This window comes from Apteryx mantelli, chromosome 3, assembly GCF_036417845.1.
Source record: "Apteryx mantelli isolate bAptMan1 chromosome 3, bAptMan1.hap1, whole genome shotgun sequence".
Lineage (NCBI taxonomy): Eukaryota > Metazoa > Chordata > Aves > Apterygiformes > Apterygidae > Apteryx > Apteryx mantelli.
The window spans coordinates 93,711,547-93,783,635 of record NC_089980.1 but is presented as its reverse complement, the minus strand read 5'-3'; positions in this window follow the sequence as shown (position 1 = coordinate 93,783,635).

The window sequence follows — 72,089 nt, the reverse complement described above, 5'->3', positions numbered from 1 at the left end:
GTGGCAGGCCTTTTTTCTAAGAAAATGCAAATTTCTTTATGAGTTAAACAAAATAAATGCTTGATCAGTGTGTCCTCTGTCCCACCTGATGCTGGCATTTCTCACAGTGAAAACAAGAGTTTTATTTTGAGCACCCTTGAGGACTCCCAGGGTTAAGGTTCTGTTTGATACAGGAAAAATCAGCAGATAACTCTTCACTACAGGGCTGATTAAAACTCAGCTGGGAAGATATTTATTGCGTACCTTGACCACAGGCAAGAGTCCTGACAAGAGTCTTTGTTCAGACATTGCTCTTCTAAGGATGGCCAAGAGACACAGCAGTCAACATCCTATGAGTCTGACAGCAATAAACAGGGTCTCAGGTGCTTTACCCTATGCCAAAGCAGCAAGTGGTACTCTGCCATTTAAGGCAACTTTTTTCTTCTTCCCTTTTCATTCCTCTCGAAAACAATAAAAATGAGACCAAATCCCAAGTAAATCCCAGGTTCACAAACCCCTGCTCACTTAGGCTTTTGTCTACAGAGGAAAAAGGACTGAAATGGCTACTTCTGATTAAATATCTCATCAAAGGGATAGATGCTGGGGGAGACACAGGACTGCAAAGGAAGGAGACTTCCCAGGCATAAAGAACGAACTGTGGAAGCCCATCATGAGGACCTGGGCAGCCTGTGTGCCCAGCGCCCTTGCTAGTTCCAGCCATGGGCTTTTCATCCTCACGAGGATGAACAAGGAGGATCCATACTCTTCTATGTCAGTGCAGCTTTGACCCCTAGCTCTGTACATTAACAGCCGTGGTGACTCAGATGGAGTTGCTTCAAGACAACCAGCAGCTCTTCTTGGCATCTGTACAGTGGTGCATGAGTTGTTTGTGCTCTGTCATTATATATGTTATGTAAACTGTTTTACAGAAAAATAAAGCAAAGAGAAAAAAAGAGATCAGAAGAGAAACAGGTTTTACGCTGTGACCTTTTTTGAATGTTCTTTTTGACAAGCATCACTAATACATTATTTTAAATTCAAATATTTACGGTAAGAAATTATGGGAGCATCACAGGAAAAAGCCATGTCCACAGCACTGGTTAAAAGGTTTGAAACATCCAGGGTTGTTTGTTGTTTTTTCTCTTCCTGTGCTTTATACTCAGCAGATTTTGATTACGATGTCCTTCTTGTATTTAAAAGGAAGCTGTTGTTGAGTGTAATGTGTATAATGACACCACTTTCATTGTAATGCAGAATGCATAGCTTCAAGTGTTTGCAACACTTTAGCCAGTTCCTTTCAAATTGAAAACAGAGCCATTCTGAATGCAGCCTGCTAGGTCCAGCCACCAATCTTGTGGCTGACATCTCTGCAAACAGCTCACCATTCACCAAAGTTGAGGAAACTTCTAACAGAATTGCTCTTCGATGCCTCAAGTTTTAAAAGTAATGTACAAATGGTGACTTCTTTCATAAATTGCATTAAAGCAAAAGATTGGTTTTCCTAGGGAGAGAAGCATGGTCATTTTTCACAAATCGAAAGCATCTGGTCCAAACAGAGCACTGCATTTAATATATCCCTATTTTATTCATGTCATTTGTAAACAGAAAAATATCCTTGGCAATGTCAGTATTTTTTCTCCTCGTCTGCCCTTTAGAAAATGCTTATAAATTAAGCTGCCCTCTACATCTGTGAGCTCAAATTGAAGGGCAGAGACCCTCTCAGGCAATACAAGGCACATGGTTTTCCCACTCAAACCTCACGAAGGACAGGTTCTGCAGCCTGAACCCAAGGGGACGTACTCTGCATCCCGACTTTCCAGATGCACAGGGCCTGTTCAGTGGAAGAATAGCTGGGAAGTCTCCCAGTTTCACTGGCAAGAGTTTCATTTTTCTTTACCCCCTCAAGGGGTGATTCTCCAGAGTGTGGAGAAGTCTTCCCATCGGAGGCTGAGAGCCCGAAACTCCCTGAGCTCATCGCCTGGGGCAGCTTCTCTGCCACCTATGAACATCAGCACCTGAAAAGCAGCACTGAGCAAAATCCTTGTGGCACATACGAAGGGGATCACAAAACTATCCAAATGGCAGGTGTCTCCAAAGGCCATTTTAAACAGAGACTCACTATCCGTTTGCCTGCTGTCTCCAGTTTTTAAAGGATAGTGCCCGATCCCCGGAGAGGAGCTTGACAATGCATAATACAAAGTAATGGATGGGACAACCACAATAAGCAAGTTTCCAGTACAGTGTTGCCAGAGCCTGTTCTCTGCTCATTGTCATTCAATACTTTTAACAGTATTTTGGAACAAAATAAAATTCATGTGCTGTAAAGTTTACTAGTGATTCAAAGTTGGTGAAGTCCTAAATTAATATTAGAGGCAGGTCAGGCGAATAGAGCAATCTAGGTTGCTTGATAAATAAGTCTCATTTGAACATCAGATGTTATTGATATTCCCAAATAGAGTGTAATACATCTCAGAACAAAATATGAATGTTACACTCACAAGATGCCAATCCCTTGGTCCAGACTGCACTGACCCTAAAAACCCACTAATGCCCATATTTATATACCATTGCAAATCTCCCAGTCCTGTGCTTTGGCTGTGAGGAATAATAAATTTAAAAGCAAAAGGAATATTGAACAAAGAAGAAAATTGTGTCTAAACAGCACTACTGAGAACACTAATGGAATATTGTCCCCATTCTTTCAGCCACTCCAAAAAAAAAAAAGATGTAGGGAAAAAAGTGAAAAGGATCCAGGAAACTCTTATGAGAATGATTCATTCAGATTTATGGAATTACTACTCTGTTGTAAGAAATAAGATAATTCAATGTCTTTAGTTCCTCCAAAGAAGGATAAGAGGTAGATTTATGATGCCTTATGAAGCTCTGCCTGCTGAAAAGAAGGGACCACTGCTGATAGCAGAAGGCTGTCTAAAGCAGCAAAGGCATGACAAGAATCAGAATCTGAAATCTTCACAAATGCTGACTAGAGATAAAGGACATTTCTTTAAGAATGCCACTTCTTAACTGAATAATTATAAAAGGATGTGGTAAGACTCTGTTGAGAACCATAGAACAGTCATGTGCTCATTGCAGAAATTACTAATGAATATCTTCAAACAGCCCCACACAACTGCGAGTTTACACAATCAGACCATTTCCATAAACAGATGAACCTATTGTCTCTTCTTGCTGCCAAAAGAACCATTCCTCTTTGCATTGTTGTGCATACCTTAGTGTATTAATCCAGGCACTAAGAGATATAACATAAAAGCATTGCTCTTGGGTTTTTTAATTTTATTTTATTTCTATGTCATTACATTCTGAAGACCCTGTGAAAATCTAAGAATAAGCCTTTTTAATATTTTAGCAGCAATTGAAGCTAAGAATTTGTTCAGGGAGGTTAGTGCCATTCTGAAAGAAAAAAATGAACATATTGTATAGAGAAAAATCAACTTCTAGAAGATGAATAGTTGTTTACCTGGTCAGGTGGGGAAGAACCTGCATCTCCCATGGCATACAAATCTCCCTGCTCACAGTAGTTGCACAGGGAAGGCAACTGCACAAAGAGGGCAAAAATGAGGGCAGGACTGTGTAATTTAAGCCCACCCAAGCCATTTGACAAGTGCCTCAGAAAAGCTAAACTTAGCCAGAGTACAGATGATGAGGTTTTCCTAAATTACAGCATTTGGGGAGGCTGATGTGGGGAACGGTTCCTGATGCAGCTCAGGCCCATTTACAAGCCTGAACATACAAATAAACTTTGAATCTCTCAGTCTTTTAAAGTTAACCATAAAATAGCTGAGAGCTTGTCCTCTTTTCCCCTCTTCCCTACTCCCCTCACTTCTCATTACTAAGAAGAACATGTAAGACAAATCACTCTAGAGATCTATCTTTTTAATCAAGCTCTGAATTCTCCATATAACTCTGTGTTTACTGGATTCGATTTTGGTATGCATTTTCTTTTCCCTTCATAAAATACTCCAGGGATATCAGGTACCTAGTCTTCAATGGGTTGGTTGGTACTTGATGTCACTGGTCTCAGGGCTATTCACTGTGAATAATGTTTGGTCCTTTTTTATTTTAATTGCTGGAATGGCTGTGGATATAAGTTGCTCAGTACAAAAGGGTGACAAATAATGATGAAAGACACTAGAGTGCTCTCATGTGTAGCTTGGACCAGAAGGAGAAAAGAGATTATTGCAGCTGAACTGGTCACATGGAATTTGCTGGACCTGCCTGCTCCCACCCCCTCCAGCCCCTCTCCGGGAATAGTGTTCTTACAAGCTAAGAAAGACACAGTTGGCACAAAAAAAAATTGATCCCATTAACAATGACCTTTAGAAATTTCAAGGACATAACGCTGCCTTTGTGAAGTGTAAACAGATGCATTGTCAAATAGTTAAAGAACAGAATTGCTCCTGGATCTGTCATTTACCTCCCCGTGAACTGGAGCTCCAAACTGCAAAGAGCCAGGAGGAAACAGCAGCAGCATGATTATACAGTTAAAGAGACAAATACTTATGTTGGTCTTCTCAGCAACTGATATTTCTATTATATTTTTAATTAACATTTTAATCCTTTAAAATCATTTTAATCCTCGGGAAGCATGTTACAGAGTGAAATCGTTGCTATGAACAGTGTCAAACAGATAATAGCTAAAATTAATGGTTTTGTGATATATCAAGTTTTCAAATTGTTCTTTTATTAAAAGAGCCTGACATTTTTCATTACAGCAAGCAGGGCTTTCTGAATAAAAAGTGAGCATGTACCCCAGATTACAGAACATTTAACTATTTGCATGATAAAGTCCTTGTCCTGGTTTTTCTCCTGTTGGAAACAGTTGCCAGTAGACCAGATAAATATCTTTTGTGGTAGCAGAGCTGAGCATAAACCAAGGTGTCCCGGTCTCCTCCTCCCACTCCTTCTTGTTTGAATGGGGGCCCTTTGTCGTCTTCAAAGCCCTTTCCCATGTGTCGGCACTCGGTGCCCTTTGAAAGCGCGGGTCTGGGCTGGGGGCTCGCTGTGCACTCGTCTCAGCTGATCGTCATTGTACGCTGATGGCAGTGGCTGTTCTTGCTTGCTCTTGGCTCCGAGTGTCATTGGCAGTTTTCTAATTTAAGCCGTTAGAGGCAACCTCTGAAAGGCTGTAACTCATAATAGGATAAATAACTGTGTGCGTAATTGTGAAAACACTTCAGTAAATGGATACTCGCTGCTACAGATCTCATCCTTAGACCTTTCAAAACACACACACACATGCACGCACACACACACTTCTTTCTCAGTAAAGCTCTTCCTTTATGACATTTCTCAATTAAGCTGCAATAGTACACACAGCGGTTTGTATGCACAAACCGTAAATCTCCCATTTACTGGGAGCCACCAATAGCTATATATACAGGTTGTGACCCATAAGAAATGGGATCATTGTCTCAAAAATATTATAGAAAATGCTGAAATAAAACAGTTCCTCTAGGTGCTAGACTTTTCTTAAAATCTCTTCAGTATTTAGTCTTTAATACATCATCTTGTCAAACAACATTCTGCTCTGCTGATAAACAAAGTACTCTTTATGTGGAAATTTTATGATGTTTTCCTTGGATGCAGTTACTCTGCAGTTTCTTTTTCTTCTTTAAACAGAGAGTAAAACATTTCCTGGGCTAGTAAAAAAATGTTAAAAATGGAGAATGAGCAGTCTCGTTAAAAACTGTTGTCAGCAGATGTGCTACCGGGTATGTATTGGATAATACAAGGCCTTTTGAAGACGTTGTCTTTTGTGCTGGGGAGGCCTGTGTAATAAACTGAGTATAATGAAACCACAAGTAAAAAGCTGTCCAATATTTAATGTCCGGGATCACCAATTAAGGCAACGTATGAAACTTTGCAATGAAATGTTTCCCCAACCCACAGTATCTCTGTTTGGGTGTACAAAGCTCAGTTAGGCACTTTGGAGAGCCAGTAAGAGTTTGGGTGCATATTTTAACAGCTACTTGTGTAAATACTTTCAAGCATTGGACTGATACTCCAGAAGATGTGGTTTATTGGCCAGCTCTGCTGCTGCTGACTTCCTGAGCGACCCTGGACAAACCAGTCCCGCTTTTCTTCTCCACAAAAGGAAAGTGAACGGTGTTTCCATTTTCTCAGATGCCTCTAACATGTCGGCTCAGGCTGAGAGCTCCTTGAGCCGGGTGTGGGCACACGTTTCCTCACACGATGGGACCCCACCACGATCTACGTCACAGCAAAGTAAGGGAAGGAAGCTGGGCAAAAGAAAAGCCCTTTCGGAGGGTATACAGATACGAAACTGTGAAGACATACAGCCAGATTCACAGCTGGTATCATCAGTCTGTCATCGTTTCAAATGAAAGTTAATCACAACCTAATTCTGTCTCCATGAAGTCAGTACTGGATTTTTCTTCAGGAGTCACAGCATGCCCCAAATCTCCAGCCAAATTTAGCCTATTTTAGCTCTGGCAGGGAAGTGTGTGCCGAATCGTTCCTTATGCTGGTGCTCTCCAAGCTGCCTTGGCTCTCTGCTAGCTTTCTGATGGTGTCCAAGTTGCTGGGCTTGACCTGCGGAGCCCCGACGGGTTTGGGTCCCCGCGACGGAGGCACCCTTGCTGCCTGGCCGATGCCGCGGGAGCCGAGCGAGTGGAAACGCCACCAAGCCCTGCTTTAACTGGGAGGGGGCCGGCAGCAGGCCGCTGGCCCTGAAGGGCTGTTGACTCCGGATCTTGGTACCCCCAGCCCTTTCAAGGTCAATGCAGTGACCTTGAGGGCATTCTACGAGGGCTGTTTATTTTCCCAGGCTCTTTGCTGAGGCTGCGGCAGTGCCGGGGGGTGAGAATGGCAGGGAGAAGGCAGCATCCCCTGCGATGGGCAGGGGGATTACTTCTGCCTGTGGCCAGGCAGAGATCGTTCGCCTGTGGATCAGCTAGTTAAGGCACTTCCTGTATCGAAGGAAAAACACCGGTAAATTGCAATTAGGCCACAAAATAAAAGGCAGGATAAATTTAATTTTGCTAGGAGTAAAATATCTTTTACCTAAACAGAACCACTGCCTTCCACATGAATTGATTTCAAAATGAAACCAAAGAAAGCATGATGCAATGGTTTAAAAAAAAAAGCAATCCCATTTTTTCCTTACAAAAAGTGTACATAAGCTTTAAATCCTGATCCACATTAATTAAATTTCACTTTTAGAAAACAGTAGTGGGGATTCCCCTTAATCCACAACATCAGACTTAATGGGGGGGGGGGGGTTCTTGCTTCCCAGCAAAGGTCTTTCTTGCATCCACTGCTGAACCTTACACTTTATTCTTCTGTACAGTGAAAGAAATTTGAGGGGTTTGAATGCCAAAAAAAAAAAGAAGGAGGAGAAGAAGAAAAAAAAAAGCAGCGCTCTTTGTGTTCTTATCTCTCCCGATGCGCGTTACATGTTCCAGCAAAGAGTACGGGCACTGAAACCGAGCACAAAAATCAAACTGGATTTGACTACGCCTTCAGTAAACAGCGTGGCACAAAAGTCCATTGTGCTATGAGATAACTGCGGAGATGAATGGAATCGGCTGTCATGGAGGTGATTGTTGGGCCAGTCACCATCGGATCACAGTCTAGGCCTGAATTCCTTTATGGTTCATCAGGGCCTGTTGGTACCACAGAAAGTGTCATGATCTTTTTTTTCACTAGGGCCAGATGGTGTCCTTTTTGAGGCCTTCCTAATGCCCAGTTTTCCACATGTAAAACTCCTGGGAAAATGACCTAACTCACAGCTGCTTAGTGAGGCTTGAGCAGATCTTTAGAAAGACTTCTGTCAGAAACAAGGAGATTGTACCACTCTCCCGGAAAAAAAGGGGGAGGCCACTGCCAGAAATGTATCAATTACAAACTATATTTAAACCAAAATAAGAATCTGCATGGCAATCGCGAGCTTGCCGATTTTAATTGTGGACGCTGAAAAGGTAACGTACAAAAGTGGTTAACTACCGGCAGGGACTGTTGTTCTGGCAGCAGAAGTTTTACCTTCCTTGCTAGCAGATGGTGTGAATAAAAACATAGAATGTGGTCCAGAAGGGTCGGGAAAGGACAAAAAGTGAAAGATTCCCTAGATAGCTGCAAGACGCCTGGGGAGAGGGGAGGGCCCCGGGTGTAAAAAAGGGTTAGAGAAAGTGGAAACTTTTGATGTGTATGGGGTCGTATTTACTAGCCAACTGAATGATTCCCGGAGGAATGGCGGTACCGCAGGTGTGATATTTATAAAGCAAGAAGCCCTTTATATTAATAAAATAATGCTTCACCAAAGGAACTCTTTTAAGGCTGCAAAGGATGCAAAGCCCAACAGCTTCAGGGGAGGGAAGGGGGGGGGCTTATTTTCCCCAATCAAGGTATTAGCAATTATTATCTTGATAACTTTTAGCCTCAGTCATTGACCTTTTAGCCTGAGCTGTGCATCACTGTATTGGGATATTTTCATTTATGTATCTTAGCCAGTGATTTTTTGTTGTTGTCGTGGGTTTATGAAACTGTCTGTATTCGTCCTTTGCAGCTGAAGCACTTTGTTTCCAGTGGTGCATTTGTTTAGGCTGCCAGTGTATCTGGAGACATTTAAAGAACTGTTACACACATCCTACAAGTCTTCCAGTGGTATTTTTCAAAACCTTGTACATAAAAAAAAACCAGTATCAGTATTAACGGTTAACTTTCTTTTATTTGTTCTGTGAGTGTTTTAATCCCAGCATTAACTGCATTTCCCCTGGTATATTTTTTTGTTTAAAGTCAATATGGAAGGCTCCAACTGCATTTCTTTTCTGGACATGGTCATTTGAGGAGTTAGATAGAGCTGGCTGAAAAGTAACTGTTATTGTTCAGGGGAAATGGGGGAGGGGGTGTTTTTTCCTCATTAAAATGTTGTGATTTTTCAGTTAAAAACTGAAAGTCAAAACTGAACAATTTTGCTGAAACTTTTTGTGTTTTGATATTTTAAAAACCAAATGCGGTTTGAAATATTTATTTTCTGCCAAAATACATGCAAGAGATATGCTTGTCTCAGTATTTTCAGTTTTCAAACTTTTAGAGAACATTTTAGCTAAAATCCTTTTTTTTTTTTTAAATTTCATCCAGGATCCCAATCCTCATTATAAATTGTAAGTCAATGGCAGTTCTGCGTGCAAAAGAAATATACCACTTGATCTCAGGTAGGCACTATTCAAAGGTCTCCTTCTGTACTCCCTAAGGATAAAAGTTAACTTTGTTACAGAATATACATCCTGGGCATGGAAAGGTGATATGAAAGAAAGCAAGTAATTTTCCAACCTCACTGTCTCTGCTAAGAAAATGAAAGAAGAAGCATATGTGATGATGCTCCTAGTTTCTCAGAGAAGGGCCATTTTTCAGTGCTGTCTGGGTGTGATACTTAAACAAAAACAATCTGAAAGGGTTTGGCCATCATAATTCCAGAGCGTCTGCCTTTGACCCCAAAACTACTGACACCCACGAGTTTCATTTCTCTTTGGTAACTTGCAGATTATTGATTTTATCGTTTGCCTGACATTTCACAGTGTATTGCCTCACTTACAGAAATGTTCAGCATTTATGCTGTGATGTGAACTGTCATAAAGTGAGGTAACATTCCATAAAATCCTAAGGGGAAAAACACTTTGATGAGATGCAGTCCAACTTGGAAGGACTATATTTTTTTCTTAAGACATTCTAGGCTCACTCACCCTGGAAAAGCACATTTCAGAAGGGACAGAATAGTTTTAAATGAAGACTGCTGTTCCAAAAGGAAAAGAAAAAGGACCAAATATCTTCTTGTAACATGAATGAAAGTCATTAGCAGCGAATAAGGCAAAGGAGGAGTAAAATGCACGCGCATTTACTTTGCTCTGTTTTCAATAGAGTTCAACAGAAACAGCTGGTGGTTGATATTTTTGATCTGCTAATTTCCCCTTTTTGTTTTAAACTGTACCCCTCAGCCAGAATGCCCTCAAGAAATCAGGCAGAGGCATCCCGCATCCCGCACGTACTTAGGATCTGTGTCTTGCAACAGAAGGAGCCCGAGAAAGAGAGCCAGCACTTCTCCTGCTGGGTCAGTCACATGCAGGCAGGCTTTTACACAGAGCTAGCCTTCTGTCTCCTTCCTTTCATGGGCAGAGTAACATTTTGTAGTGACACAAAGAAATTCTTCCCTCTCTTGATCATAAAGACCCACAGCACTAGATCCTCTTTATCAACTGCTCTTTTCTTATAGGGTACGATATATTTTATTTACATAAGAATTGATCAGTTTGTCTTGCAAACTTGGGAAGCTCGACAGCTCGTAAAAGCATAAACCACGCCAGTTGTAATCATTGCCGAAACTTAAAGGAAACAGCTATCGTGCTGCTTTGCTTAACTCTCCATAATCTATGCCCTGTCCATTGCACGTGTTAGCATTGTGCAGGGCTCATAGATGGCAAGTAATTAGTTAGATTTTGTGGGTGGCAGCGCAAAGAAATAAACAAATCACAATGAAATTATAACCACACATGAAATCACAGTATTTGGTCTCATTATTCTTCTTTTTGGAAAGAAATTCTGATAAAATACCTAACTTTTCATTGCCTTTGAAAGTGACTGAGCATTTTGTGAGTGCCTGCAGATACGTTGCAGCAAGCTTGCAAAATCTCTCTTCTGCACCTACAGGTATATGTACTATACCAAAATATATTTCCTTCTAGACTTTGCTGTCATTGCTTGTAGTTTCCATATGCTTCTATTAGCAGGATATAGCTTACCAACAACAATGTAGCTTGTTAATGTAGTAGGAACCAAAACAAAGATAAATGACAGAGAAATTTTCTGGCCTCGTGAGCTTTCTCCGTAGTCCGGTCAGAATCTTATGATTTCTCTTAGCCTGGTAACCAAGAGGCATCAAAAGAAGTTACTAGACAGGAGTTTTAAGACAAACACAAATATTCCTTCACACACTGCATGCTGGGCTTCTTGCACCATGCAACTCCTCACTGGAAGAGGATATGGAAGCCAAAAGGATAAATGGGTTCAAAAAGCAGCTACATGAAGCCAAGAAAGAAAAGTCCAGTGGATACCACTTCTGTATCAGGAAATTCCTAAATCATAGAGAGCTGAAAGCTGAGAGACTCTGCCATGGGAAGGGTCAGTCTGTGCTGTCCTCCTTATAATCTTTCCCTAAGCATTTGTTGCTAGACACTGTCAGAGACAGGAGTAGAAGGACCTTTGGTCTGACTCGGTACAGCTGTTCTCTTGTTCCTATGTTCTTATTTTATTCCAGCCACAAAGTCTATTTTTATTCTGCTCCCTAGAACTGTGGCCAGTGCACTGGAACCGATTTTCCTAGGAATCCAGACCGCTGTGACCCCATTCACGATTCTCACACGGCCACTGCTTTTCTTGCTTGTTCTGCATAAGGAAACTCTGTCAGATGTATTCTCTGTCTTTCCAGCTCAAGACCTGGAAACTCATTTCAGCCAAGAGGCAGTATACACACGAGTCTCCATGATTATCCAGTAGGCATCAAGACAACATTAACGTCAGCTTTACTCAAATGTGCTCGATGCAGACTTCACCCATATGCCTGGGTGTTTTTTCCTGACTGAGGGAAGGGCCCTTTCCAGACTTGGTTGCTGTTTATTTTAGGGGGAGAAGGGGTTGATATGTATTGCCAAGTGACTCTTTCACAGGCTGGATTGTTTAATCACATGCAGTAGTTTGACACCTGTATAAAGACTAAAGATGACTCCTAACTAGAAGGCTTCCATCATCGGATACCTTACACTGAGGGCTTTGAAATGCACTTGTTTAGTTCACAGGAATAATTATGGCACCTCTCCAAATAACCCCAGTGTGTAGAATTCCCTTCCTTTCTGCTGGCATGGATATCACTGGAACAGAATTGCTGGGGGAAAACATTAGTCTTAAAGTCATGGTCAAAGTCTTTCATAAATGGGTGGATCTGCTGTGGAGATCAAGAAGCATCTAACCTTCACACACTGAGTCCCCACTTTAGAGAAGAATCTAAGCAGAGGATGAGGCTTAAATTCTGTTCCAATCTCATTTTCCAATTCATGTTTCCAGCAAAACCCCATGTCTAGCAGGAAGTGTCATTCATTAATGGATTTGTCTACTGTTCAGTTTTATTCTCAGAAGAGACTGGTTTTAGGACATGATGCTGACCTCCTCACTAGCAATTTTGCAGAGCACTCAGGAAGCATACCAATGGCGTGCTACTGGTGTGTGCTGGAGGACAGATTAGTTCCAAAAGAATCTTCTCTAAAGTTGCTCTTCTCCAGGATTGTAGAGGGAGATTTAATCTCTGCGCCGTGGTGGGTTTGCAGCAGGACTGCTCAAGAATTCCTGTCTGGTTCAGCCAGCGCTGCATCTCTTTCTTGGCCGCAGCAGAAGTGGGAATAAGGAGGGAAGCAGCACAGTGAGGGCTGGAAGCAGAAATGGCCGAGACAGAGGAGTTTCGTGCCAATCTGATCTCCGCAAGGACTAAGGCAATAGGTGGGAAGCACTCTTCCCATGCAGCCCCCAGTTCTGACCTAATGCAGAGGCCACAGCAGTCCTTGCAGTCCCTGACACGCGAAGGCACAAATCACATCTCCTTAGCGTGTGCACAAACGGCACAGTGTGCTCAGGCCACAGGTCTCTAGCTGCCATTGGCATACCTGTTTAGCATAAATGGATCGTGGCAGCGATGCAACCTTCAGTCTGATTCCACATGAAATCTATAAAAAACATTGTGGAAACTTTGAGAACCAATGAACAGTGGTCCTCAGTCTCTGCTCAAAGTAATACAGGTCACCACAGGCCCCCATACAAACACATGCAGCTTTCAAATCCCAGACTTACTCAAAATATACTGAAAATCGTCCTAAACCAAAACCTCAGCACTGGATGTCTCCAAACTTTGCAGAAGCCTGGAGGCAGAACCATGTTTTTGATCTCTGTAATAACTTAACAAGCTCCCAAAATCACACAATCAAATTTAGGAAAGCCTGACTACTACTGATACAAGCCTGACTACTACTGATACGATAACCTCTACTGATACATACTACTGATGTAAATCAGCAATAATAACTATAGAAAAAGTCAGCAAACTGCACTGGTGTTAATCTAGCACCAGCAGCAAATCCAGCCTATGAAAGCATCTGATTGTGGATCTCTCTCTATCAAAGTAGAGGTTATGCACCCCAGCAAAGACTCTTGGCATTGCACTCTGCAGCAAATAAACACCCCTTCTGGGCTGCTAACCTGCCTTCTTGGTACCTCGCCCAGGCAGAAAGCTCCCATCTTGGTTTATAAGAATAAGCAGTTTGATTTGGAATTTCATAACTTACTTACATGTCTCTCACATCCTTCTGCTGAATTAAATTGATCTTTTTTTTTTCTCATTTCCTGGGTAGATTGCATTTGGTCTATGAGTAAACACAGTGTAGCTGCCCCCTTTTCCCAGGCTTTCTAATGAGAATGTGCTGTCTGATCAGGTGCATGCACTCTGCTGTCATTTGCAGCCTGACCTGCAGGTCAGAGGTGATTTGAGCAGGCTCAGGGATGCATACAAATCACATCCTCTTGTCTGTCTGTTTTGTTGACTGGTTCTCCTCAGGGTCATGGCTATCTTAAGTAGCAGCCTGAAGGATAAAGTGCGCCCTGTCTGAGCTGTAAAACTTTGACTTTGGACCAATTGCATCTGACATACAGCAGCATGAGGTTTGGTTTAGCCTTTGGATTCAGAACAAATCACTAGCTATCAATAGCTGATAGTGACATGCAGTTTACTGAATGTCCCCTCTTCTCTGGCAGCTGTATACTCTTTGGGAGAAATGGATGTGTTTTTAAGTTTCTAAGGTCATGTTTTAAATATGATGCTGCACACACTCCATTAGGAAGCAAGTGCAGCAAATAAACAAATATCTAGAAAATACTATTGTTATTTTGTGAGCTTGCTTTCAGGCTCCCCGGTGGTGCGTGGTATGGGACGGGGCAGGGTGTTACATGCATAAAATGGCGTAAGACCAGCCTACTCCTAAAACAGAACATTTTTAGGATAAGTGCACTTACTGAAAACTTTTCAGGAGCACTAATGGAGGAATGGCCACACAGGATTAAGCGCTCCCTGCTCTCAAGGCTGACATAGTCACGGGTGTTGCTTTGCCAGCATGGTTGTGGGTGCAGGGTGGGCAGCGTGCCCAACTCATCCTCATCCACCAGCTCCATGCCCATGTGGCCACTGAGACGGTGCTGAGCACCGCTCACCACCAACCAAACTGAGGAGGAACTCGCTAGGGCCGCCAAGTCATCGCTGGAGACTTACGGCTTTCAGTCAGCATCAGCTGGGGCCAGATGCAAACCAGTGACCTGGAAGCTGAAAGGCTCCATATCACCTCCATGAGCTGCCCAGCCCCCGGACACTTCCCTTATTAAAAGACAACTCCGGGATTGTGCAAGTGTCCTCGTGCCTCCACACTGTCGTCATAAAAATCCAGTCTGCCTCCTATGTATGGAAGTGGATTTTATCCAAAAGGACCACCTTTTTATAGGCCAAAATACTTTGGTAGCTTCTATTTACTGCATCCCCCATTAAAAGTTATATCACTTTTGTTAAAATTTTTATCTGTGTCATTTCCTCAGCTCTGCTGTCAGGGCGTTGCATCCAAATTTTTGCCAAGTTTGTGCTGCAGAATTGTATTGAGGAGTACTTTGTGTTTTCATCATATTGTGACTTGGTAAAAAAAAAAAAAAGTTTATTATCATTATTATTATTAAAGGAGCATAAGTGCCACTATAAAACCAGACTAGCTGAGGTGCCACTTTCAGGAACTATCATGTTACATTTCTCACTTTATCCACTTATGCAGGTTATCTAGGACTTATAAACTTTTCATAGAGTACATGTGTAGGGCTCAGAGGGTTGTAACAAAATAGGGCTGCCAAACATTTTCCACCAAAATGTTTTTTTTTCAGTGAACAGCCCGATGTTTTCCTTACTTCTTTTTTCTTTCACAAAAAGTTCTCCCCGTCATAATGGAAAATTTAAACAATTTTATTAAAAATGAAAAAATTTCAGTTTTCAGCCAAATGTGTTTTTGTTTGGGGTAAAAAGTCTGAAAAGACAACAGTTTGCAAAAGATTAAACCCCTTTCTCAGACTAATTATGAACAAGGTGTATATATTACAGTCTAAAAATATTATTATATAATAACATATTGTTAGGATACCAAAACTGGCAAAGTCACACTTGACAGGTCTCATCATATCTGAAGACCAGTCCCAAGATCTTTCAGGTCTTATTAAAATAAACTAAAGGCACTCAACACATTGTAGAATTTCGGCCTTGATGATATCATATCCGTGAACTGTGAAGTGATGGTACAAGATGAAGAATTGATGGCAGCATAATAGGATATGTTCCTTCCCCAGCAAAATCCAACAGAGGATTGTAATAGTTCACTGGAGGAAGTAGGGTTAAAAACCTCTGACCCCTGATATCACATAAACATTGCCAAAAAAAATAAAACACTTGTTTGACAGTGCTATGTGTGACTACCTCAAGTCTAGTCTGAAATCTTTGCTGATGATTACTGGGTTGAATGTTATGAGAAATGGGCAAGAGGAGTATCAGCCACATGAGTGTACATACTCCGAGACCTGAGCATCTCTAATAAGAATTGATGTAGTGTGTCATTTGTAATTTAATCAGCAGCATTACATCTTGATGGTAAAATGAGTATCATCATGAACATTTTCACAGCAAAGTAAGATTAACACACACTCCAAATGTGTGCTGCCCTTAAAGTAACATTCCAGTTGTGACACAAGCTGATAAATGGAAGAAATTGCAAGTTTAAGCTGACGCTTGACCCAGAGCTGATTCCACAGTGCATAGACAATTCACGGCAGATGGCACTTAGTGCCAAGCACCGATCTGAGACATTTTGTGAGCGTGGGCAGCAAGGCACAAGTTCAGAAATGACTACCAACCCTGCTTCCAATTTTGCACCCTGTTCTTTTTCATTGAGTACCTTTAAGCTGGCTTGAAATCCCGAAGTTCAGGTCTAGACGCAGATCTGAACTTCTGAAAGGCAGCTCCATTCCAAGCAGATCCCATTCTTTTCTCATCATTTGTTTATGAGTTTAGGAGCCATCCCTTTCCTTCTGTGGTCCAAGCTTCTCAGGCCAAACTTCTCCGATGTATTCAGTACCCCAGGATGCACTGGATCTGAGAGATATCTGTTAAGAGAAGATCTGCCCGAATGTAGATGTCTAGGAGTTAGACATCTCAAGCTCCTCAGTATAGACTTCCACTATAATGGAGGAAAGCAGACCCTTCTATAGGCAATTTTAGTGTAGCTATCGAAAAAACCTAAGATTAATCATTCTCTGAAAGGGTCTTTATTATTTTCTCTATCCACAGTGAAGAAAGACTGGATTGGCTAGAACATCTATGTTTTACTCTTCTGATGTGAGATGAGTTGAATCCCACATTTACTATGGCCAGGAAATCCAATCTACAGAGGAGAGTAGGGTTTCAAGGCTCTCAGACATGGACTCGTACAACATTCTGCGTCAACATGTTTTTATTCAAAACTTTTAAGCTTCTCACCAACACTTCTGTATAATTTTTTTTTGTATTTGTAGCAATGCTCAATTGTGAGAGCTGAAAGAATTAGCAGGAAACTTACTCATGGGAAAAAACACATTATGACAATGAAGTAAAGGTCTCTAGTGTCTGCAATCCCGCAATGAGTATGCATGTTCAGATGTGCATATTAATTGTCATTAATATCAGTGGCAAGAGGAAGAAAACAAATGGTGCATGGGCATCTGTTTTCAAATGCTTACCCAAGGTGTTGATGCACATCATAGACCACTTGAAAGTAAAATTAGTCCCTTAGGATCCAGGCCAAATGTTCTGGAAGAATGTCCCATCTCAACAGCCTTTGGAGCAAGTCTTAGTGACTCTGCTCTTTGACCCCATTTCTCCATATTTTGTCTGCAAGTGTGAAATAACCTCATACAATTACTGTTTTGAGTCCCTTCTGTCTAATTCTGCATCCTACCACTGCTCTGTTTTGTTTTTAATCTAACCTCTTTCTGTCCCGTCACCAACCAAAAAAAGAAAGGTACTTTATATTGCAGTTTCTACCTTCCAGATCCGTTGGTATTGATCTCATGGCACAATTGGTATTTTTTTTTTAAGATTTGCTATTCATTTCAAAATGTCACTCCATGTCGCTCATCAGTGAATAAACAAATTGGTTTGCACAGAAATGATAATGAAAACAAAAACACCCAAGAAAAAACAAAAACCAAATTTAGAATTAGATCCTATCCAAATAACAAAGCTATGAATCCCTGTCAAATTATAAATTGTGATATAAAAAAAAATAAAGAAAGACTAGTATTTTCCATTGCATTCTATAGGTTGTTTTCAGGAAGGTGTTCTCCTGTACCTATTACTTTTCAGATAATGTCACAGAGAAATCCACATATAATTTACCAAATGAAAAGTGTTAATTTTTTTCACACATCTTTCACTTAAAATCTCTGCAGTAATCAATGAGACCTTTGACTTTCTCGAACAGGTTTAAAAATGTCACTTAATATCAATTTTCATCGTGCCGTATTTCAGGACTGGTAGTTTAACAATTGCTCTCTCCAGGAGAATTACTTTTTTCTTGTTTTATTTGTACGAGGAGCTCTCCAGTGTGACAGGTCCATGAGAAAGTGAACCCAGCAGAGGAGCAGGTGGTCTGCTGCTCCTATGTTATTCCCATTATGTTGCCTTTGTTAAATTACTCCATAAACCCAAGTTTCCTCATTGCCATTTGTTAAATTTGCCTACCTCCACTCTGTGAGTACAGATAATCAGTCAAACCTTAATTGGGGTGTATTTAGATCAAAGTATGCAGCCAGCATTTGCTCCCAGTACCTGGGTTGCAAATGATAGTCATATGAGTGGCTTGCTCTATTGGACGTGCTTTTTGTTTAACCATGATCATTGCTAGCAGGCGGCTCTTTGTGTGAGTGAAAAGCCCTTTAGAATTCCTCTGATTCTGACAAAGAAACTGTCTTTGGGAGGAGAAATTGGGTATTGCCTTCTTGCATCTGAATAGTCTTTCAGCTCTATATTCACAGCAATATACTTAATATCCGCAGACAAGAAACAGAAGGTTTGGACCCATGTGTACTTTTATTTGATCCATTCCTAGCTTCTAGAAACTCTTGGAAGCTTGTCTTTTAGCTGGTTAAGGAGATATATGTAAGTTATGTCACTATAGTCGTGGACTTCTGAAAAATACTGCGAAAAATCTTTGCAGCAAAAAACACAAAGCATTGTGGTTTTGGTTTTGATTTTCATTTAAGAAGGAATAAATTAAAAGAAAGCTTGGGCAGGCATTGAGCGATACATTGGCTTTGCATTGCTCCTCTGAAAAGGATAGGAAATGTTTATGGAAAGATTTCCATTTTTCACTTTATTTCTGATCTAATTGCTCATTTAGCAGTTGTTTTCAGAAGGGTTAAATTACCTTTATTAATTACCTTCCACATCTCTTACAGAAAGTTTCTCTAGGCAGCTCCTGATGCTCCTTTCTTTGGCAGCACTGTTTTATAACACAACTGCTCTGTCTTTTATTTAACTCTATCTTGGTAGCACCTAAAGATCCCAACGGAAGTTAGAGTCCCGTTACACTAAAAGCTAGAGAGAGTAAAAGAGGCCCCATTCACCGAAGATCTTACAGTTTAATCAAGGCAGTAAGACACATGCTACGCTAAATATTGGACTCACCAACATGTGCATAACAGGTACAATTAGCTTTTAGCTAATACGCTCGGGCTTCAGTCCAGCAAAGATATACACAGAGGCCAAATTTTAAAGCATCTTGAGCAGCCCCGTTTAGTTCAAAGAGGCAACGACGTATGCAGAGCTGATGATAAATCTTCCAGGGCAGAAGGTTAGGATCTGTGACCAGGCCATTGGCCAGTACAGAGGGAAAGTTGTTGTTAGGGACAGAAAGTTGACCTGCTCTTTGGATTTCTCTGCATTTGAATGCTTAGTTAACAAAGCACAGATTTAGTATGTTTAAAGAGTCAATGCAAAGAAAGTACTGTAAAGCAGGTTTGTATTCCACCAAATTCCTCGCAGAACTTAATCTAAAGGAACTTTGCAAAGAGTAAAGGCCACTTTTGAAGCCGCATAAATTCCACTTTTGTCAGTGAAATAACTTGCTGGACTTTTTCCCCCCCGATTTGTATAGCGCACTGGTTCACATCAGGGTCTGAAAAAAAATAGTTTTGATTGTATATACATACATACAAAAGGGTAAACAGTCTGAATAAAGCCTTTTGTACTGGATTAGTGTTTTAGCTCTTTAACCCAAGCTGCAGGTTTGGGATGTCTTTGTTCAGTTAGGTTTTTGGGACTGACCAAACCGGGTGTGTTTGAGCTTCATTCCTCACCCTTTTGAGGTCTGCAGGACTGATTCCTTGCATTCAGTGCCAGTGGTACTGTAAGTGCCCAGTGCTTTATTCTCTAAGTCATTCATCCTTTCAACCTTTGGTTTTCTTTCTTTAATCCATCTACCTTACTGAGTTTTCAAGTCAAGTAAAATGTTAAACATGTGCTTCAAGCAAGAGCAACACAGAAATAACAGAGTACGTGCCAAGAATTTCTGGCCATCCAGTCTATTTGTTCTTTGTATGAGTATATATATATGTATATATAAATATATATATATACGTCCGTGTGTGTGTGTTTGTGTATATGATTGTACCACAAAGCACATATTCCAAAAGATGTTATACAGAGAGAGGTAAAATAAACACATTTTAGTAACTTTTCTCTAATATCAAAAACAAGTAATTGCTCTACATCATTAATATTTTTATGGAGAATTCAAATGCTTAATGCTGCTTGTCTGAAGCCTTGATGACTTTTTTTTTGGCTGGAGGGGACAAGAGACTTACACACATGCCACCACTTCAAAGATTTGCCTTCTATTAATTTTTTACTTAAGCTTCAGAGTGTTAAATTGTTCAATTTAAGCCGTGAATACATTTTATAAGATCATCCTAGCCCACCATTTTTCCCAAAATAGAGAAGTTCAGGATATTTGGCAGTTTCACCTCCTCACCAACTCTGTGCAAAATATATATGAATAATCTCTTTGAACCTCAGCAGCTTGCGATATAAAGAACCACAAGTTCAAGCCTTAGTCTTTCCTTAACGATGAAAATAGACCATTCTAAAAATAAGTGCTGAATTTGATGACTTAGATAAAAAAACATGCACATCATAAATAGAAATGTGTTGTAACTTTTCCAATTGGAAATTAAAAATAATGGGCTATTTTCCATTTCCTTGTGGGGCTTTCATGAGCTGAATCAATATAATGAAATGTTCTAGTCAGCAAAATAAATCAGGAGCCTTTTACTGTTTTTATCATAAGAGATTCCCAGTGGGGTGAGGAAGGAGAACAGCAGAAATCAGATGACATTATGTAACTATCCTACATAGGAATATGAGTCCGACTGCTACGCCTGAGCCAGATTCATTCTGTCCTTAGCTGAAGTCAGCAGAGCGGTGGAAGCATGCACTAGCCAAGAACTGGGTGCACTGTCTCTAATCTGTCACCTTTTAATATAGTCACAATTATAAAGAGAAAGGTGCAATCCACTGATCTCTTGAGCTCTCATCATGACTCAAATACCATCTGCTTATGTATTCTTGGGGGTGAGAGCCTGCCTGACCCTATTCCCCCGGAACTCAACTGAAAAGATTCCCGTCTTGCTTCTGGGAGCTGTATCAGTCTGAAATGCAGGATAAAGGCATAGCTATGTGTGATAATTTGCTTCAGGTTGTAACCACAGTGTGGGCTGCCAGAGCAGTGCACTCCCCCTACACTGCTACCCTGCTGTGAAGACTCCCTGCTCCTCATTGCAGTCTGAAACCTTGGGGAGCTGGGTGCCCTGAAATGCTGTATACAGCCTGAGGGCCTGGCAACAAGTCACCAGAAAGCTATCTAGGACAGTGGTTTTACATCATGTTGCATTCTGTGGCAAATGTTTGCATTTGTGCTTTCAGAGAGAAATCGCACTATCTGAAATTATGTGCCTTTACCATCTGGTAGAAGAATGCACATGGGCAGTTATTACAGAGCAGAGTTACAAACGCACTGTAAAACCACATTCTTGCTAGCTTCACAGTAACATATCCCATTTCATAGGATTTTCCATGCTGCTTTCAGTGGGATTTTTGTCTGAAGCCAATGGAATTCTGGAGTCAAAGAATTTAAATTCCAAGGTGCTCTCATTCATCCCAATGTCCCCCTGCTCTTTGCACAGCAGCCAGCTCCATTTTCAGAGGAATATCAGATACCCTAGAGGAAAGACCTCCAGGGTGACATACTTAAACAGGCCACTGCAAGCATAACACAGTCCATGCTCTGACTTCTGAAACCAAAGGGTTAAGATGGTGAGAAAGAGGCTAGATTGTTCTGCAGACCGCTGTCCTATTTCTTTCTATGAATGGTTTCATTTGGTGTTTTCAGGCATGTCCAACTGGCAGGTACTGTGGGACAATAGTGCTTCAGACCTAGAACAACTGGCAGTAGATGCAGGACTTGAGGAGATCCATGCCCACTTTACTGGAGATGTGTATAACGTCATCCTGGAACAAAAACAGCACGGTGCCCCTTAGCTCAAACAAGGGCTTAGCCAGACTATCTGGAAGCTTGCCACTTGATTGCTGCTTCAGAGCAAACCGCTTCAAAGCAGTTGTAATGGAGATATGTGCTGCTATCAAGAAAGTGCTATTACTCTTGCTAATAAGAATAGGTGATATATAGAAGGGTATCAATGGGCTTAGATTCTTGGATTCCCAAAGGCTAGTGCTACCCAAGTAAATTAAACTGCTCAGATGAAAATTCTCTGGCACTGAAACTTGATTGTTTAAACCATTAAATTGTTAGAAGGGTCCTTGGCACAGTTTTGACCCAGGCCAACTAACACTCTCCCAAACAATTCCTGGACAGGCTACAGAAGTTAGCACAGTCCAGAGTCCATTCCGTGTACATATACAGACTCAAGCTGTTCCACGCCAGTTGGCCTCTGTGCCAGAAAACAATCCTGGTCATGTTTAATTCATTCATACAGATATAGTCAAAGTGTACTGAAGTTATTAATACATGTATTCCATGTCCCAGGTACGAGGCTATGGACTCCATGAGCAGATAAGGGTGTTTCCTCATCATGCTGCAAGGCTTGACTGATCATCATAAAAGACTCACCAATATTGATATTTTTCAGTAGTCTAGAAATCACTTAAGACATTATAAAAACAACAGAAAGCAGCATCAGGTCAGACCGAAGATCCACCCAACTGAGTAGTCTATGCCTAGAAGAGCAAGTCCAGGAAGCAGTATAAAAACAACCTAAAATACCTGTTACACTCTCCTGGATTACAGAAATGTACAGTTTAGTTATTTGATATCTTGGTATCTTTCAGTCTTGAGAAACTCAGCATTGCCAACTTAAGTGATAAAATATATGGTTTTATGGGCAAAAGTAGTACTGGCATTCCTCTAGCTCTTCTGGGAGACCCAGCTTGCATTTTGCTCCCCAGGCTTTCTTGGGGAGGAGAAAGGAATGATTTATGCATATTCTGAGTATTTTTCAGAATGACAGTGCAACGTGCATTAGGAATACCAATAGGTAGTTGGAGGAGGAGCACTGAGGAGGCAGGCTACTAAAAAGTGTGTGCTCCTCCTGATAGTTACTGTGTGCTGTTTTGCATACTAGTTGAAGGGATCAAGGGAGAGCTGGTCACCTCCTACTCCTTTTCCTGCTTGACAGCTTGTTCTTCTTTAGCTGAATGTTGTACACAGCAAGGAAGAGGGCCTCTAGGACAGGGTGAGGGACACACTGTGCTCTTAATTTTAAATAGACACTTGTGGTTAATGCATAAGGTACTGGTCATTTTGTAGTGAGGAGCGCTTCCCACACATCACATAGGGCTCTTACAAGACTGTATATGGAGACTTATGTTAGTCCATATTTGGATTTTATGGTAGCCAAACTGGGCATTTTAATGAATTGCACAAGAGACACACTGTGAATATAAATCCATTGTCAGTTAATGCTGTTTTAAATATTGGCAGCAGGAAAAAATACTGGGAATGGGATGTCAATACAGTAAGCTGAAATCTTTTAAAAAACTAGAAATAAATGATGTGCAGATAAGTTTGTGCCTTCCAGATGACATGAAGCAATGCAAATGGGAAGCTAATGGATGTTTTCTGCCCAGAGGACAAGAAAAGGGCCTACCTCTGTTCTAATGAAAGAGTCCCAGGACTTCCCCTCTCCTTTCTGCCTGGTCACAGGACTATACAGTTAGGAGAGCAACCCTGAATATGGCAGTGTGACAGGCTGGCAACTGCACTATACCCAGAGGCTGAGGCTTTGTCCCCTCCCTGAAAGCCACCGGGCAATTTGTTTGCCTCTCGGTCATCCTTAGTAGCTCTTTTCATTCCATCCCTGACCTTTTTTCTCCCATTCTTTGTGCTTCAGAAGATATCTTTTTATTTCCCCATCATTTCAGCCCTCCCTTGGGATGTGCATGAGAATTCTCTGAAGACGTCATCTCCTGAGTTCATTTTCCCTCTTATGCAAATCAGACAGGCACTAATTTAGTGCAAATGCCCCAGTCCATGATCACTGCACAGTGTCAGCTGCTGTATTAAAATCCAGGGAGATTTGCCCCTAAACTGTAGCTTGGCCATGAAAACAATGATAAAATTGTGATTTTTCCTCGATGTGGGACTTCTTGTCCTTCAGGCTCTTCTCAGGCTTCATTGAGCTTGGCCATGGAAAGCTGTGACAGCGGTTTCAAAAGTTTCCCCATTTTGGTAGACCCTCTGAGCTGTTATACGAAAGAAATGTATATGGAGGGCGAAAAAGAAAAGAGCAGCTGTGGCAATTTATGAGGGGTGAAAAAAAAATGCCAAGTATATTAGGGTTGTTAGGGACTTGGGTAACTAAAGAGAAGCAGCAGAGGCAGACTAGTAATTGTATGTGCATTTCTGCATGCTGTCCTTCCTTTGAAGGATGTTACAGTGCAGTGTGTCCCCCAAAGGAGGGACGGACTCTGCAGAGAGAGGCAATGAGAAACTAAGAAAATTCACCTCACTGCTGCTTGCCAGGTTCCCTCCACGCTGCTGTGGGAACAGAAGTTAGCTGCATGCCAAATTAGAGTACACTCTCTGACTTATGTTCTCACTTTTTAACAAGCACAGGTCAGCATAAGATGCACTGCAAAAATAACCTGCATCCTAGAGCAGCCCAAAGAGAAGTGCCTTAAATCTTTCTTTTGAGACCTCTGTGCTGCAAGACTTGGCCAATTTAGCTTATTGTACCTCACATCAACTCAAGGCTGAGAGCACTAATGAAACTGTGAGTCAGAAAAATGGTTCTAATTTTTTTATCTGACACTGCAGTTGAAGCAGCTGTCCTTCAAACCATCTGCCTTGTAACACATACGGTATTCCTAGCTTCCCATCACTACTTTTAGTAATGCCAGACTTACTGGCAGAGAACAGATACCATGAGAATAGTATAGAGTAGGAAGTGCTGGCATGATGCTATTGCCATGTGACTTGTCTTTTTATCTGACCATCTCTTCTTTTTCCTGTATGGTCTGGCAAAGGATTAAGCAAATATATTATCTCACCCCTTCTACTTTTATGGAAAAAGTATTTATTATCTCACCCCTTCTACTCTCCCTGAAAGAAAGAAATTTGTATTGCAGATTTACTAGAAATTGCTGCTTTTACTACTACTGTTACATTTCCTGTGCCAACCAGTTCAAGCTGTGGTTTGAGAAGCTGCTAGATCTCCGAGCCTGTGTCAGCTTCTGGGTTCACCAAGCTGATAAGCTCTGGATTTACCAACCCTTATGTTGCTGAAGACAGGTCCATCTCAGTGAACTGATGTCCAGAGTGTATCTCATAATGCGTGGTAAAATATCAGGTAACTTACAACTGAAACAAGGTTGCTTGTGAACACAGGACATTTTAAAAAGAAGTTAACCCAAAAGAAATGCCAATTGTAGAGCAGTCCTGAGGTGCCATCCTCAGAACTGGCCTATTGATTTTCTGTCTCGATTTTCCTATCTGTAAATAAGCTTAATATTTAACTCAACCTTACTATTCAGTTTAATTGGTTGGTAGTGTTAGCTTAGAAAGTTAAATGCTGTGTGTGTTTTACTTAACTTTATTACCATTAATTTAGCTACTACTTTAATGAGTGAGCCTAAGCTTCTTCTGCGAACAATGTCTAAAGGCAAAGCTCTGACAATCTTTAAACAATGGGGGAAATTCTTCTGACAGTGCCTATCGGGGAGAGGGGCATCTCGCAGCATTGCTTTCCAGGATGGTCTCTGACAAGGGCCATGCAACGGGGCAGCACGGGATGGTGCCCGCATTAGCAGCTGGAGTTTGTTCCCATGCAGGCTCAGGGAAGAAGACACATATAAAATGAGGCTAATGGGAACAGGAAAGCAGAGAAAGTTTCTTTCTGTTCTTCTGTCCCTGGTGCCAGTTAGCGTAGGGACTTCAGTGTAATATTATTATAACATTTTTTACAGTAGGATTTATAATTGAAATTTGTTATGTATGAGGATAACTAAAACTCGATCATTTCACACTCCTAAGTCCATGCCTGAGGACATTTTGGGGTAAATAGATTGCTTGGAAACGGCCAGTGACTACAGCTAAAATTACATTTTACCAACTGAGCTGAATGGCTTTTTAATTACAGCACTGATGTCCGCATGCTGTCACCACTGTCTAATACTAAGATGGTATTGATTTGATTTTTAACTTTGATGCACCAGGGGAAAAAATGCAGAGTAGGATTTTTTTTCTGAAATCCTTTTTCCAAAGTAATAAAGAACCCCAGGTCTAAAATGATAGGTTATTTTTTGTCTGTCTCTTTTATTCTTTGCTTGTGTCTGTGTCCATTTGGAATACTTTTAGTTGTATACAAACATATTGAAATAAAAATTTGTAATTACAAGCCACTGGCGAGCCACAGAAACAAAGAAATATGCATCATACAGACAAATGTCGTATAAAATAAATAAAATAATACCATGCACGTATATTAGAAAGCCACAGAAATCTGCTTAGCCACAATCTCTTGGGATAATGCAGTCTTACTGTATTAATTTCCTTGAAAAACAACTACAAATGCTTTCAATCCAAGGCATTGGATCAGATCTCAAGCATTTTATAAGAGGGGGGATATTGCATATGGGAAAACTGAAATGTAAGGAAGTCAACTATTCCTTCCGAACAAGTCCTCCATGTGAGGATGAGGTAGTACTTATTTTTAAGGTTAGATTTTGTACCTTTACTCTAGCAGTGGCTGCTCATTGAATAAAGTGCTACAGAGGGCAAGAGAATCTGTTCCTTTGTGAATGCAGGGCTTTTTTCTTTGCCCAGAGAGTAATTACAAAAACCTGCCCAGACTGAACCTTTGGTTTGCCAAGGGAAGGCTTCCCTCCACAGGAGCCGCAAGGACAGCAGCACTCATGGCAGCTTCCCTGTATGTGGAAGAGGAAATTTCCCTGCCCTGCAAATTCCTCTACTCCCAGCTGACTTTGGCTTAGCTGAAGAGCTAAAGGTGATTTTATATCTGTTTGTGAATATTGACTAGCATAGGTCTGGTCAACACATAGGTGGGTGTTTTAGAATTGGGAAGAGTGGAGCTGATCCAAAACCCATTTACCTGGATGGGTCTCTACCTACAGACTCCTGTGGGTTTGGAATTAGATCTGAATGAGGACTGTGGAAAAGGTAATTAATTTTTTGCGTAGGTGGGATACTGGTCTATGCAGATATTCCCTATACTTAGGGTTGGGGATACAGCCAACATCACTAATATCTGAACTAACAATAAAAAGGTAAATGAAAGGATATTAACTGCACCCGCTGCAGAGTCATAAAAGGCAAAGGTCCATTTTAGATTAACAAACAGCTTTTCAGTGAACACAGGACTATAATTCACTTAAGGGGCTCTGATCTTTGATGAGTTTATGAATGAAAACAAAGCTCAGTGAATGAATTACAGACACGATTCACTCGGCTGTCTTGTACCCTTTTATGACTTTTTAGTGTCTTCAGTTGCCAGGAGGATGAACTGGTCAGTGCATCAGCTGCTGGGTTGGCCTTCAAGACCCTGTCAGTTGATTTCTGGGTCATTTAAAGATGCAGGGTGTGACCTTGGAAAAACTCCTTTATATGCCTCATGTCTCTGTTTCCCATTTGTAAAACAAAGATGATAATTTTGTGTCATTTGTATGTAGGTCACCTGAATGTCGGATTCAATGATGAAAAGTTCTGAGTTGTGCCATGTAATGGATAGATTCAACTTGCTGTTGCTGTCATTGCTGAAGGCTAAGACATTTGCTCTTGTGTTTATGATTTTACTGGTGTACTTGGGGCCTAGTCACAAAGTGGGGCAATCACAGCACGCGCCCCATGAACATCTTGGAGGAGCACTGCCTCTCTACCTGCTGCAAAAATCTTAGCTCTTACTCAGGCACCTAAGAAGGCTGCTTAATGTTATGTGGGGTAAATAGCCCCCAGATTCCTCCAGTTTGCTGTTATTCTTGTAAGGATAATCCTTCATTTTTTTATCTCACACATACCTTGACACTTTCCTGCCACTTTTCAAAACTTCCCTGAAATCCAACACAAATGACATCATTGCACAGGAATCACAGAATCACAGAATCGCTGAGGTTGGAAGGGACCTCTGGAGATCATCTAGTCCAACCCCCCTGCTCAAGCAGGTTCACCTAGAGCACATTGCACAGGAAAATTGCACATTGCACATTGCCACAGACATTTTTTCCTACTTGATACTTCCTTGAAATCTAGTTGGACTCAGAACTGAAGTCAAGAGATCTCTACTTTCTCTCTCCTTTCCACAGCCTACTGTGCTATATTTCCCCTGTCATCAGTAGAGATACTTTCATTTATCCCAGCTAGTATATATCTATATACATCTGCTAATTCCTTTCCAAAAAGCTCTCTCAAATAATCAAGCAAATATGCAAATAGAGCCAAAAGAATAGGGAGGAATGAGAATATCCAAAGAGATAAATGGCCATGGCAGCCCTCTCTAATGATGCCACCCCTGTGGACCTCATAAAGAATGTTTGGCAGAGTCAGGAAAACAAAAGAGAAAAAGGATTGGATTTTTATGACAAACACACCTTTGAGCTTTTGAGAGTTCAGAATTCCAAGCTTTTTTCCACATCATACAAGGCCTAAAAACTAAATGAGAAAACTGAACGTTCTCAGGAAATTGCATGACTACCAGATCTAGACCTTTCCTGAACAGGCCAGATGCTGCAACATGTGTGATAATAGCATGAGATGTTTACCATGCTGCTAAATAAAAAGTATTGCATGCACGAATAGAGTAGAGCTTGGGCTGTTCTCATTTTTGCTGGGGGCTGAGGTAAAGAATAAGGGAGCAGGTAACAATTCCCTGAAAGTTTTCCTATCTTGCTGCTCTTTCAAGTAGAGTTTTGCCCCAGGCTGACTGATCTTGCAAACCCAGCTCTGCTTGAGATAGCTGATTTTATAATGGATATTAACTAAAATTTCATCCAGTAGAAATTACAGTAAATTCCATTACCTCTGTTAGGACCATTACCAGTACTTTGTACATATTATTTTGTAATGTGTGTGCATATCACTTACCATACATTAAAACAACCTTTTAACAACATATTTTGAGAACTCTGCCATCTTTTAGAGTGACAGCAAAATGAATGGGAAACACGGGATATGTACACATATGCAGCCTCTGAAGGGTTAATGAACAATGAAGAATTTGTGTATAGCTCATTAATTGTTATATTGCATTCCTTTATCTAAATTGTTAGTGGCCTGCTTAGTCAATTGAAACATATTACTTTGATATTAAAGCTGCAATCAAAATCTTTATTCTTGCACATGTTCTACTTGAGAATACAAATCCTTCAGAACAGGGCAGTCAGAATTATCCTGAAAAGTGCTACAATTCAATAAACCATATGCTCAAAAATAGAGACATCAGGTTCAGCTAAATATCCTGTCCAGTGATGCAGTCGTTCTGAATTTCATCTCTAAATACACTACTTTGAAATACTGGATGGAAAAGCTTGTCAGGGTTTGGATTCAAATTCTGGCCTTAGATTCGAGGAAAATGAGAATGAAGTTTCCTTGCTAGCCCAGACATATCCATCACACAAAATTACTGTTGCTGTTGTAACAGAGCCCTTCACAGGTAGGATAGTGATTGTGGATTGGTGTTCGGGTACCCAGAGGTTATTATATTTATTACCTAAGTCTCAGGTATCCCACCTAACCCATGATGGTTTCTGAGGCATACTTAGTCTCGACTTCTTCTCTAGACCACAGAGAGAGAAAATTGCTTTGAAACCTATTCAGACCTTAGCAAGGCTTAATCATCTTGACAAGATGCCTCTTTCACCTCAATGGATATAGAAGCATTGCGGTGTGGACACATCCTCAGCTTAGGCATCTCCATTAATCCTTGAAATGAAGTAGGATGAACATGGCCGTTGGTGCCCAGACAGCCCAACAGTTTTTCAGAGCCCCTGCGTTCAGCCAAACACCAAAAGCCTGTGCAAAGGTGATCCCTGTTACAGGCAGTATGAGTGGAAGACAGGAGACAATAATTAGAGCAAACAGGGCAGAACAAGGGAAATAAGAACCAACACCAATCAGTATAATTGGCGCTAGCAGCCTACATTTGTTAAGCGTCACAAAAAGGAGAGTTTTAAAAGATAAGGAGGAGAGCAATAGACAAGTTTATGGAAGAGAGGGTGCATGTTCCCCATATAGCTTTTCAACCAGTGCCTCCTCTGTTTAGATGAGCATAAATTCAGAATAGTATCATCCACCACAATGGAATTACTCTGGACTTTCAGAGACACATTCAAACACAGGATTCGGTCAATAGAACAGCAATATTTCTGATCTTGGACACAGAGAAGTGTTTAGAGGCTCAGTACAGGGCCTCTGTACAGGGAATGTACATTCCAGCGGTGAAAATATAGAGGTCCCCTGGGTGTGTTTGGAGTCAAGGTGTACCATTTATAATGTTTTTATTGCATCTGAAGCGGCATGGTTTCCTGTGAGAGCCAGGATGACACAGAACACCCCTTCTGCACTTACCCTGCTAATTCACAATATGCTATGATCAGTGTACATATGTGTGCTTGTGCATGTGTATGTGTGCGTATGTGTGTGGGTGTGTGAAATGCGACGTTACTGGGGGACCAGCAACTATAAACAGGAAAGATGACAGACCAGTGCAGTAGAAAAACATATACATTCATACACCAGTTGTTTCCTTGGCAAGGGAAGAATAAGGACTGAAAGTGGAATAGGATTTTCCAATCAAAACTGTCTTTCTGTTTTTCAAACCATTCAAGACAAAGTGTACAGAAATCCATGCTCTCTATAAACGTTTGTCTACATTTGCATTTTATTTTTTTATCATTTTTCATTACTCAGCTGTTATTAAGCATGATTATTTGGTGGATAAAGAAACATTTAAAAGTATTTTGCTGGTAAAGTTAATTTGTTTACTGGACACTAATTAAAAATCAGGTTTTCTAAAATGTTCTTTTTACTGTTGAATTTGATGTTATCGACTCAAAGGAGCCAGGCTTGGTGGCAACCAAAGAAAACAAATGCTTGAGCACTGTTTTAAAACACATGCTAACTAGCAATCCCAGTAACAAGGAGTTGATGTCAGGAATGCCACGATATCATCTTCTTATTATGTTTCAACTTAAGGTCACTGACATTGATATAACTTTGACTTCAAGAGAGGAAATATTTCGTAGTAAACAGAGCAAGAATGAATCTCCTTGGAATATAAAGGTACAAATTGCTTTAGTTTTCATTTCCGCAGTGCTAAATTTGTATTTCATGTGTGGGATTATAACTGATGACTGCTTACTTGTCTGGATGAAAAAGGATGAAAAAAGTACATTCTGATTGTCAAGGTTGTTTGTGTTAGTGGCTAAAATAGTAGACATCATGCTGAAATCTCTGTAAACAGCACACAATCAATTCTTTTCTTCTTAAGCAAAACAAAAAAGGAGAAAAAAAGCTTCCAAGCCAAAATATCCTTGTATCATCTGGCTGATATCTGGGAGTGTAATGTACAAATTTGCCTGGAAATATGATTTGTATCAGCTAAGCAAACTCCAGTGCACCAGCCAAAACATCAGATCTTCATGAAAGCTTTGAGGGATTTGGGCAGTTTTTAACACCAAGTATCCTAATTCTCTTTCTACCGAGGTTCAGAGTTAAAACCAAAGAGGTTTCTTCCATAACATTTCTCAGTAAATATTTTAAAATCTATAATTATTATTTCCACATGCCAATTTCTCATTTCTTCCAAAAACTCCCAGTTGCCTCATTACATGAGATAGTCCCACATCTAAATTTCCCCTGCTCCCTTACAGACAAGATTATGTCCCAGTTAACAGTGTAATTCATTAACATTCTCTGTGTTGTAGAGAAAGCCAAAGCAAAACAAAACCATCTCCTGTTAACATTATTTTCACATCTTTTGAGGAAGAGGTGGAGTTCTCGCTTTATTTGTCTCTGCTGAGCTTTTATCTTGGTCACTGTTCCCTCATGAGGATTCCAGTGAATTGGAAAAAGAAAATACAATTTTCTTCCCCCATATAGCCTACGAACATGATCCACCTTCTGCAATCCAACATTATTTCGGACCTGTTGTTTTTTTTGGTATTGTAACAGAGCAACTGACTGAGAATCAGGATACTTGGATTTTATCCTGCCATTATCTTGGAATAGCCTTGAGGAAGTGACTTTCATTTGGGGGTGAAAGCCATCAAGTCTGTCTAAAATATTGCTGTTGTCAGAGCCTGATGAGTTAATGAAAGGGAAAACATAACACTGAAGTTAGAGGCAAAGGACTCGGATCAGTGACCCAGAGACCCATTCCAGTTCTGTGTTCTTATTTTATTTATTAACTCTGATTACTGCTAAGTCAGGAAAGGAATTTGTATTATCTTATTCAAGAGCAATTAAATCTACTTAGATTTGTTTATGAAAGTGTAGAATCCACCTGAAACCTTCTATATTTCATTCCAGGTCTTTTGTCTAAGGAAAAAATGGCAAGTAATTCCTTTAGGGTCAGTTTCAAAACCCATAATAAAACATCTCCAAATGTGGGCAAATTATGTGTGACTGGGAAATATTATGTATAGAAAAGAAAGGAATCTAGGATTAGTAACACAATTCTTTTTACTCTGAAGTGAAGCAAGTTCACAGTTTTCTAAACTCACCCTTTGTTTTCCCTGCTGCTTGTAATGTGTGATATATACAGATGCTCTCATATAGCTTCTTTTGTCAGCTGACCATACGGTTTATCCTAATATGGGCAAACTGAGCCTTTGTACATCTGAAAGGAGGGATGATAGGGAATGCTCTCTTATTTATGGGCATTCCTGATCCTTAGAACACTTGCAGGGAAAAAGCCACTCCATTCTGTAGATCCCTTCTGTTCTGTAGATCACATAGGGTGTCTCACTGTTGTCTCAAAATGACGTCTTGACCCTGATCCAAGAAAGCACTTTACTGTATGAGAAGCTAATCATATTTTAAAATTAAAAACAAACCTAATGGTTTTGGTGGATGTATGTATTTGTGGCTTTTGAACTGCTTTTGTTTACTGGTTAGCATTAATAAAACTCAGCTAGACTTCAGCTACTCCACTGTGAGAAGAAGTGTTTATGCTTTGAGTTTGTTCATATGCTATACAACTGTTACGGATCCTTTGTCGCTTGGATGAAAAGTGCAAATCAACTATTGCATACATCTTGTGTGCTTTATCACACATTTTTCTCTTTGGTCCATTGCAAGATCTGAGAACTTAGTTTACAGACTGCATGTGTCTGCAGGATACACCTGACTATAGCAGCACTGCTCTAACTGCAGCCCACGGATCCAGACCTTTTAGTTTGGTTAATGTTCATGTGAAAATATTTCCACTCTTAATTTGTAAGCCTGCAGTGAACAGCCTGACTGCTCAGCTAGCGCTAATGTTGGGTATTTGAACTCTCATAACTTGCAGCTTCATGTAGATTACAACTTCAAAGATGAATGGAAGACCACTTCTCATATTGACAACTGATGGTTCATGACTGTTTCGCGGACTGAAAACTAGCAGAATCTCTCCATGTTCTTCCATGCAGCTTTACCTTAAATAGTGGAATGTAATAAAATGATGGCAAAGACTCGATTCCATCATTCACTTCTGGTGTGGCATCCTCTATAGTATTCAAGCAATCCCACACCCTTTCTCACAGGACATATGCCTAAGAAACGGTAGAGAAAATATGCAGAAGTAGGTCTTTCATCCTTCATGTAATTTTTATCCTTTCCATATCCCAACAGGACTCCACTTGCATCAAACTCTTGCACCAGCTGAAACTAGGAAGGGTCAGAACTGACCAAGTTGGAGCCTTTGCAAAGCTGATGCCTGTCAGTATCTTCCTCTGTTCAACTAGAAAGGCTCCAATGACCAAAAGGCTGCTGGCTTTTATGCTATCATCTCCTTCTTTCCTGCTTGTTTTAACAAAAACAGTGTATTTCCCTCCCCCCCATCTTCTACTGATATCATAAAATGCACTGTTCTGGACTCTGTGCTGTTATAATGTTGTTTCAGCCGATAAGTGTTAGTGAGAAGCCAATACAATAGAGTATGAAGTCAGTGTGAGCTCCATCGGTGTAGGTCTCTATTTAGAACAATAAACACTGTAAGATGATATATGCGATCTTTTCCACCAAGAGTGAAGACTGAATAGATTGAATGCATCAAAAGCTGTTTCAAACCCCTCTGCTGCTGTCCGAGTGTTACCTCTTTGTCTATTTGTATGGGTAAATGAAACTCCATTTTCACTCCTTTTTTTTTCCCCCTTCTCTTTTGTACAATTTACTTGCCATTCTAATTAGCTTTCTATTACTACTTTAAGGGGCAAATAGTGATGCCTGTTCTATAGCTCCTGAGAGCTCTTCTGCAGGCAACCATGTATAGGTTTGCTTACAGTGTTAGGAAGGAAGGTCTTGAGAGAGGGCGGCTGCTTGCCTAGGGTGTGTGGGAGTGAGTACAATTTCCTGTTGCACTACAGATTGCCCCGGCACCACTGACCCTTCTGGAGGCAAGAAAGCTGCCATTTCTCATCCATGGAACAGTAGTAATATTCTTTGTCTGGATAAGGGTAGACAAGGAATAAATACATAAGAGATTATAAAATGCTAAAGATAATTAGGAAAGTGGGTATTCCTGTAAAGAATCTATACCCATGTACTCAGCACCAGAGGTGTCCCTGTCATTTCCCAGCACCACGTACGGGGCACAGGGCTATTCATGGTGGCCAGAAGTACAGCTGAAAGAGCACCATCCCTTGCATGTCCCCCACAGACTTGCAGCGGTTCCCCTGCTCTGCCGTGGCCCAGTGGCTAGAGCCGAGACAGGGGAGCACTGGCCTGCTCAGTAACCCTGCGGGTGTCACTCGCTGCTTTTTCCTTCAGTTTCCCCATGCAATGCTGATGTCTTTTGCAAAGCACTTGGGGATCTAAGGCTGAGAAGTGCTGTACAGGAAAGATGTACTATTTCTTATTTTTATTAAGACGCAATTCTGGCAGCTCAAAGCAAAATGAGATCCCAGCGCTGCTGATGTTAGGCACATATGTACGGTTAGGGCTGGGCTGTTTGTTCAGCTTTAGTGTGATGCCCATGGAAAACAGTGGCCAATAAAGTGTAAATGCCTGTGTCCCACTAACACTGGCACTTCTTGTTTTCCAGGGGACTCCTGAGACCGCTGAGAATAATGTAATTAGCAAGAATGTGGCATTGTAGAGCAGGGACAAAAGAGAATAAGATAAATTTATTCTGGAGGAAAAAAGGCCAGCACACAGCTTAATCCAAGAGCTCACAAGGCAATCATCTTCAGTGCATGCTCAGATGCAGTGGAGTTGAGACTTCAGGCGGGTGAGAACTGTGACGTTCCAGGGAGATTACTTGTTCAAAATACAAAGGCAGGCAATGCAGTATATGAAAATACAGTTACCAGAGCAAATAAAAACGGTGCTTTTGCCAGTAGTCAAACATTGTTTTGCAGCTATTGGCCATCCCATTCAACACACATTAGAAAAAGCAAACAGACAGATTGTCTTCGTGTTTCAGGAGGAAGCAAAACGCAGTCTGGCAGTGGTGGTGGCCTACATACAGAGATGTTGTCCTGTGTCTACACAAGTTCCAGCTGGTCTCAGATATTATTTGGTTTGCTTTTGATTTTGGACATTTAAAATTATATTTTATCTCCTAACTGCCAGCATATTCTTGCAGGACTGTTCAGGAAAAGTGAGATGTCTTTATTAGATGAGGTTCACTCTTCCCTTGTTAGTGCTGACACACAGAGGGGGTATCCCTTCTTCATTCTTGCTGCGATATGGTATTAAGATTGACTGCTCTGACTTTGCTGCTAGAGTTTCTTCTCTATTCCCTAATGGCCACTGTGCTAGCACAGCCATTCTTGATGTCACCTGATTAGTTGTTTATATATCTGTAAATGTGCAGATGCTAATTCACAAAAAGCTTTCTACAGTTGTCAACACAGAGGTTTGACTCCACTGGTGGATACTGTGCAAATTTTTCCCTAAGGAGTTCACATTCCTCTTTTAGCTGGTCTGGTAAGGATGTTCAAACTGCTCTTAGAGGAGCTCTGGAAGTGGTGCATCTGGAATGAATGCCTTTATCACCATCCTTGTGTTATTAATGCCTGTTGTGTGCTTGTATACAATCACCTCTGTGCAGGAGGTCTTCCTTGAGCTCCCTTCCAGGCTGCATTTCTGCTCCTTGCTCTGCCCCTGTGAACCACTGCCAGACCTTCCCTGCCTGGCAGAAACAAAGATACGACTGTCCCTGTCTAACTATAGCAGGCTTATAGTTATTTACCGTGCTTTAGGGGCTTGTTGCTTCTTACAGACATTAAGGGGGAGAGGCTTTAACCTACTTGATTTTAGCTATCTCAAAATTTGGCTTCTGGCCTCCTACCATGAGTGGAGACAGACAGACACCCCAAGGGAGATCCAGCCCAGCCTAGGAAACGAATCCCAACATAGCTGATCAGTTCCTGGCGGAAGCAGAGGGGTAGAAGGTTGAATAGGGTTTGTGTTTGCTTTTGCTTTCAGAAATGGTGAAAGATGGAAGGAAGTTGCCCCAGGTTGTAGACTCAATCTGTAGCAAAGAAGCACTTAGCACTGAGGACTCCTCTGAGAGCTCCTTCTCTGGCTCTCATTCACCAAAACTCATTGCTTCCCAACCACAAGGTATGGCTGTGCCTGAATCACTAAACCATCTCCTTCAGGCCTGTGTAGGCAAAAGGGAAATTCACTACCTAACCAAATGTTTAAATGCACTTTGCAATCAGTCCCTTTTTAGTCTTTCACTCTCCCCCTCTCCCTCTGTCCTGCCCCCTTCCTCATTTTGGTTTATTCCACTGTTGTGTATTAAGTGACTTTCTTTCACATGCTCTGACAGGTTTTTTTAACTTTGAAATTCTCCTCTTCTTTGGAGAAAGTTTTAGTTTAATATAAAGTATATTTTTTGAAAAAAAAGGGAGTGGTCAACAAAAAATTGTCAAATCATAACAAAATAAAGATCTATCTTATTTAATACCGGACCTCTAATGCCAGATGCTTTATAAAGTGTAAAATCTGTGTTAGAGCAGGTCTGTAATTTTGCATTTCTATACCATGGGCAAAAATTCCTCCGTGACCCCATCCTGTTCCCCAAAGCAAGACCAGCTATGCAGGATCAGCTTTGCTCCGGCAAGAGCCCCGTCAGCTCCTGTAGCTGTTACGTTAGCTGTGTGTTTGCGGGTCCTGCTCAGACTCTGAGATAGCAAACACTACCATGGAGGCACCCTGCAGGCCACAGCTCCATGGTCCAGCCCCACAGCGTGGCAGAGGCTGAGTGGAAAGCTAAGGCCAAGGTAGCGCTCACAGGACCAGTCTCACCCACGTGACAACCAATTCCTTACCTGGGAGAGACAGCCCAGCATGGCATGGCGATGCTTGGAGAAGCCTTCGCAACTGCATGGACTCACAGCAGTATTTCCTACAATATGGGGCGAATGGGGCCCAAGCAACCCAGCCAAGATAAGAAGATCTGAGGACCAAGACGAGACAACATTTCAGGCAGAGGTGACATCTTTTGTTAAACTGTGCATGGGAAAAACACACAAGCCTTCAGGCACTGCCCTTCTGCAGACCTCATGTGAATAAAAGCAGGTGTTAATGGCACAAGGACTTCATTTTCCTGCCTGAGAAGGCAGAAGGGGATTGGGACGGAGAGATGCTAAACTTTCACAAGGTTGGTATGTACAAATGTGAAATATCTTTGATCCACTTTGCTTTTTCCCAAGCAGCCAGAAGCTCACTTACAGTTATGAATTTCAAAAGCAAGTAGCATTTCCTCTTCTTATTGCTCCATTGAGGCAAAACTTACACCCAACCCAAAAGATACTTTCTGAGTGAGGACAAAGCCCACAGCTATGCTGGGCTGCCTTAATGATCTTAATCCCAAGCCTGGAAGAAGAGTCAGACGCAAGGTGCTTATTTGCACTTCTGGATCCATTTAAATCATGTCATCTGCCAAGACTTGTTGCACCAAAGGGGGCATGTGAGATCAACAACACTCTTTTGTCCCTTGGCTTCAAGATCTGGCCCTTTAATTCATCCATCTTTTTAACCTCATTATATGAGCACTCCTTTACAAATAGCTTGGCAAGCATTTGAGCCAAAGAAGATGCTGCCCTTATAAGCTAGGATATGAGCTTCCAATGTGTCAGCTATACTGCAATTACTTCCACACAGAAACCTCTTAGGTAACTTACTGGCTTTTCATTTAAGTTATCCAGTGTCCCTTGGAGGGGAGACATTTGTTTGGGAGTGCACATGGATGGTCACTTAGAAAAGTGGCATGCTGCAAGTTTGCACTCTAATCACCAAGAGCTTGTTTGCATGTCTCTGCCTTTCCTGAGCTGCTTGCTGTTATACATCCAGCTTTTGTGACTTCCACAGCTTTATTTCAGTCCAAGTCTTCTGTGATTGCATCTCTTTGTGATTAGAATGTTTGCAGCACTGGCCAAAACACTCTGCACAGGCCCACGGCACGTGAAGGGGAATGCATGTGGGGGAAGGACAAGGGCATCATGGTTTTGGACCACCAAGCACACCTCTAGCTAGTGAGATGGGTGTTGTGCAGCTGGAACAAGTGGGATAAGTGCTGCTGGGCAGAATCATTTCTCTCCAATGATGAAGAGGTCGTGCCATCACTCATTTTCCCTGCCTGCCCCAGCCATACCTCTTTTCATCAGGAAATGTTTTACAGCCTCACTCTACTGGGACATCCTGCCCAAGCAACAAAACAAAAAAAGATCAAGGGAATATCCTAGCCCAGCTGTAAAAAAAGTCACTGAAGACTAATACTTAGAAAGGTTCTGGGGTGAAAAAAAGTAATGTAGCATTGCAGAAGGAAAGGGAAAGCACTCAAAGGCAAGTAAAGTCTTTCTACCTCCTTCCTCTAACACGTGCAGTTCCTCAGCTAGGCTGGTGAGCTGGGCAGGCAGAAAGGGCACCTCATTTAAAAGTGGAGCCTGTATTTTGATTGAGGAGAGTCTGTGCAAGATTAAGAATCCATAGCATTTTCAGCCACAAACATTATTCAGCCTCTATGTGGACAAAACGGGACATTTCCCAAGGCCAGTATTGGATTTTTGCATGAGCTGCATTCCTGCTGAAACCACACTTACATCTTACTCTGAAGCTACATGATCTAGCTATTTTTATTTGGCTATAAGGAATTCAATGCACTCGACAGGGTGTAGCATCTGTGACACAACCACATAATCATTGTTTATTTTTATGAAATAAGACCTATAGTTACAGTTACTTGCTCTTGCTTTGCATCCTCCAAATGAGAATGTGCATCAAGAATCATTACACTTCATTTCCAGTGGTTTGTGGAGGTATAATATACAAAGTGGGTATTCTGTAGCACCCTAATTATCCTACACAATTACAGGTACATGTACAATTAGTGTCAACAAACTGAAATCAAAGTCTGCTTTGGAAAAAAAATCACAGTGTTGTTACGCAGAATAAATCACAGAGCGTAGATGTGCAGCTGAATTCAGCTTGCTGTCCGGAAGACAGAGAGGGAAGCTGTGATTGAAGGGGGCTTCAGTTTGGATCCCGGGGCTGCTGCTGACTCCCTCGCACCTCCAGCAACTTTGCTGGCTCAGTTCCTCCAGCTGTGACAGGAAGAGGCAATAATGTTTATGTATAGATGTGCTGTGAGAGCTATTGTCTGTGTCCATGCAAATGCTAATTTATTAGTCTTGAAGTACAGCCTAGACTAAGGTGCTGCAGCATGTACTGTTTGTAGTAGATCTGCTTATTACCACTATAGATAAAAGGGGGGGATGGGGGGGTTGCATAATCTGCACACAGTCCCCCAGGAATGGCCACAGCGATAAATTTATAATACGGGCAAGTAAAATTTTCTGATGATACATGCAGGGGAGGAGGTGGGGTGGAAAACAAGCATGATGTGTTTTGCTCTGGATTTTCAGTTTTATTTTTCCCTTGTACTTTATCTGATTTCTTGTAAGTGATAGTCTATTGATCTAAAATCACCTCTGATTAAGTCCAACATCCTGAGAGACATTCACCCACACATACACCCAGCACATAACAGCAAAGAAACTGTTGAAAGTAATACATATTTCTTAGACTGTATATGCGAATAGAAAGATAAAAAGTGCTACGTAAAATATTGTTTCTTATAAATGGGTAACTCTGGCCTTTAACTAGATGCCATGTTGCATTGACATATGTCTTCCAAAGCGGTTACTTCTTGTCTCTTTTGAGCAGAACATTATTTTAAAGCATAATGGAGTCCTGCAAGTTTTTCCATCTTAGTTCAGGGAAGCAGCCTACACAGAGCATTTCAGGTTCATGAAAATACTCTGCTGTGGGAGCACAGGTGTGGGAAGGGGACGTGTGTGTGCATATACAGCTACACACACGTGCACTTACCTGTGAAGCTGGTGACTGGTAGGCTTTACAGTGTAGAGGCAAAAAGGAATCTATTTATCCTATACTTCATTAAAGAGCCTCCTATAATTCTGCATACTTGTTTGCACCTTCTCTGCTTCCTTGAAGCAGGTTAAGCAGTTTGGCACAACCCCAGAGCAAGGGCAGGACAGGTACCAAGTTTGCCACCCCCTGCCATCCCTCCAGTATCCATCTGACACACGGGTCTCTCCTGGCTCCTCTTTCTTTTCCACTACAGGCAAGACTAGTATTTACTCTTCCCACAGACTAACAACAAATAGCTGTCCTTCCAGTGCTTGCTTGTGTTTAGCAGTAAATAGCCAATATTTGGCCGATTCCCTATAAGTCACTGCCATGAATCTGTTGATGGATAAGCCCACACTGCACTCTGGGTGGAGCACGCAATACTGCCCAGATCTCTCTCCCACACGTGGGCCTATAATCCACGAGCTATTTAGCCTGGGGCTTGACAAATCAGTACAGTTTAACTTTAGCAGAACTGAAATGCCAGGTCAAACAAGAGGAGCAGTTGTTCATCTGCAGTTGAATCCCGGAGGGTAAAAATTCTTGCTCTCAAAAGTGTGTGAAACTTCTTTTAAGAGCAAGAAGAAAAGTTGAAGTTCTACCTCCAGAGCACTTCTGGGACATGCAGGGCTGGAAGTAGCAGCACACGAGAGGAGAGCCCAACAGAAAAGTGACAAGATTAAAGGATCTTCTCTCCCCCGCCCCCTCTCCCATCCCTCCCCCAAACGGGTAGCAAAATCAAAGTTAAAAATGTATCTATCTGTGGAAGGGACTGATGAAAGATTAATAATTAATTTTAGAGCAGCGATACAGCATTTTTGAAATGTAAATTTGATGCGCAAAAGTGGCATATTATGATAAGCAGGAGCAACAAGGGAGAGTGAGTACAGGAGGGCCTGTTGCTCAGACACAGGCTAGCAAGGAACACTTAGAGAGGGCTTTATTTTTTTTTCCCCTCCCTCTCTCTCTCTCTTTATGCAGACTTATTAACTGAACTTAGGAGGTTTTGAAGAAGTTTAAGGGCTGAATATCTGAGGCACAGATTCTTTAGAGCATATTTCAGTTACAGTTTCGCCTTGAAAGCTAAATCTCTAGTTACGCATTGCCATCCAGTGTCTTCCCATACTTCATTTCTTCTGACTGCTCCTTTCACAGCTGTGCTAGCCATTAGATTGTATTTCTAAGCCTTCCCCATTTGCTTCTAATATTTGGATTTAGTTTTCTGCCCCCTTTCCACCCTACTTCCCTCCCCAACTCCCTCCTTCTTCGCTCAGTCTCTTTTGAACTATCTCCTTTTGTGCTTTTCCTGTGCATGGTGCAGGCTGTTTTACTCTCTCTTTCTTCTTCCAGCCCTGTTTACATGAGGGCTTTGAGAGCAGCTTCACCATGCGCTCTCATGAGAGTTGTGCAAATTGCACCAGTGCTTCAGTTGGAAGAGACACTCATCTCTGGAGCCCCATGCTGTGCAAGAGTGCATCAAGGCCAAGTAAGCCCCTTGATGCTGCCTCACGCTGTGATCCTCCTTTGCACAGTGTCATGTGTCAGGACAGTTTTCCCACAATGCATTCTTTAGTTCGGTGTCAGGGAAAAAAAGAATAAATAATCTGCTGCCGTCACAGGCAAACACATTACCTGCAGGGCAGGGAGAGGAGTGAGTCTTATTTGAGTGAATCAAATTCATTTGCCAAAGTTGGCTTTGCACATGTATTTATTAATTATTGCCCAGGCAGTCCAGCCTCTGTCCCTTCAAAATTTTTGCCCAACACATGTTACTATTTTGAAAACAGTGGGAATTTCAGAAAGCTGTTAAAGAAAAAATCTGGAGCGTTTATTCCCTTACTTGGATTCACATGGCATTTTTATTTATGCGTATTGACAGACATGCGCTTCCTAAGTACAATTAATACCATATAAATCATTCATATCCTTGCCCTGTCATTTATGGGAATATAGCATAAACTCCATATCCTTATCTTAATTAAATTGATAACACAACAGATACAGCTCCCAAGTGCATCTGAAAACATCGCTGAACAATGCAGGCTCTCTCTCACGCACGAGTTCGTACATGGTTTTTATCACCCAGTTGAGAGGTCACCTGTAGCAGCAGACGGTCGGATAGGCAGCCTAAAGCCCAACTGGTGAGAAGAAATAAAGCCCTGTAGTGCTCGGCGGTTTGCTGAGAGGGTTTCAACTGCACCGCGCAGCTGGACGGTTCTCCTACAGGGAGCCCACACAGCCACAAAGCCAAGCCTTGGATGTTGTCAATGAAGCACCCATGTAACACCCCGAGTACAGGGCAAAAACACAAAGCAAGAAGCCCACAACAGCCTGGGCACAGAGCCGAGAAGCCTGGCACGGTGAAGGGGCAGAGCAGGGAGGGAGGAAGGGGGCAGGTTGTAGGTAAAGGTTACAGCAAAGCTATTCAAAATCAGCCAGTTCTGCTGACTGCTTAATCCAGAGGTGGAGGCTACAGTGAGATACTCTGCACAGAGCCATGTGGAGGGGTGAACTGGGATCACAACCATTTTCCTTTGTAAACAGGCCAGGTGTATGTGCAGAGCTGCTGGCTTTCCCATTTCCCCATTCAGGGACAGTGGTGAATTCCTCCGTATAGCTCCCCTTTTACGCTTCTTCTCCAGACCTCTTTGCCCACTCCATCACTTCTCTCTGTGGGTGGTTTTGCAAAGCTTATTATAACATGAAACAAGTTAGCCCATAGGGCAATGGGGTATGTGTCTCTGTCATCAACTCCAAAAATTCCTCCAAGGAAAGGTGAGCAAGCTGGTTATGAGGAAGGAGAACAGAAATGTTCCATCAAAGTAGCTGGAGCAAGAGGTAGGCCAGCAAAAGGCTGTTTCCAAGAGAAGGCTTTTTCAGCCTTGCCTCAGAAAAGCATCCCTAATCAAGAAGAGCACCTAAGCATTTGCTTATGTTTCAGCACGTGCTCAAATTCTGTTGACCTAAACAGAAATGAAGCATATGTGTTTAAATGAGCATATGCTTAAGTGCATTCTTGAGACAGGAGGGATGAGGGCAATTAAGCACATATCTATATACGAGTTAGCTATCTGTCATTTACATTTAGTCATTGTAATGTATTTTGGACAGTGAACAATTCTGGCAAGGAATTTCTTACTAATCATTACACAACACTTGATAGCTTTAATGAAAAGACAGCATTCCCTGTTCCTTTGAAATAAGGTTCTCTCCTTAAAAAAAAAAATAAAACATTTTGTAACTCCAGTTTTTTTGAGAAGGTAGCAAATGGCCCTAAAATGTAAATTCCAATCTGTGTCCACTCTGGGTCATTTCACCAAACAGAGACATCTTGCATAACCATGAAAGGAAACAAAACTGTCATTTATGTCTTGAAACACAGAATAAACTTTCCCCATCCATTGTTCTCTTGTACATGTGTAAATGTTACCTTTAGTCGGCATGATTTGATTTAGACCTTCCACACATTGCAGCTGGTTTAATGGAATGCCATAATAGTGTCACACGGTTATTCTTGAAAAACAGCTACTAAATGTTGATGTTACTTATTGTAGCAATATTTATGTGAGAATGCTGCAAATACTTGGGAAAAGGTTTTAAAGGTTGAAAGGCGAGCATAGCCATAAATTATGAGTAATGCTGCAGTTGGGAAGTGACATAAAGTTCACTGGCCTCAGCTTTTCTACACTGTGTGTTCATTGTTTTGTGTACTCATGTGACTGCGTCTCAGCCAGGCTAGAGCTGGTTCTGTTCCTCAATGAAGGATTGTGGCATTTTTTTTAAGGGATTTTCTAATGTCTATTGTGTAACTTTCTCATCTCTAACACAAGAATCAGCCTAAAGGCCAACCTTAGTAATCTGAGTGACTGAAACAGATAATGCAGCTCATATTAATGTTGGCTTAGAATATTAATTTACATTGTATTTTCTTGTTGCACTGAAAGGAAAAGCAGATGACAAAAATGCGGTGCTAGCCAACAAAGCAGATTTGTTTGTCTGAGAGGTATTTACAGGGTCTTTGAATCAGTTTCTGGGAGCCTTCCACCCAGCAAAGTGTAGAGAAACCCGGAACCAGAGCCAGCCCAAACAGCTCTGGGATGGATCCGAGACCAAGAGCCTGGGGAAAGCTCTGCGGAGCTGGGCTGGCTTCTGCCGTCCCCAGCAGCCACTGTCCCTATTGGATCTCCTGCTCAGCAGCAGCCCGCTGGCTCCTCGTGAGCTGTGACACAGGCAGAGCAAGCAGCAAAGCCATGATAACTTTGCTGCTCTCAACAGCCTGCAGCATCTTTTGCCTGTATCTAGACTAGCACAAGAGAAGCCTGGTATAGATAAGGTCTTGAATTGAAAGATTGCTCTAAACTATGCTCAGACATGCTGTGTCATACTCCTACTTACACTCTGCTTAGGCAATGGAGGGCTTTATGGTTTATGTAGATTAGCTTGGTCCTTTTATAAAGCTCTTTTTGAAATGAAAGCATAGGTTGTCCATGGGTTTTGGCATGCCCCCACCTCTCCCTCAAAACTCTTAAATATGTTCTGGAAGGCAAAGGGAGGAGACAGTTGTACCCAAAACAGCACTTTTGTTTTGATGGTAGGAAGTGTCCATGTGCTAAACTTAACAAACTTCTGCAGTGTGGAGAAAGTAATTATGGCTAATAAGGCTCAAGTCTATAAAGTCCTTCAAAGTCATACCCACATAGTCTTTATGTCCCCCATACTACTTGCTGGCTTATCCACCCTTCACCTTCCTCACAGCTACCACCTGTCCCTGATCAGTGTAAAGCAGAACTAAAGATGCTTAGCCAGATGTTAGCTGGCTATAGGAGCACACCGGGATTCAAGGTACTAGGATGTGAATACTACCAGTCCTGCAATTTTAGCAAGATCGCCAGAAAAGTCCACCTCTTTGAGACCTCTTCCCTGCCCAACTTTTCCTTCAGTTGTCCTCTGCTGCTGGGGTAAGGCTTGCAAATTTCTACACCAGATGTTCTCGGTGATCTATTAGCGAAGTTTCTGGGCAATTCAATCTTGCTAGGACCATGCTGGCAATGTCCCAAGCATTGGCCAGTCACTGATAGGCTGCCCAGTCACCAAAATCTCAAAAACTATCCCTGAGCAAGTGGGATCCTCTTCTCCCTCCCCCTTTGGCCAGAGAACCTCTTTGTAATCAGTGAGAGGGGGAAAACATAGGAGTGGTTGGACAACAGCAGAATCTAGGGATGAAATTACTCCTTGTGCACTCCACTGTTGTACAAGCCGTAGCCTGGCAACTTTGCAAAGAACAAGAGTGTTTCAGGCATACAACACTCAGGGCTTAGAGCTTCCGTCTTTACTCTTTCACAGTAGCAAATGTTTTATGCAGGCACATGTGCATATGGGTGCATGCATTTGCACAGTCTTTATACCACAAAGCATTTATTCTGTCCTTACAAATTTAAAAAAATGCAAATGGATCAGTTACATTATTTTCTGTCTGGTTTCAGTAAGTTGGTTAATAAATGGGCTGGGCTGTAGCAACATTCTCCTCTGCCAAGGCAGAGGGAAAGGGAAGTTGCACAGATAAGCTTTTAGCAAAGTTGCAAAATGGCATTAAAATGTCATAAAACCTAAAATTGACATAAGCCCATAAAAACCTATGGTAACTGAACAAGTTAAATCACAGTAAACCTATAATCACATAAAACCTATAATAAATTACTCTTCTGTAGTAAAAGCTGATTAAAATTGATTAAAACAGTTCCAACTATGTAGGTCCCATCTTAATGCATCACATGGTGTTTACACTATCCTGAGTTGCAACATGTCCTTCATTTTCCTTGCCTCTCCCTATACAGCCGCACCGATGGGGGGCACTATTTCTGCTTGGCTGTACCCCTTCTGCAGACTAATAACTAATAGTGCTCAGAGACCATGCCAAGTGAAAATACTCTACTTGAACCCAGCAAATGTGGAGGGCACATCATATCAAAAGCACAGAGATGACTCCGGCCATGTTAGATGGCTACTGATAATGCCATCTTGCTTTCAGCTGACTGAATGTGCCATCTGCTCATAAAAACTGCTAGTACATGTCACCCAAACTTCTTCCCAGCAGCAGAGAGGCACTCGAAATCCAGCTATGTACTGATAAGCAATTGCAGGATCCCAAATATGACAGCAAATGCCAATATGTTGCTGCATCCATTTCTGTACCGCAGTGACTTCCTTCAGCGAGCTGTTGTGGGGACAGTCAGAGCAAGCTCTGCACACTGCACAGTGCCACAAAGACCCACTTCTTCACCTGCCAGTCTGGAGCTCCTGTTCCAGCTCCATGTGATGATACAAATTCATCTCACCATATTATTTTCTCTGCCTCCACCAAGGAGCAGCAATTGCAGTATTTCGTTATGTGAGTCCAAGTTTGCCATAAATCAATCGTCTCAGTTCTGCTGTCTTCTGTGTCTTAGAAAATGGTCCCCAGGTGCCTCCTAGTAGGATGCTTCACTGTATAAACTCTGCTTCACTGTATAAACATCTCACCCTTAAAAAACCAATAGCTCCTATAAGGTTTCCATGATCTGTCCTAAAAAGGAATGAGCAGCAGAGGCAAACAGAGGGGCTGGGAAGAACAGAACAGGCACCTTCTCCAGCAACACCACTGAGCCAAATTATTGCTGCACCAAGGTCCTTCACCAGGTACACAGACAGGAATCCTAGTCATGACGCTGGGCACCAGCAGGAGCACAAGTTCAGAAGATCAGTGTATGCTGGGACCTGCAACGTGGCCTCTAGGAGAAGCCTTGCCTGGTCCCACCATGCAATATGCCCTCAGATGAGTACTCTCAGCAGTCTAGATATACCACTAAACACAGGAGAAATAGATCCATGCGGCACACCTGCCTACTTTTCCCATTAGAAACACAGTGTAAAGCAGCAGCTGATTTGTGTTGGTGCTCCCATGAGATGTGGTGCCTCATGACTCGGGTGGCCGGCAACACATGAAAAGATAGACCTTAATCTAGAAAATCACTGCAGTCTTGGGTTTCAGCAGAATTGCTTGAATGTTTAGGTCTAGGTCTGCAGAAATTGTAAATAGCACATACTTTGAGATATCAGATAAGCTATCTATCTTTTCATTTCTGATAGCTTTGTTTGCAGGTAGTCCCAACAGAAAAAAAGGCAACTACATTCACCAAATAAACTGTTCATTGCAGATCTTTTATTCTGTCCTTCCTGCAGGGAAGATAATATTCAGACAGCAAAGTGAGCATAAAATCTATTCCTAAAAGTAATGCAGAATATCATAGTTTTGGGGCAGAAAATGTCTTTTCAAAAGATGGTTAACTAATAATGTCTCAGTAAATGGTAAATGGGGATTTTGAGAAAGTGTATTCAGCATTTCTTAACCAAAATGCGTTTTGCAACTCAACTTTGAAATTGAAGGTCTGAAAATATCTGAGAAAAAAACCTGAACAGAAAACACCCAGTTGCTGCTGTGGTATCTTCCTCTTCAGGAAACTCAGCTCCACATATATCATTGACAGTAATGTGCGGTGTTAAATACCATTCTGTTAAGAAAACTGGTTTGGTGAGGAGAGGAGAGGGGAGGAGAGGAGAGGAGAGGAGAGGAGAGGAGAGGAGAGGAGAGGAGAGGAGAGGAGAGGAATTCCTATTTTAGGAATGGTTCTCTTCCCCACTAAGAACCTTTCTAACTTTTACTTTAATTTCTAGCTTTAATTTGTCTTTAAAAATAAGTTTATGTAATCAATTTATTTCTGAGTTTTAACCTATGTAGAAAATTATCAAAGATATTGATTTTAAAAGAGAATGGTGCAGGAAATGCAACTTATGCAGTTGCATACATTTGAGAAAGAAAAATTCAAATGTGAAGCAGCCTGAAGAAGATTCAAAGCTGAGCAAGTTTGTCTTCAAAGCTACAACAGTTTCTTAGACAGGACAATTAAATGAATGGCTGAAAGTGATGGTTTGGGATGGTTTTGGAGGCATCCAAAGAAATACTATTAGTAGCTGGCAAACTGTAAAGCCACCATTAAAAATAACCTTGAACTTGATATGATTTTCAAAGACCTACCCTCAATAAAGTATTAAATGTGCTAGAGAGCTGGCCAGCAAAATCCTCTGCTCTTTCTGTCTGCTTCATTGGGCATCTACAGGATAACAGCATGTGCTGCCTCAGTGAAACTTAAAGAATGATGTCCATAGGGCAAACACTCGTTGAGTTATCTATAAACTCATTTCTTCTTTAGGGAAACAAAATCCTTTTGACTTTATTGAATGTGCATTTCTGTCTAATCTCCTGCCAGTCCCTTCTTAGCATCACCAGTGGCTGCACAACTGACCCCAGGCTTGAGCTGAGCTCCCATTCGAAACGAAGTCACAACTTCTGGAAACAAGGTGTAACAGCATCTTCAGACACCCATATGAAAGAAATGAACCTTCACATCAGCACACAGTCCACAGCATCTTCAAGCTACATGGGGCCCAAAGATAATTATTGCCAATCCTATTTTAAATTCCTACCCTCTAAATGCAAATTATTTCTATCTTATCACCATTACATTCTCCATAACATGTTAGAGCTTCAGATAAAGGTTTTGAGGTTTTGCCTTAAAAACATGGTACTTAGGCTCTAATTCAGCGAGACATCTGAGTATATTCTCAGCTTTAATTTCAGACCCTTCCACAAGGAGCATCACAGAATCACAGAATCACAGAATGGTTGAAGTTGGAAGGGACCTCTGGAGATCATCTAGTCCAACTCCCCTGCTCAAGCAGGGTCACCTAGAGCATGTTGCTCAGGATTGCGTCCAGATGGTTTTTGAATATCTCCCAGGATGGAGACTCCACAACATGTCTGGGCAACCTGTTCCAGTGCTCAGTCACCCTCACAGTAAAGAAGTTTTTCCTCATGGTCAGATGGAACTTTCTGTGTTTTTTCTGTGTTTCTATGTGTTTTTTTTTTCACTACAACTTAACAGCTATTGTAGAATTAAGAAACATCTTAGGTACAGGATTGAGACTGCCAGCTTGACTTAGGAAAATACAGGTGTGTTAGTCACAAGAAAAAATTAGACATACTGAAGAAGTTCATTCTCCCAAAACTTGAATTGTCTAAGCATAAGCATACATAGACTCCATCTAGGTAAAGAAAGTAAGGTTTCTTGTCCACGGCAAGAAACAGGTATATCCAGAGAGGAATTTATGCCACCTACCTTAGATACTAATCTTGGATGAAATAGTCATTCCAAAATCACTCTGTTTTCTCTTTAGTAACACAGAAATATGCAGATCTAAAGAAAATAAATATTTATGCTCCCTCTCTTCTTCTGTTCTTCTGGTTTCTTTCCTCCTCAATTTGTTCATTGGTTTAAAGAGACATTCTGCTGCAAACCAGATTCTTTTGCGCCTCCCCTCTGCTCTTGCATATGACACCTCCTCTTCCAGATCATGATGCCTTGTTAGCTGATGGATAGATGCTTAGGCAGTCCAGCCAGGCAGATGCTTAGCCAGTCTTCTCCCTCTGTTTCTTCAAGGGCTCCTGAGAAACCTTTTTTTCTACATCTACATGTCCTTTATTGTGTGACCTTCTGATCAGCTTCATTAGACAAAGCTCATCTCTATTAGTTCGTTTCTGGACTAGATTGGAAAAAATGTTTTTTTCTAGGCAGAAGCCATCTTTTTGCCTTAGAAGTCCCAGTCACCAGCTCCCAAGAGTATATGTCCTAGTTCTAGGGTGTCATAAGTCTAGGTAAACTCAGAAATTGCTGCTCTGAATAGCTCTTTATACACACCTCTTCCTATTCCGCAGACACACAAGTGAGTGGCCAAGACGCTTACTAAACTCTTTCCTGGATACTATGCCACCTTCTCAACAGCACCTAGAGGTTCAGTCCAATTGATTTCACATGTGCAATAGGCTGCCTTTGCAAAATAATATTTCCCGTTAGGCAAATTTAAATATAATGGAAATCATCTTTTTTTTTACAACATCCTAGCATTTCTAATTAATATATGTATACTAGAATCTCCACCAGGATGTACTGTTTGAGAATGTCTTAGCAGATAAGGAGTCGTGCAGGTTTTTCCTCTTTAGCCCTATGTCACAGCCAGACATGAAGTTTAACAGCTCCTGAACTTTCCCCATTTTTTCAGTGTATCACAATTACTGAGACGCCTGCTCTGAAAGATTCTTTTCATTCACTGTGAAAAAGTACAGTGTTCAAGAGACCTCAGTTTTTCTCACTTAATCATCACTGTTTGAAAATTGGGTATGGTCAAAAGCACATTGGGGTATCAGGGCAAGTTTGAGGAGGAATTTATATTAGCTATAGGCTCCATGTCTGTTTTTATTATTTTCTAAGGTATGGGTTTGTGCTTTATATTGTCTATTTTACATATTAAAAAGTCTACAGCATTTCTTAAAGTTAAGTGCTATATTAAAATCCCAGCTATATAAGTCATGTAGAGATAGAAACAATGATGAAAGGATTATAGTAAAATGAAAAAGCATGAGTTTTAAAGAAAACTGCTTTAAGTAGCACTGGGCAGCATCCCATGACTTTCTGAGAAGTCCCAGTAGCCACCAAAGCAGAGCTGAGTGTGTAAGAGAAAGGCAGTCATCACTTGTGCACTGTGAACTACTGACCAGACCATTCATAAGAAATTTCTTGCTCAGAGTCGCCTGTTGGCCTTAGTTTGAAGGTATGTGCATGGGGTTCATCAGGCTGCCTGGACTTATTGTGCTAGAGCACAAGTGGATTTGGGTTTATGCATGAACATAAAACCAGTAGTGGTTTCAAACTCATTACATACCATTCCCCATCTTTCAAGTGCATCAAATGTGAAAAGAGGACCCTTTAGGCACCACCAGGGTGTACCTGAGGTTATGCAAGCTTCAGCAAGCTAAAGAGGTATTTAATTCCTGTTTCCTCGTCCTGTGCCTCTACAGCAACACCTAGAGAGCTCCCACTAAAACAGGGTCAGGTTTCCTCCTTACATCTCTCGCTCTGTAACTCGCACTGGCACGCACGCTATTCCCGCCGGTAGCGGGTTACCCCAGCCTGCGTTACTGCCATGCTGATGCCTTTTCCGTGAGGTGGCTCACTGCCAGAAGAGCAGACCTTCCCACTGTGCTGGAGACTGACACTATAATAGTCACTTACATAAGCAGAATGCATTCCCTTCTCTTCCTATTTTGATATCGCATTACTGGCAAGTGGGGAAAGACAGTCTTACGACTCTACATTGCCATTAGTAACAGTCACAGATTCACATCACTTGGCAGCTTCCAGGTAGCATTCCTGTGTAAAGGATGCCTGTCTTTCCAAGAGCTTGTCTGCTGCACATTTGTGGTTAAAATGCTGCAGAGAAACAAGGCAATAGCTTTTGCTCAAAACCAAATCCCCTCAGTTGCAATTACGTTACTCTCTGCATAAAAATCAAACCAACACATTCATAGTCTTAGTCCATTTTCTGTTATTTCAGCTTTGTTATACCATTGTCTTAAATGATACTTGATTTTGCTTAGCAGAAATAGGTGAAGCTGGTCCACATCAAAGTCGGTTATCTCTGTAAGAAAAAATTCAATACAAAATCTCTGCCTTTGGCTTTTCTCAGCACTTGCCCTTTCACTTACAAAGCTTGTTTATGGTGCAAACGATTTACAGAAGTCTGACAGCAGTTCAACAAGGTGAAAAGCAAAAGGCAGAAGAACTCCACATTTTCGTCATGTCACAAACATGATAGAACAACAAAAACAATTCCATTTTCTGCTTTCTCCTTTCAGTAGTGATAAAGTCAGATCTCTGAGGAGGCATTACTGTGAAACTAACACTTAAATATGTGCCTTTGAGGCTTTTTTTCCATTGTTTTCCCTTTAAAATGAAGTTTAAAAATACATTGGGGATTCAGTAATATCTATAATTCTGTCTCTAGATTTCCATCTCTCTAAGATCTGCTTCTTTGTGTCTCTTAGTCCCAATACATCCCTGGTGTAGGCGGGCACAGCTCTCTCATCTTCCACGAAGCAGCACCTATACAGCCAGACATGCCAAGCCGTGCACATTGGGAATGTGACTCGTGCACTTATCCCCTTCCTTGCACACCCACAGCTCGGTGCCAGGGTTTCCGACCCTCCCGTGAGCCTGCTGCCAGGTGCCAGGAGCTGGCATAAGGGGAGCTTCAGCACTGTGTCTCAGCACTCAGGCTCTCACTCTCATGTGATTGGTGTTGACTGGTACTGTCATATGCCTGATGTGATGCTGTCCCACCTAGGAGGAAGAAAACACCTCAGCAGTCCTGAATACGTTTTTTGAAAGCCTGGTAACATCTGGTTATCAAATAGGAACAGCTGAAGATAAAGCGATGTCAAACCCAGCCATTATAGTGGGATGCCCAAGGCAGGCAGAGGTAGTCCCCAGTCCCCAGATTACTATTTTTCCTGCTCCCACCCCCCACATAAATCTCATCAGCAATTTTATCCAGAATTTACTACTGGATGAGGAAGAGGAAATGTAAGGGGAGAGGAGAAGGGGGAGAGTGGAAAGGGGAAGGGAAAGGGGAAGGGGAAGGGGAAGGGGAAGAAAAAAGACAAGGCAAAGGCAAAGGCAAACGAAGAAAATGGTGTCCCAGCTGACAGGCAAAAGCAGGTCCAAACTGGTCTTCTGGAACATTTTACCCAAAATGAGCTCTTGCAAACCTGTATGCCTAATCCCAGATGAAGGACACCAGTGTGTCTCCAAATGGGACCTAGATTTGCCTTTGAGAAGATACAGGTCTATGATCTAGGTTTAAATTGAAAGTGTACACAACAGCACAGAAAACTCCTGAAAAAATCATGAATCTTCACATATAGCTGCACTCCGGCTAGTGCATCCCAAAAGACAAAGCCTGGAACTCTGGTTGTGCTGCCCAGAGAGCCCTGTGGGAGGCATACTGTGGGTGTATACATTAATGGTTTTATTTAGATCAGGAGCCATGACGGTGTGCTCCTTTCCCCCTCCCCCGTGATGTGCTCTCTCCCCTCTCAACCTGACTTCCCTGTAAACAGCACGTATGTGGGGGCTAGCTGAGCATGCTCCAACTAAGACCCATATAGCATGCAAATATGACCATGAGTCAATCATCTCCCCCCCCCCATAAATAGGGGGCAGCCCAGAGCCCATGGAGCTCTCCTGCACAGCAGTGGGCTGCACTGCAGAACCTCCCCTTGAGCAGGGACGCCTCTCGAGGTTACTCCTCGAGGTTGAGAGATTCCTTACCTGCAACAGATCCTCAGTAAGTGATTATGCATGCTGCAACTTTGTGAACTTTGCAAAACTTTGCTGAGTTATATCTCTGATTAATTGTGCACATAATCCCTTAGGCATAAACCGTTGACTAAGTCTGGGACTAGGATCAGATCCAGCTGCACCCAGGCTCCTCTCAGAAGGAGTTCGGAAAGCAAGGGGGTCCTTTCTGAACCTCATGACTCAATGGGAGGGTCTCCGTTATGCATGCATCTGACCCTGTCCTTCATGCAGTAAATAACTGAGTGAACTTTGCCAATCAAACCTCGTTAAATCATTCTTATTTATGATTGAACATTGTTAAGTCGCTATCTTACCGCAATAAACATAGTGCTTCTTCTCTCTTACGAGTGAAGTGCATCACTCCTCCGCAACAGGAGCACACTTCTGAAGTGAATCTCCCAGTCATTCCCACAAGTCATGCTTGGGGTCACACCAGGGAGAGGACTGGGCACCCGTGAGCTGAAATCCTTCCTGAAGAGGAAGCTGCACACCAAGAACATACCTGAGGCGCTCCAAATGCCAGTGGACATTGAGTCCATGGGATCAGACATCAATTAGTCTGAAGGAAAACCCCTTCAAATATATATATAGTGTGGATATCAGATCCTCAGGAACTCTTCTCTATAAACCCACATCTCCTGGACCACACTGCTTTCTAATGTAGCCAGAGTCATACTTAAACACTGCATGAAACAATAGGCATCTTGCTCCTGCTGCATTTGTACTGAGGGTGAATGCTTTGATTCACTCAACAAAAAATGTCTAGAAAATATACTCACATGGGTGCATCACTATTTGTGGAGAAACTAAAATTTCGTGAAGAAAAAGCTGGTAGCCTACAATATCCTAATTATAATCAATCACTTAAGAAGCAATGCCTTATCTATGAGGGGCAGGACTGTAGAAAAAATGTGAAGTAATCAAGTACCCAGCTCATATTGATCCTCTATATTGTGTCAAAACTACATATCAGTGGGCACCCATTAAATATTGCTACAACCAAGTCAGTGTTTAGTGTGGCTGGCTGGTAGCTGGCATGCCACTCTGTCAATCGCCAGAGTCTTCTAACATCCTTCATATGAAAAAGAAAACAAAGGTCTGTTTTCAAAGGAATCGTGGAGCTTCAACAGCAGATTCCTAAAGGACTTACTGACAAAGAACATGGAATACACCAGAGAAGAATATATTTCAAACCATGCTCTCTTTGCTAAGCTCCTCTTCTTCCCCAGGAAAAGGTTTAAAAGATGTCAAGAAAATGATAATTTTGTTAAGTTGATTTACATTTGCAAAAACCTACACAGGCTTTATATTAGGTTGGTTAATGATTCTAAATCAGTCTGAGGCAAGATTAATGTCTGTAATCTCTTGGCCCAAACATTATTGTGGGCTATTGATCATAAGCCAACTGAGGACCGTTTCACACACCTTAGTCTGAGGATGGTCCTTTGATTTCAGTAGACATGATACACTTCAATGGCATCAGGGTATTAAAAACTGCCCTAGAGGATGTCTGTTACAACCTAATTCTCTGAAATTATTTGGAGTAAAAGGAAACAGTGGTACAGGTGTGAAAGGGCAAATTAATGAGTCAAATTATTCTGCTTCCTGTCCCTGCTACAGATTTCCTGGAGGATTTGGGCTAATCACTTCACCACCACTCAGCCCTCCCATTTCCAACATGAGGAAAGTGATACTTCCCAGCTGCAGAGGTGAGTTTTAGGATATATAAGTGGAAAAAGTTTACACAACATGCTGAAATCCCCAGATGACAAGGTCAGAAAAGTATTATTAGCTGCAATCACCCTCTTGTTTATTCTGCTTGAAGAAACAGAAGGGCCAAATTTTAACTGATCTCAGTCCATGTTTCTATTTGGACAAACATTGTTAGAGAACATTGCTTCACAAGTCTCATTTGGGTGATTTTCTTCACTTGGATTCTGTTTTTTTTTTCCTCAATGAAAGTAAAAGCCTAGCAAACATATTTGCATTTCATAACAGCAGCTTACAACTTCTGCAGCAGCCACATGCCAGCCCCGGGGGTGGGGAGGGGAAGTGCAGGCAGAGGAGGCTTGCTGCTCCGTGCCCCCGCTGCACCCAGCTAAGAGAAAGGACTTGCCTTTTCTCCCTTTTCCTCCTGCCTAAGGAATCCCGGGGGCAGGCTGGGAAAGGAATCCTTGTCATCGCTGGAACGTCGAGGGGGACGACACTCGTTCATTCACGATCCTCTTGGCAGAGCTCTCCTTCACTTATTACTTAACCCTCTGAGCCACACACTCTTGCTCTGCCTCTGCTGACCCAAGCAAATTCTTTGCTCCCTGGTCTTGGTGTCAACTGGAAGTAATGTGACATTGAAACTACAACTGGAACACTCTCCTCTAACCAGACTCATGCACCTGGCTTCCCCGGCTCCACTGTCCCATGTATTCCTGCAGTGCCCTGCAAATTTGCTCTGCATAGCCATGAAATAATTGTATAAATCACATGGATGACACCCTGTATAAGTTGGGCCTCGGCTCTTTTATTGTAACTCTCAAAGTAATTCTAGCATCAATCTGACTGATCCGTCATGGTATCTGATCTGTCTAGCAATGCTCCTGGCTTAGACCTCTGCAAGGTCAATGGGAATGTGTGAATCTAACTTCTTAAGAAAATAAGGCTTCACAGTCATGCTCACTTTGTGCATATTACTCTGTGTGTGTGTATGAAAGAGAGAGATACTGTCTCCCCTCCACTCCATCTCCCCTTTGAACTCATTAGCAACTTTGGCTCAACCAATTGCACCATTTCAAAGCCATTCTTATACCGAAGTGTTTCATGAAAATAGGCAAAAAGAGTCAGATAGTGCCCTAGCTGAGAAGAAGGCTGCAGGGTGCAGGTACCCATCATGAGAAGTCAAAGATGTTACCCAAGAGCAAGAAATGCTCCAACCTTAGCTCATAGGTTGAGCCCTCCTGGACACCAAAGGATCCAGCCAGAAGACACGATGCAATAGGAAACAAATTTTTGTAAATCCTGGTGTTCACAGAGCAACTTATTAGCTTTACTCACATCAAGTACCTTTTCCAAAAAACATGAAAAAGGAGGTGCAAAACCTCTTGTTTTGAGGGTGACTCTATCTTGCCACATCTGTTTCAGGACAAACTGGAATAGCAGCACTTTTCTGATTCTACTTGTATCATTGTCACATTAATTGATGCTTATTGGCAAGACATCAGATTTCTCCTTATCTTGCTACTTTACCTTGAATCAAAATTCCAACAAATCATTTTGCTTTAAATAAAAAGCAATCACAGTTTAGCAGAATTGATTTGTGGATAACATTGCTAGGCTGTGGGAAAAGAGTGGAGATGCTTTCCTATGAATCAATTTCTTGGGAAGAATCCAAACAATTGAAGCAACTAGAGCTCTGAACAAAATCTAAGGTCCAGGATAACTTCTACAGCATCTATTAACTGGTTAGATAGACACATGTGATAAGACATTATATAGCTGCCAAAGTGAGTAACCTTTATAAGGAGAGCTAGAAAGCTGGAGGACCAAGGGATGGGTGCAGAAGAGCAGAATCATGAAGTTTCCAAAAGTCTTAACACTGACAACATCCTGCATCTCCACTGGGCTTTTTCTGCTTTGCAGCAGAAAATCCATCAAATAACAACAAGTTGTTGTATTTGATATAAGCAGATGCTCTCTTCATGCAGTGATGGTGACATTTAAAGGTTATAACACAAAAAGATCATGGTGAAGGGAATGTTTTGATTAGTTGATATCTATGCAGTGTCCTTGTCCACCGATAGTGATACTTACATTTCAATTTCATGGGATGCGTTAACTCAGAATCAGTATGTTATCTTTTTTACCACTTATACCAGTATGTGATCTCATCTGAGCTGTTATTTATATCGTCATCACTATCAGCAGTGAACTTGACCTACTGTGCTTACTACAACTCCTGTGCTTTATGGGTTTGAGACACACATATTCCTGCTAACAACTCAAAATCTTCACAGAAGTCTTGATATTTTTTACAGATTTCCTGACATCAAAGTCACAATCAAGATCCTGAGTGTCAAGTATGCATTTTGGGAGCTATAGCTGAAAAGTGATACGCAAGATAGAAAAAAATAGTACATTGTGCTGTCTACCAGCAATCATATTTTTAACTGAATTCACCTTCTGTGGAAAGTAAGAATTGACAGGAACTCCACTGAATTCTGTGAAATTACTGGAGTGTATGCCACTGTCACAGCTTCAAGGATAATTGAGCAATTTGGTCCTACATGTTTCTGGTCTCTATTGTTTTTAAATTTTAATACAAAATCAATGATTGTATAACTCATGATTTTGGTTAAGAGATTATTTAACTCCTCCATTCTACTAATAAATTGTTAAACTTGATCTATGCACCAATCTTGAATAGATCATTCCATTTAACAGTGGTTTTGTCAGGAAAAGTCCTGATTAATATGCCTTCTCTATCAGAAAGGATTTTGACATTTTTTTCCTTTGACAATCTTAGAAGCTCAAATTCATGCTAAAATGCATCTTTAGCTTTATTTCATACTTGCTAACTGTTGATAAGACCAGTTGTAAGCGCTGATTTCCTTAGCAGAGTAAGGACTTCTAACATGTTTTTCTCTTTGCATTTTGGTTTTCAGTTTCACCTGATTGCTGCTGGCTCCAAGCATAGGTAAAGTTTGTAGGGTTGTACACCATCATGGACAGCAGAATGACCAAGGATGCCTATCTAATTTATCCAGGACAGGGCAGCCAGGACAGGTGGTGGAGCAGTATGCACTGCCCCAAGAGTTGTTGCCTGCCCATACCAGTGGCAATGGACCGCCTGGCTGTTCCTGCTGCCCGTGGTGGCCAGGACTGGGAAAGACCAGCCACGTGGAGGTGGGGGAACTCCTCTCAGAAGCAGCGGCTGCTGCCACTTCTTCTCCTGCTTGGTCCCAAAAGAGGTAAAACTTACCCCATGGGGCCTTTCCTCGGCCTCAGGTTTAGCATTTCCTTCCCAGCCGGCTGTAGCAACAACCTGACCTCGGACTTTCTCTATCACCCTCCCCAGTCAAGCAATAGCCAAGGGGGTGGGACAAGCAAGTGAGCAGGGGATGCTGTGAGAAGAAAAGGTAGCAAGTGTCACGTATCCCAAGACCAGATTAGATAAGGTAGCTGGCATTTATTTGTACCGAGGATAACTGAGCCATGACCTGCAACTGAGATGACTGAATGCCGCTACAATAATCAAAGTGCAAGAAATGGTATCCGGTATTTGCACTCCTAGGGAGTTTTTATTTACGATTGCTTTCCCCTACACCTCAGCCCTGTCATATCCCAGTCACATTTAGTCTTCATTTGCATGTCTGAGAAACTCACAGATAGCAGATAATCTTGTTTTTTCTCTCTCACTGGAAGCCTAAAATCTGTCCCCAGGCAGTAGCCTCCAGGCACTTAATACTAGTGCGGCAGTTGGTAGAATTGATCAGGTAAGCTTCAGTAATTTTGCTTTGTGAATCAGATTCATGCTGTACATCAAAGTTCCTGTTGTATGGATTCTATACCTTTCATATGTCTCATTAGGACCCCATTCCTTGATTATGGTATTATGGTATTATTATCTATCGGAAAGCAGGAAATAAAACAACCTTGTCAAACTGCAAGCATAAAAGATTCTTTAAAATAGGGAAATGTATCTCACATGAAGCCAACAGAAAAAGGCAAGAAAGTAGATGGCAGAAGGATGAGAGGAGACTTGAAAACTGTCATATCATGAAAACTGTTACTATGATAAAACTAAAACCTTACAATAGTTACTGTGGGTAAATACCTGGAGTTATACCAGGAGGTCATCCCGGAATAGCCAGCAGTTAAGCATTCATTGGGCATGTGGGAGACTTAGGTCCATCTCTCCGCTCTAGCAGTTTCACAGCAGATCTCCAGGTGTGATAGAGTCCCTAAATTATTTTTGAAATTTTGCTAATTTGCTTGCTACCAAATTCAAAGGGTAATGTTAGGAATGGCTGCGGTCCTTTGCTGATGTTTTCTTTCTCATATGCCATTTACAGACTTGTCAGTGGAATTGGACTGGTTTAACTTTTTATTTCTAGTGCAGTAAAAGGCACTGGACACCATTCAAGTCAATGGTAACTTTGTCCTTGATTTTAGTGACTCAGTATTTCATCATCATGGGATACTTGTATTTCTGTATTTCCAGAACTGAATAAGGGAAAATAAAACACGGCTTATATTTCAACTTCATTTATAAAACATACTAAGATATCAAAGCACTCCAACTATTTGACATTGTCACTTTAAGAAAGCAAGACTAGCTAGCCTTCACGTCTTATTAAGTTCCTTCAAATTGATCAAGAGTTCTTTTAATTACGCAGCAAAACTCCTTTTTGAAAGTTCTGCAGAAAATTTTGCTGCCTTTATCTGTCACCTTTTAATTATGTGTATATCTTGTCTCTGCTCTGATCGTCCCTGAGCTGATTGTTTCGACTTGTCTTGATCAGATTCACCCTAAAGTCCAACACTTCAAAAATCTAGGCAGACATATAACTAACTTGATGTGCTGGAGTCGCTTCATTGACATTCTTGGAGCTAATGGCAGCAAATTAAGCTCATTCAAAAGCTTTACATGACCCAGATCCAAAATACCCACAAGTGCAAACAATGCCTCTTGTGAGTGTTTGATTGTTTTATTTCAACATGGACAATCCTACACCTTGTTTGTGATACTGTTTTATTTGCTTTGAAATGTGCTGTTATTATTCTTTTCCCATAAATAAGTTACCATAAGTCTCCTAATCATCCTGAATTATCACCTTCTTGTTCACCTCCCGTTCCTAAGACCTTGGAGAAGGATTTCAGGGGGCGTGAAGGGGGAGATGTCTGACCATTCATCTAGTTGCAAAAAATTTCCCTAAAGTCCAGTTTGATTTCCATAATACTGAGGCTGCATTGTTTTGAATTTTTAATTATTTATTACAGTCATCAGAGCATGGCAATGTGACTGACCTATTGCTTTTTAATTATTTTTGTTGCTTTTGATACTATTAACCATGACACTTTGCTGATCAAGCTACATTCTTCTTTTAGTTTTGGCCCTGAGATCAGTGTCTGTGTCCATCTCTGTCAACAGAAAGTCAGATTCCTCTTAAAAAAATCACTTTTTTTCTGATGGGATCTGTTGGAAAAGATGATTCAGTCCTCATCTCCAACTTGTAGTTAAGAATCTGGGTTGGATTTTTGTCTTTCCCCTGTCACTGCATAGATTCCTGGCACCAATAAAGCAGTAATATCATAGGTAGCTTACAATCTGGCTTCCATGTGATATGGAACAAGTGATAATTTCAAAAAAGGAATGTTAGCACGACAAGCATTTACTAGTAGTCCCGTTCCTTGTTACAAAACCCCTTTATCTTACCTCTGTTTGCTGCTCCTGATTGGAGAGGGAGAATTTTGAAACCAAGGCAGCTTGCCCCACTCCTGTAAATCCCTGGGAGCCAGGTGCTCACCAGTCCCTGGAGCTGGGCGTTGCCTGATGCACTCTTGTACTGTCTGTTTCAAAGACTGTTATTAGCCTTTTCTTCAAGTACCCATTAAATTCAATATCTTTGCACAGGACTTTATAATCCTGGCAACAAAAAACAAGACCTGGAGGAAACTGGGCTATGCTGGTGGGGTAGAACTGGTCATGTACTCATATCATGTAAAAGCATAGGCAGGATATAAACAGCTTCTCAGAAATAAAATGCTGCTGAGTTGTTTTATTTGTTCACAATATTAATGATTGTATCATGTCTAAAATCTGATTCCTCTAAAAAATTAGGCAGCGGACACACAGAATGCAGCACCCCAGTGTCTGGGGCCTGACGGTGAGCAGGCAGCACTGGCAGCCTGCATCTGAAACGAATTTTCTATGGAATTTCTGATGCTGAGAAAAATACAGAATGTATATTTTGAATTTTCCTGCTCCTAAATGTTTTCCATGTCCTATTATCATTATGTTCTGGAATACCAAATGCTTTTCCTCCTCTTTGTGATAAGTAAGAATACTATTTCAAGGTGCATTTTCACAGAGGAAGAAAGTAAAACCTTTCAGCTTTATCATCACTGCCATCGGTATGTGTCTGTTGCTCTGTTGAAGAAAACACATTAAAATGAACCCTCTAACTCAACAACTGTTGAAGGAAAACAAGACACAAATGATGTCTGATGTGGTTAGAGCAGTGATATCATCATTTGCAGTGGAAAATTAGTGGGGTTATGGATGAATCATTATGTAGCATGAGTTTTGAGCCATTTTCTGTTCTCAGTCTCCTCAGTCCTTGGAAGGATGATGGCATAAAGTCCCAAGCATTTATTTTGTCTTTTATCTTACCATCTAATACAAAAATGTATTAAATATGTTAATCTTTTACAAAGACATAGGTTTTATTTATTTTGGCTTTGTTTATGGTAGAAGCATCTGCTCTAAAACGGGGAAATGCCTATGGAAATTATAACAATAGAATATAATTTACAGACAACTTACTACTCTACAACACTTACCAGATATCCATACAAAGGAAAAAATAAGTGAAGAGTGGAAAACAAGGGAGGGCAGTGTTAACGAAAACACCAAGGCAATAAAGCACAGAAGAAAAGAAACTGCAGGAAACTCTTCTGTGCTGTGCTATCATTACCAGCTCTAAAAAGGTTTGTCCATTTGGGGCTCACAAGATATTTGTATCACTTGACCCACATAGCTCTTTCCACAAATCTGTGTGGGCTTACCTGGCACTTTTCTAAATCAGTTTGAAAGGAGAGGTATTCATAAATCTTATTATAGCTACTTCTAGAAGGTTATGGCAGCACACAGAATTTCCAGATTTTTAGTGATGAGTCCTTTCTATCAGTGAGATTTCCAAACTATGAAAAGATAGGACTGAATACTAAAAGTATGATAAAGTCTTCCCAGATTTGTATAATCATTCTCCTTCTTTTGGACTGTGCTCTTCTAAAATTGCTTTATGCAGTAGTCCTTTTTAGATTGTAAACATACAAATTCCCTTGGAAACAATTAAATATGAATCTATTCACAACAGCCAAATATTAGCTGTTAAAGTTAATATAGAGGAAAAAAGTAAAAGCTATACTGTTAGGTTTCTTGCAGGTCTTTTGGTTTAAAGGAATTCATGGAAGAAGCAAATCCACAACTATCCAGATCTATTTAAAATATAAAGGTTTCATTAAATTCCAAATGAAAAGCAGTCCCAGTAAAGCCCATGGGATTTTTTCCATTGGCTTCCCTGTGCCAGGACTTCAAACGGGAATTTAACCTGGTGAAGAAATGAGTAGAGATGAATGCAGGATTTCCTCCTGTTTGAATGCTCTCATTAGATGATGCCTCAGTGACCTCTGGGTTGATGGGTTGTTCCAATGTTTAATTGCTTTGACCTTCGGGGAGTTTCTTTTCATGTCCAACATAACCTCAGGTTTTTTCAGTTTAATGTGACAAATTACTTCATAAAAATAGTCCTGGATATTTTCATTAATTCTGGACAAATTCTGTTACACATAAAAGATTTTTTTTCACAGATACTGTAGCCGTGCCAAATCATTTCATAATTGTTCCCCTTTTACCTACTTCGGTATGTGTTGGTACATTTTTAGAGTACTTGATGTGCTTTATGGAGCATGGTATAACTCTAAGAAGGAATAAGATCACAAAAATACACAATTTTGAACCCATACTCAGTAAAATAAACCTCCTCTATGGGCCATGTTTTCTGAAAACGGATTGCTGCTTTTCTTCTGAGCAGGGAGCACAGTCCCCATCTGTTGCCACTGCAATGCTGGCAGCGCCACAGGAGGGAGGACCCCCTGGCAGGGGCTCGGGAAAGGCCCCGGCTCACTTGAAACCAGCCCAGGCCCCTGGGACCTGCAACTTCCTTGCCTCTGAAAGTCTGCAAAAAGGTCCAGCTGCTCCAGGGCGCTGCGCATGCTAACATCTCTTGCTTTCCCCAGAAATCAGATATCAACTTTCTTTGACACCCTGGGCCAAAGAATCCCAAGAAAAGCACTTAAGAGTCAAAGCACTTGAACTTGTGGATGGTTTTCCCAATTTTCTGTTGTAAACAAAGAGCATAAAGTTCCCCTTTAAGTTACAACAGTGCACGCAGTGTGCCTCCACCAAGTCCTCCAGATCAACTCCACGGCAAAGGAGAGCAGAACTTGCTCCCTTGCAGTGAATATGATAGCCAAACCGTGGGCTGCCACAGACTAGCCTCTCCATTCACACAAAGTGCGCTTATCCTACCTCGTATGTATGGAAATGAGACGGTTAGCTCTGCAGTTTACACATGCAGATCCCCATTTGCAAATGTCACCTGTGAAAGACAGAGGCCACTCCAGAAAGTACAAAGCTCGGGATTGTTTAGGCAGAATGGAAAATGACACCCCAGCATTTACAATGGGATTTTTATTATCGATGTCACAGATATGATACCTGCTACTGACATGCTTGAATTAGGAGAGACAAAGTAAACTGTTAGAAAGAAGAGGCCATTGAACAAAATACAAGTGTAACACACATGCTTATATTGCAGCATTCGATTTCCTCTTAAGTCTCAGGAAGAAGGGGGAGAGGCAGCAAAAGGGAGACCTGTGTTTCAGTTGAAATCTCCTGTGTCTGCACAGGAGGGTAGGGCCTCTCCAAAAAGCAGACAAAGAGCCAGCAGTAGGCATTAAGGGACCAGAGCTCTGCAGTTTCCACTCACTTCCACCCAAAAGCAGATCTCTGCAAAGCTGAAAGTGAGATAAAGATTAAAAAAAAAGGAGTTGGAAGCATCCCTAAGGTCTGAGTGGCTGATGACATGCCAGGGCCAAGATTTATGCTGCTACATCCTGTTAAGCATACCACCATTAATACAGGTTTTGTGTATCCAGATTCATAAGAAACCAAGGAAATGTTCTTCTAATGCCTCGTGGCTGTACGAATCCTTAAGTTTGTTTTTCTAGATGTTTGGGTGGGAACTGAGCTGAGGTACTGGGGAATCCGATCATGTTCACATGCCCGTTCATTTTTAGGGTGCATTAGAGAGACAAAGAAACTGATGCTGTATCGTGAAAATGGGAGTGGAGTCCTTTCTTCCAAAGAGAAAAAATGTCGTTGGTTACTCCCAGCCTTGTACTAACATACAACACTGGGGTGAACAGGTTTATTGTCTACAGGTTTTCTTAAGGAAAAAAAAAGTATTCAAAAGTATTGCTAGTATCACTTGCAAAAGACAGTGTTTGTATCAAGTGCTTCATTCCCCAAGAAATTTTGCCACTGAGGGCTTTTAGTATCATAGCTCAAAGGATTACATCTATGACAGACAGACAGACAAATAGATAGATACATTCTGAGATGTCTTGGGAGGTTAAAAAGCTGGTCCTTCCTTCAGCACAGAGAAGCTGGGTACAAATGAAAGAGCGTAACTGAGTTATCCATATTAAAACCTCAGTATCTCCAGTCCACTAGGAGGGAGACTTTCTAAATCCTGTACTATCAAGAATATGAGAGAATAACTAAATAAGGCTCTATATAATTCAAATATTCCTAATCTTGCTGAAGCACTCACCTGTTGGCCACAAGATCACATTCTTCAACTCTGTTTGCCGCACTATAAAAACTATACAGTCATTTTTATCACAACTCTTATGAATAGAGACTGGCATTTTCTACAAGGTCTGCTTTTCTTATCCCCCTTTTTTCCCTCCTTTAGAAACAACTCCCAGCCAACCAATATGAGAAGGTACACTGCCTGGGAGTTTTCTGCCCATGATGCCTATAGCTTCATATGGAACTGGTTGATCCCTTATAGTGTGACTTGCCAGCTTACCTGGAAGCAACCTGATCTCATCCAAGAGACTCTCAGCTACTGTCACCCTGCGTGATGCCTTCTAGCAACAGTGGTAAATTTAGAAATGTCAGGAAAATAGATGCCATTTTCCTCCGAAACCAAAGATTTATGTCAGGGACGAGAAATAAATGATACATTGAAGGTATTTATAGCAATTAAATATTTTCTGTAAGAATGAGCTCTTCAGGCTGAGTGGTAACTGAAAGGCGTACAGACAGCTGCTTGAGGAAGCGGTATACGCTTCATGAAGTCCATACTCTGTTTCAGTATTTAAAAACAAGCACCAGGTCCTTTCAGGTGAGAACTTGAGCTCTGGGTCCAGAAGACACACAAAGCAGGGCTCAGATCCAGCCGTCATTCAGTGTTCAATATTTGAATTCTGGATCTACAGTTTTCTATTGTTTTGAGCCTCAATTTGGGAGTTTCATCTCCTCTCTAATTCAATAGATATTAAGTACAAAATGAACCAACCTGTCTCCGATTAACTACTTTAGCTAGTTTTACTTTTGCAGGATTATGCAATATTACTGCAAACATAGAATAGCCCAAATACCTGAACGACTTGCCAGCCTGTTAAGTATGTCTAGTCATGCAGAGCAGAGATATCTCTGCCCATCCACTTCTCATACTGCAGCAAGGAGTCTTCTGGGTCACCAGGGGCACTTCAGCTAGTCTTCTCAGTTAAGAGTGGAGCACAAAGCTTATTCCTCGGAATCAAAGAAATTTACAGAAAAAAATGTTGTAAACACAAACAGGCTTTAGATTACAAATTCTTTGAACTGCCTGTACATTTTTTAAATAAATAAAACAATTCCTATCTATTTGATGATGTAAAATTAAGTTTTATTAAGAATATTGCATTAGTATACACTAGGCTGAAATAAATGAAGACCCATTCAGTAAACAGAGGCTTGAGGCCCAGTCATGAAATCCTTTCTGACATGGGTGATAACAAAAAGTTAGGGCTACTTTTCAGAGTGCAAATAGCACCTGCTATACTGTGTTTCACTCTTTCAGGTGCTCCCTGAGTTTAAATCCTGCTGGAGCAAGGAGGAAGCCTTACCTAGAGAGCTTGCCCAAGCTGGAATACATTTTGCAACTTGTACCTACCTTTACGAGAAATTAAATTGAGCTCTCCTGCATATGCTCAGAATTTGAGAACTCTAGTGTAGTAACAACCACATTTAGATTCTCCCAGAATTATATCCTTTGATCAAAATCTGCCCTTGTGCTTATGAGAATTTTGTGTAAATATCTGCAAAGTTACTTCTTTACCTGCTTTCATACTCCTCCGTAAAAAAAGCATCTGCCATGTTATCTACAAGAACTGTAGTTTCTTGGACTGCTGAAATCAAGGCTCATAGAGTTGACTATTAGTATCTCATTATCCTTGTTTTCGTTAGGGATGTATCTACCCCTGGTTTCAGAAGCTGGGACTACATTTTATCCCCTATTTATACAATACTTATCAAAATGAAGTCCTGCTGCATAACTGGTCTCCCATCTACCATGGTAATAAAAAGTACTATTTTTATTACCAGTAAGTTTTACTTAGCCACATCTTTCAAAGGACACTGTCAAGGTTGATCCAAAGTTTAAATTTCATGAAAGCAGACTTTTGCAAAACATATGTCTGCATAGGAATGTTTTCATTGATTTTTTTAATTGCAAGTGAAAACAGTTGTATTTGATAAAACAACCATTCCCCTGAACTTTCCGCCCTAAACCTGAAAACCTAAAAGTGAAACTGACTCAAACACAGGCGAATCTGACTTCATTGATTTTTATTGTCCATGGTGAGAAAACCCAACCAGCAAACAAAGCAGAAAGAGTGACAAGTAAATTGGATTTTTAAAAATTCTTTCACTTTTAATAATGTTCAGGTGGGATTTGTAACACAGGTAGAGGCATTTGTTTGTTTGTAACATTGGATTTGTAAGGTGACTGTGTCCCTTTAAATACCTTCCCCTTGTAATTCATTTGCTCCAAGAGTAAAGACAGCCAAGCAGACCCTGGCAATACGTGCAGCTCCTGAATAAGTCAAACTTGCTACTCATTCAGGGCGAAATCTTCACACCCATGTTCGGAGAGAAGGGTTGTGCTAGGCAGTAGCGGTGCAGGTTCATGCCCCGGGGGATCTCCCCCACCCCTTTCCCTGGGTCCCCCCTCACCTCCCAAAGGGGTGTTGCGCACATCCTGATCCTCTGACCGAGGATGGAAAATGAAGAGTCAGGCAAGCAAGGAGGGACTGCGTGAGCCACAGGGAACGTGTGTTACCCCCTTTCAGCATGGCAGGGTTTCGCGTCAGAAGGTTAAACAACTCCAGGCTCCGGCGAGGCAGCCCCTAACGGGCTGTCTGGGAGCCAGCAGCAGTGGGAAGCCGTGCAAGCTGCTCAGTAAATAGACTTTCCCTTTTCCCACAGGCCAAAGAAAACCTTGTCCATCCTTCAGTGCCTCTCCCCATGACATATGTTCTCCCACCTGCAAGTTAAACCATAGAAAGGGATGGCTGAGGCTAGTCTGGATTTATAGTCCATCTGAGATTGTAATTTGGCCCTCGTTTCACTCAGGCACTGCACAGATCAGGCTTCTCTGGAAATCTGTCTGAGTTTTGCCAAAAAGGGGCCTGAATGAAAACCAAGCAAGGATGTCAGGATCTGGCTTGCAGTGGTGAGAGACACCAACAATTTATACTGATCAAAACTGCCACTGTGTGATATGAATTGCTCATTTTGAGACAGAGCTCCTGTGCCAAACTGAAAGTCTGAATTCTGTGCAAATTGTTTATATTGTTCAGGGCTTTTGTCATACTTTGCATATTATCACATTAAATGATGTTTCTATAAAAATATGAGGCTTCTGAATGCCATAATTGTTCATGTCATAAAGCTTGAATAAAGCAACAGCAAAAATCTGTAAACACAGGAAAGCAACTGCCTTTGCTTCCATTCATCAGCATGTCTGTATAAAAATCACCTTTCCTGTTTAGTGTTTGCCCTCTATATTTTCAAGTGTAAAAATTCTAGCAAAAAAAAAAAAGTGCTGTATAGCGGCTGGCCCATTTAAGAAGGTGATACATATTATTCAAATGATTACACGAATGGCTAAAGGTGATGCATTATTCCCTATTTTCATTTGTGCAGCATAGCTTCAGCATGGCGATGAACTATGTCAACCAGGAACCTCGGCTGCCTTTTGTTGGAGAAAGCCCCTCAAAGATCTTTGATGTGACAACGAAACTGGGAAATATTACTGACTCACAGCCTTTAAGCAATCAAGAAGTGATCAAAGCAGTGACTCAAGAATTCAAGGGAAAAATTACATGCTCAGGGAAATGAGGAAAGCTTATTACCGACTGATATTCAATAAAACAGGCAACTAAAAGTCTAATTTTGTGAAATATGCTTTTAATTGGTATTCACCAACTTATTGTATATTACTGATGTAAAAAGCATGTTTTAATTCCAAAAAATTAATGGTTCAAAATTCCGGTCATGAAAGTGTGGGGTGTCCCATTTTGTCCCATTTCAGCTCTGTCCAACTCCTACGTAAAATGCAGGGCAGAGAGAAAGCAAAGGTCTTCACATTTCACCTACCTAACCTAACCCCAAGGCCTGTGAGCCTTCAGCTTTACACAGATTTTTTTCTCTGCTGGGAGGAAAAGAACTGGTAAGGGAGTCCAGGCAGATTTCACTGATAGGACCATACCAGCAGATTAAACAGGAGCAAAGACTTTCTGCTGTCCTGCAGCTGTCTGTAGCATTTAATATTACCAGGCTCTCAGGTAGCACCCACACACTACTCAGGGATAGCCCAGGACAAGGACTGTTCCTAAAAGATGCTATGGCTGAGGGCACACTGTTTCAGGGGGAGAAGAGAGTGTAGCTCTCTCAAACCACACCGTGCCACCGGCCCTGGCCCATTTCACTCTGTCCCATAACTCTGGGTTTGATTCGGGTTTTAGCACTCTTGCTTTTCAGGAAGTCTCAGATTTCTACAGTTTGGTCGCTCAGGTAAGACAGTGTGTGAAACACAAAGGCAAAACTCTGGTCTTAAGTGCATGGGTGCACATGGAGAAGCTCCACTCAACAGAGCTAAGGCGGTAAGATTTGGGCATCATTCTCCAGAGGCTCCTACAACACACGCTTACACGTGACTCTTTTATCATGTTCTCTTTTGCTCTGGTCAAGCTTAATCACTGTATTTTCCAGTTACCAGATGCTCAGATGCTTGGCTTAGAAGTGGGACACATCCATTAAATAGGGCCACTGGCAGGTTGTCCAAGCTCTTCACAGAAGCACAACCTTCCAAAAATTAAAACCAGATGGGGTGGGATGTTCTGCCACAAATGCAGGACAAAGAGGTAGGGAGGTGAAATGGGACAAACATGCATGAGCCCCACCAGCTACTGCTTCCACTGCAGTGGGTGCTGAGGAACAGGGAGCTGCAGGTCCACAGCAGCAGGATGTGCAGGAGCTGGAAGGAGCCAGAGGAGAAGGGCGGGTACCTGAGCAAAAGAGGGGTCTGGGATGATAGCCCACAGGATGTCAAAATGTCCTGCTACAGATCTGGCCACAAACCACACAAAGACACAGAAATGAGGAGCTCTTTGAAAAAATGAGGGTTGCCATGGCTGTGTCTGTACCAGGGGCAGGAGCACCTCAGTGTCCTGGGTGCGTACCTTGACCATGACTTGGGCTCGGCCATGGGTCTTCACCATCCCTTTCCCCACTTGCATGCCACCCAGAAGCCCAGGTACACACAAAGCCCTGAAGCAGAGCCCACCCAGCCTGCAGACAACGGCAGGGGGACTTGCTATGCAGCTCAGCGCAGATGTAGCCACCAAGCACTCACAAGAAAAGGATACGCTCCAGGAGGGACATTTCCTTCTTGGAAAAATGAGAGGCAGGCCATGAAGAATTCCTTTCACCTGATAAGCATCAGCATATTTTTGCCTTTGTTGAAGATATCATTTTATTTGCCTGGAGAACCAATTCCTCAAACTAGATACATATATCTTTCCTCCACCTTGATGAGAAGGCTACCAACAACTAATTTTCTGGCTGTCCACTGATTGCTTGTCAGGCATCACTATATATAAAAGCATCTTGAATGTGCCAATGATCAGGCAAAAATTTAAGCTACTTGCCTTAATGTTACATCCTATTCCCACTAGACTCTTTTTTAAAAGATCTCAAATGCTGCAAAATGGGAATTGTACATTTTTAGTGAGTACTGAGAGGATGATCCATGCTGACAGGCATTCACTTGCTATCTGCCACAGGTAGCCCAGCATTAAGGTATAAAGCTTCAGGGCACTGAAAGGATTTCATCTAATCTCACATTATAAGCAGCATCCAACATTGTACATTCTGTTTTCCAACACAGACACTTATGTACAGCCTAAGGGCCCGATTCTGCTCCTCTTGAAATCGGTTGGAGTTTTGCCTTTGCTTCAGCAGGAGTGGGAGAGGGAGAAAGTTTTGTAAGGGTGTTAATGATGGCAATTTCTTCATTCTTTCTAACCAAATCATTCTTTCATGGGATAAAGCAGACACAACAGTACAGTGCTGAAAATTCTACCTGCATAATTAGACCAGCCTGTTTTCTAGCTCTTTTCTGTCAGTTAACTTTGCTTATATTGTTCTTCCTTGCTGCAGATCTGGAGGTGGGTGTGCTGACAGGAGATCTCTATTAAGGAAAGGAGGTGTTCTTTCAGGAGAGAGAGAGTTTTATGAACTTCAAAACATCTGGGGTTCTCTTATGAGTCATAAAAACAAATACATTAGCTACACTAGAAGGACATCAAGACAGCATGCAAATACTCTGAATAACTAAATATTGCTTGTAAGTAATGGATGGATTGTGCTTACTGAAACAAAGCATGAATACAAAACCCAATGATTAAGACTTAAGAATATCTTTCATTTTCTTTTCCATCTTTTTAGTGAGCAAAATGCATGTACTGTATTCTATCATCACCATTCAGTGTGTCACATCAGACTTTAAACCAAAAAGATATGTTACAGATGCTGTGCATATCTGAGGAAACTGAAAAACATGAGGACTTAGCTGAATGCAGGTTATCTCCATCTGATCTTTTCTTTTCTGATGTACACGTATGCTGGAGCACTCAGATGATAAAACCTGGGGACTGATCCTGCAGTGTTCTTATTAGCAATTTTTTCTCTTACAGATGATGCAAGTCCTTGGAGCCACTGACTGGCCTGTGCTGGCAAGATGAAACACTCATCTCTTATTCCATCAGCTAGACTGGGGTCCAAAATATGTAATCAAAAAGAAAATATCGATCAATATTAAGGAACTGCATCAAGTGTTTTTAATATCTTCAAAAACAGACAGAAGTTAGATGTGTAAGTTTGAAGGAAAAAAAAAAAAAAGGTCTGTTTTCATGTCATACTATCCTTTTCTGTCTGTCTATAAGCAGTAGAGCCTGATCCTGCTAGGTCTTATTCATGCGAGTAATCCCTTTGACCCTTGTCATAAATATATTATTCTAGCTCAGGGTAATCTCCAAGTATCAATCTGAACTGATGCATATGCTCTTGTGCATAAAATGTGCATTTTATATGTCTTGAATCTCAGAGCTGTAATAGGAAAAAGGCTTT